Raw genomic sequence first — 72,089 nt, forward strand, 5'->3', positions numbered from 1 at the left:
CAGACGGCAAACACAGCATATTTGCGTGGCCGCTGCGAGTCTTTGTTAGCTTTAAGAATCATTTTAAGTTTCAGTTTGCATATACCAGAATAAAGAGCGGCAGCTTGTCAACTCCGACTAAGCGTCGTAAAACATATTTTCATTAATTTCTCTGCCAGACCACAAGGCTGGCAGTTAAAAGAGGAAAGTTCCTCTCAACGTAAATAATAATCTTCTGCTCCCCGGACTCCCCGGAGCGGCCAGCGGCCAGCACCTCTGGCGGATTCCTGACGACAACAGCATCGCAAGGCGGTGCGATTAATCTTTAAATAATTGGCTCTCAACTAGTGGTAAAAACAACCACCCACCACCACCATCACCAACACCGCCCACACAGCTTCTAAATTTGCGGCAAGCCAAAAGACAGCGGCGTGGGAGAACTGAAGGGAATAATAAAGAAATAACACACACACCAAAAAAAATCATGTGAGGGATTTAATATTTTTATGTACCACAAACCGCTGCACAGAAGCGTTAAAAAAAAATACATTGTTAATCAACGCCAATGTTACAGTGAAAAAAAAATGATTACCAAAAAATTAATTTGAACAGAAATCACTGTGACTAGAAACAAAAATCATATAAATTTTTTTTGAAACAGCGCGTACGTTCGCTTTTCATTTTATATTTCCATTCGATTCAAGCGCGACATTCATTCCCTTTGCAGCGCCGATAGATCCAGAACAGCTCAAAGCTGTAACACAGGCAATTGTGGCCAATACTTTAGCAGAGGAGGCCGCCAAAAACGAACTCGCACAAAATAAAATGCGTCAGAAAAATCAGGAGCTGGCCAGGGGGTTGGCAGCAGCACATGTCTCGCCCACCTCAGCCGTGGCCCCCGTAATTAGAACCCACGAACCCATATAACTAAAAAATTTTATATAAATAATATAGATATAACTAATATTTTAATATAATATATTAAATATATATTAGTGAAACAACATTACCTGTTACAAAATCATGATGAGGTGAGAAAAAAATCACCTTACTCACAAATATGTCTCACGAGCCATCGACGGCAAAAGTATTGTGCGAAAGATTCCGAGAGGACGCCTTGCGTATTTTCATCTCGGGACTTAAACGCAACCTCACTGACGTGCTTTTCGCGGCAAAGCCGAAAGACATACCGTCAGCTCTGACCCTAGCGCAAGAAGTGGAATCTTACCACGAAAGGTACGTTTTTCAGACAGTTTTGCAAAAAGTCAGGAAGACAAAGATCGCAAACCTACTGCAAAAGCTCAGGGTCGTCAACTTGACAAGTACGACCACCATGACCCACGACCTAATTCATAAGTACAAGCTTTATTATGCTTTAGCAGCACGTCGATAGCACATAAAACCAGAATAACATGATATAACTTTAGTTTATATACTCTTTGAGTTAAAAAAATTTCGTAAATTTAGCTTTCATAAAGTTCAACACGTTTTTAGATAACAGCGTGGATGAAGTTTTTCTACCCGTATCCGACCAGATTCTAGTAACTCCTACGAGGCTCTTGTTTGTTTCACGCGTTAAAATATTTATTTGTTATGCCTAATGTTAGGCGTACATCCTCTCATACCAAAAATCCGTATTTCAATAGGCAGCATAAGGCACAGGCTCACGCCGACCCGCAAAATGTGAAAAACTTAAATTAGTTAAGTCGGAATGTGATGTGATTCATAAGTAGGAACATCCTTTTTGTCCTGGAACGGGAAAAATTCGTGATTGGAGTAATTAATTATTTTTTCAGCATTTGCTGTAATTTTAAAATAAATATAATATTTTTTAACCTTATATTGACTTTGTGAATAATTCTGTTTCTACTATTACTATTTTTACTTATTTAAACTTATTTAAGAGAGTGTAAGAGAGTGTATCTAAGAGTGTTTTTTTTAGTGTTCTTTAGAATTTTCGAATTGTTTTCGTGCTCAATACTATTATAGAGAATATCGAAAGGTTTTTGATTTGTTGTAGAATGAATGCTCTGATTGAATTCTTTTGCGGCAGTAATAATTATTTCTGAATAGTCAATTAGATTTAATTCTTCTTTTATGCAACGAGCTAATTCTGTTAATGTTGAATGTGCCCTTCAACTTGTCCGTTCGAGGTACTGAGTCTGGGGTCTGCGAAATGTAGAGTTGAACCACATCTTTCTGCAAAGGATTTAAATTTAGCAGAGCTTGGTTCATTATCACTCATAATTAATAAAGTAATTAATAAAGTAAGTAAAGACCCGTGAAAAAAAAGTGTCTTGTAATAGTATAAGTAAAAAAGTCTATTACCAAAATAATATAAAATTTTATTAACATAAAAATTATTTTTTTAAATAATCAAATAATAGCAATTGTAATTGCCGCCCAACGTGGGGTGGTGTACTTCAAAAGTTCTAAAAAAAATATTAACGATAATAAGTTAAATATAAACAATTTAACAATTCTACGTAATATAATTATGGGAGCAGCAAACATGGTACAGTTTTAAGCTTTCAAACAATTCTTTTCAAATTAGATTTTATTTGTAACTATAAAAGACCAATCCATATTCCCGAATCAGAATTAAGCATCCTTAGACAGGGACGCTTAAGCATTACATATTTCTACAACGAAGTAAAAAAGAAAATGGTTGCCCCATTGAAGACCCACACGGTTCCCAAATTGGAATTATGCGCGGCAATATTACTGACTCAACTAATGCGGGAAGTCCTGCAGCTTGGCCTATTTTCATGCCCTGTATATTGCTGGTCAGATTCTGCTGTGGTGCTGTCCTGGATTCAAGATGACGCTTTCAAACTTTTGTTTCTAATCGCATCTCATTAATCCAGGAGCTGTCAAATTCCATATAATGGCATTATGTTCCTACAGCCTGCAATCCATCGGACATACATTCCAGAGGGGCACTTACTAGTGAGCTGATCGAGTGCAGTCTTTGTTCTCATGGTCCTGACTATCTTCAAGAAGACAAATCGCACTGGCCAGAATCTTGTCTCGCTCCAAAGCTTCTCCTTGAGAAGAAGGCCCTCATCACTCTCAAGACCCCTGACACCGACATCCCAACCAGTTGTAAATTTGGCAACTCCTGGCAAAATTTGAAGCATGTTTTTGGATACATCTTCGAATTTCGTTATCGTATCAGGCACCCCGGCCGCGTAACAGCTTCACATGCCTTCAAGGTCACTGGTCTGGACTTTTGCGGCGCATTTTATTACAAAAATCCTATTCGGAACAATGCATCTTTATCTGCTTTTCTACAAAGGCTGTTCACCTTGAGCTGGTTCAGGATCTCTCCACTTCTGCATTTCTTAATGCATTGCGTCGATTTATACTGTCTCGTGGAAAGCCTGCACGATTATTGTCAGACAACGCCACCAATTTTGTCGACGCTCGGAATGAGCTGGAGGATCTTAAGCGTTTGTTCCTGAACACATCACATCAAACTGCAGTATATGAAATCTGCTTGACTGATAGCATTGCGATTCATCCCTCCTCGATCGCCTCATTTTGGTGGACTCTGGGAGGCATATGTCAAAACAGCAGAGCATCATTTTTACCGAGCTGTTGGCCCTGCCGTTTTGCCCCCTGATGACATGCGCACGGTCATTTGCCACATTGCAGCAATAATTAATTCAAGACCGTTAGTTCCTCTTTCCTCTTTAAGTACTAACGCCAGCGCATTTCTTAGCCACGGCCTCCCTCGCCTTGTTTGCTGAGCCTGATCTAACAAAATTAAATCTCAACGGATTGGATCGCAGGCAGCGAATCTACTACCAGCTAATATTCTGGAGCCGGCGGAGAAGTGAATATCTAACACTTCTTCAGCAACGTTCCAAATGGCGAGCACAGAAGACAGACGTTCATATCGATGATGTCGTTTTAGAAAAAGACAAAAACCTGCCACCTCTCAAATGGTCACTAGCTCGAGTAATCAATCTGATCCCTGGACCCGATAGCGTCGCACGTGTTTCTGTTCTCAAAACTGCCACTAGAATCTTCAATACATCCGTCGCTAAACATTGCGTTCTACCCAAACAGGATGATGTTTCAGCCCGTGTCTTCCAACAAGGGGAGGATGTTGGGTTATGCAGCCCGCAGCCAGCAGCAGCTCATCATTCATTTTAGTTATTTTATTTATCACTCTTATACATTGCGCTGTGCAGCAATAGATTTTGCATTCCCCTTTATGATATGTTCCTCTCTCTCAATAGAGAGCGAGCGCAGCTGTTCTAATCTTTATTCAGTGAAACTTGCTCATTTCCTTCTGCATAGCAAAGTCAGTTAAAAATTATATGTTCATCACACCGGTACTGCTGTGATGCACTTTAACTCTTAATCGGCTCGGTACAGGCATTTTTCCGGTGTGGCAAAATATATTGAAATAAAACTGAAATATTAATTGAAACATTAACTTTACCGTGTTTATAAATTGCCACACCACTTCTCCAAGTCAATGAAAAAGATTATTGCCTCAACAATTTGAAAACAAGCATTTATAAAAATCTCTCTTGAAAAATTTTAATTTATTAAATTAGAAACAGGATTTCTTGGATATATTATTTTTCACTTTGTAATTGAAACAGATTCTGAAAAAATTTCCACAATTATGATTCCACAAACTATTAGAGAGCTTTGAAGTTTTTTAGGGCTCACGTATGTCATGGATTTTTATTTAATAAACAATAAACAATTCCTATCATGTATTGACATTCATTCAAAAAGACAGGAAATGTGAGACAAATAGATCATAAACATTCCGAAGAAACAAATAGAGGTAGAAAGATAATACACTATAAATCTAAGTTTAAAATAAAAAAAGGAAATTAGTAAAAGTAAATCTAATAACGATAATACCAGGCCTACTCACGAGCATGATATTCATATTATTTCTCCTATCGACAATTAACACACAATACCTAGAAGTAACCCCTATCCAGGCCAAAAACCTAATCTTTCAAACCAGATCAATAGATTTACCGATAACCCACGAATATCATTACCTATCTTTTAACTTAACTAAACCCGAAAATACTTATAAAGAACTTATTAAACAAACTCAACCTTTTAATAACTTACCACAAATACAGTATCTAGTAGAAAAACTTAACAGAGAAATGAACGGTATAAGAATTGTAACACGTAGTAAACGCGGTCTTGTTAACTTTATCGGAACAATTTACAAATACCTATTCGGTACTTTAGATCAAGAAGATAAAGAAGAATTACAACAACAAATAGCCGACATCTCCTAAAATACAAAAAATTTCACATATTTTATTTTTTTTCCTGATTAAAGAAACTGATTTTGAAAAAAAAAAATATAATAATTTATGAAGCAAGAATATAGCGAAAATAACTACACTGGAGAAAACTAAAATATGGGAACATTTAAATAAATTATTTGTTCCTTCTTTAAAATATATTCAGCAACTAGTGGTCTAAGCAGCTATTTAATTATAACATCCTTAAATAACTTAAAATTTTTTTTTTTATTTACAAAAAAAGAACAAATTCCTTAACTTACATTAGTTTATGTTTAACACTCTACCCTAGAAAACTCAATGTAATAAAATGTATTATGTACTTATTATTATTGGTCACCAACATTAATACAAAAATGAATCTATAAAAATTTAAACCCTGAACCCGGCTGATGTTTCTCCGGACATAGGGTGGGCCATTCTCTCTAAGGGGCCATTAGAGCCATGTCTTAAGGAAAGTGGTCAGAGGTGGCCATCAGCGAACACGATTAGACCGGTGTTTCTCCAGCAATTTTCTCTTGCTTTTCCTCCTCTTCTAGAACTGTCTTCTTACGAATATATTAATTTGCTTCTGCTGATTTTGTACACTAGCTCCTATATTCTTTTGTCGTAAGAACGCTCAATTCTCGATCTTATTCATTATTGTCTGTAGCGAAAAAGTATTTGTACAAGCAGAACCACCATACCCAACGCCAATGAGCTAGAGCCGGATTCTTATGCGTGCATCCGCCAGTACAGGTTCCCTTGCCTTCGGCATCGGACATTGTAGGGCATAGAGAATATGAAACCGACTCAGGTAGTTCAAAAAAAACTTCAATCCTTCGAAACAAAGGTTAGCACTAAACATAAGGGGTGTGAATTAAGGAGTCCCATACGGTAAGATTGTCCCACGCTTTCTCCTCTTGAGCGTTCCGGCTCAATCAAAAAGAAGCAGCTCTGTCTAAATTGCTTCGCGGGAGTCCAACTGCTACGTGACTGCACGAGGATACTCAGTTGTTTACCTGTAACGGGAGGCATCATACGTTGCTGCATCGCAGCCCCATAAATTCCAAGAATGCGAGTTCCTCAACGTCCTCGCTCCCTACAGAGCAATCTCGTCCTTCGAGACCCCCTAGCAGAAATGCATCGTCAAGCACTTCAGCGGTGCAAACCCATTTTGCTTCCGGCACTTCTAAAGAATTCTGGTCCGAAACAAGGAAGTTAATATCCGAGACTTTGCAAACAGTTATTGCAAACAGTTATCTACGGGGTAAATATCGCCCCGTTCCTCGCCATTCGAGTACTACAACAGCTGGCAGAACACGTCCAATTTCCATTTGCAAAAGCCAGCCACATCATTAAGCAGCACATGTACGTCCAGGCGGGGGCAAATTCCGTGAACGATGCCCAAAGTTCTTATCGGGAGTTGCAAGCAGCTCTAAGGTTCCTCCGGACTTCCGTTGAGAAAGTGGACATTAAACCAAAAGGGTGTACTGAAAGACGTCCCGGGCGAGCACCTCCTTTATAGCGAGTTCCTCGACATTGATGACATCGCGGAAGGGCAAAGTTCGAAGAGTTCTATTTCGTCTCTCCTGGAATAGCTTTGGAACCTTCCTATACAACGCGAGAAGTTTTGACCCAAATCGCTAAGTTATTGGATCCTGCCGGCTGGTTCGCTCCGTTCATAATCCGTTCCAAAATGTTCATGCAGGAGATTTGGTTGCAAGACTAAGCCTGGGACGATAAGCTTCCAACCGAAATGAGTCGTAGGTGGAAATCGTTCTTAACACTCAAGAGAAAATGTTAGAAACATATAATGGAAGTCGTAAGGAAAACGAATATCATGTAGGGCAAGTGGTTTAGGAAAAAAAACATGGAGAAAGAAATAAGCTAAAAACAAGATGCAAGGAACAGGTTGTTAAGGAAATCTCACCTAACAAAATAATCAATTGCAGAAACAGACTTATTCACAAAGCCAATATTAAGCTTAAACAATTTGTGATTTTGTAGAATATTCTGTACTTTTTGATATTGTCATCGTGGAAATTGATGATTGACCAAATGAGTTCGTAATCGTAAATACATATGATAGACAAATTGGATGATGATAATTACAGTGCGTGGGCTGTGCAGATGAAAAGTGTACAGTGGACGACTCGGCAAAAAAAAAAAAAAAATAGTGAAAAAGACGAAAAAGCCATTACCAGTATAATGTTGTGTGTAAAGACATCGCAAGTCAACCACATAAGCATTGTGAAACCGCTGAAGAAGCATGGCAAAAACTGCATGAAATACACACACCGCCGTATTTGCGCGTCGCATTTGCTTATTAAAGCAGTTGTTACAAATTAAAATGTGAAACGGGCACAGTGGGAGCACATATGAATTGCAATGCAATTTTATGTCAGTAACACGAGCAATTGAACATGGCTTTCAATTGAAATTTGAAAATAAAAGTGCGGTTATAAAAAACAAAGAGAACCAAATTATTTTGGTTGCTCAATTGCAAAGTGAATTATTTTTATTTAAAATTAAGCAAATGGTGCTAACCAATTGTGTCTTGCTAAACCAATTCCATTTTTTTGGAATTCTATTGTCTAAATATGTGTTTAGACATAAGTAGGCAAACTATACATATGGTCTATTTATGGGCTGCAATTAACATGTCACGGGACAGCATAAGTGGAAACTACAGATGAGTACGATTGCAGCGGTCTATTGCCGGAGTGTCAAATGACATGACCACGCGGGAGGCCTCAAACATAGACTTAAGAATAAAACTCAGCTGCATTTACCAACGCAGACTGCGGTGTCTTACAAGCGCTGCATTATATAATTAGATGATAAGAACCTATGTAAGAATGAATAAAAGGCGAAGCCCTCGCAGCAACGAGTCAGTTAGATTCAAACACCCGAATTGAACTCAATAAGTGTACGCACAAGTGTGTAGTGTGTACCCTATTCTATTCGATTCTATGGCATCAAAGATATGGACACCTACATTTTGGGAGTTTAAATAATATGATTAATAAAAAAAATGGTATATGGTCTAAAGAAACAAGAATTGAGTGGTCCAAAAAAATTTAAATGTGTCAAGTGTGCTAAAAGTAAAATATGCGTGAAGCAGTTTCCGAAAGCAAGTGGACGTCGTGCAACATAAGTACTGGAATTGGTACATACCGATATATGTGGAACTATGCAAACTGTTTCCATCGGAGTTGCACACCATTTTGCTACATTCATTGATGACAAATCTCGATATGTATACGTCTGTTTCCTAAAGACGAGAGATGAAATTCTGGCCAAATTTAAAGAATTTAAGGCATTTGCGGAGAATCAGACCAACAAGAAGATTAAAGTCGTGAGAAACGACAACGGGCGTAAGTATTTAAGTAATGCGTTTCAGTCTTTCTTGACAGAAAATAGCATCAAGCAGTTGACGGTTCCACACATCCCTCAGCAAAATTGTGTGGCGGAACGTGCTAACCGAACTCTGGTAGAAATGGCTAGAAGTATGATGCTGCAGGCTGCTGTTGGTGTTTGGCTATGGGCAGAGGCTATTAACACTGCTGCCTATCTACGCAATCGATCCGAGATGTCTACTTTACCAGGAATGACTCCAATTGAATCATGGACAGGGAAGAAGCCAACTGTGTTACACTTGAAGGTTTTTAGGTCTAAAACTGTCGTGCTGGACAAAATCCAGAAAAAGAAGTTTGATCCAAGAGGCCAGGAGCATGTTTTGGTAAGATACTCTGAAATTTCAAAAGCTTATCGTTTGTATAATCCTAGACCATGATGACTGTGCTCGGATCGAACAAGATTCTGGTACTTCTAACGTTCAACTTGAGAAGCTTAAAGCCGTTCCAGTTGACGTGTTTTTCGAAATCCCGAACTTGTCTAATGACCAAGACGATGATGCACCTGTCGGCGAGAACCTTGATGAAGAAGGAGGAGAGCTTTCTTCTGATGAGCTTCCTAACGAACCAGCTGAATGGAAAGGTCTTGGGCGAGCAAAGAAAGTGTACACTGGCCTACCCGGACGACCACGTAAGCAGTACAATATGGACAATACAATGTATGCTGAAGAAGTCCCCGTGTGAACGAGGCAATGAGTATGCATAATTCTGCTGAATGGAGAGCTTCTATGCAGAAGGAGATGGAGAGTCTTCAAGCCAATGCGACCTGGACGTTGGTGGATCTCTCATTCTATTATCTCATTCTATTATAAGAATTATATATATTCTATTATAAGTTGTATATCCACAGAAATAATTATTGTCTATAACCTTTACCGAAATTGGCGCCCAAGTAAAGCTAGAACCTACGATATCAAGAGGAGACAACTAAATAACGCACGATATTAAAAGGGGAAACACATCAGCTGGAGCACACCTACTCAAACGGAGATTACAATAAAAAAAATAATAAAAAACCCTAGAACGCTAGAAGGCGAAACCTATGTGTCGTGGTGAAAAGCGGCTCATTTCGCGTTTAAAGTTAATGAATCATCCGAATGGAGTTCAAATTATTATCAAGCCCTTGGTATTATCCGAAACAGAATTAAAAACTCAGCAAACAACGTGCAAGCTTCGTTCTGCACCTAGTTGAATTTTAAGGCAATAATTCATTAATTAATAATTAATCGCCTTGGCTTCACATACGCTGACAAAAAGCCCATCTACCTAATTGAGCAAGAGTTGTCGAATTTGAGACAGGTTGATATGGCACTCACCGAATTTTATGATGAGGTCAAGAAAAAATTGACTGCTTACAAATAAGACTATAATGACATGCGATGAAGAGTATGAAGAGTAATCAGTAATGAAGAGTATAGGGCAGACGCGTTACGTGTATTTATAACAGAAACTCAGAAGTCATTGAGTGATATCCTGTTTGCCAAAGGAGCCAAGGACTTACCAACAGCCCTTGCTCTAGAACAGGACGTTGAGTCAAATCACGAGTGTTATCAATTCGCTCTGAACTATTCAAACATCTTTCAGGTCCAAGTTCCGAGTTCCGAGTTTCAAGTTCTTGCACTAATATGCAAGACAGAAACCCATATTTCAGCAAACGCCAGTTTGTGCCCAGTTTTGACAACCAAGCAGGTCAAAACCAGTCTAGGCACCGACTCAGCTGTTTGATACTAACGTATCTATGCAAACCATTCGATCAAACCAACTTAGGCAAGCACCAATTTTGAACCAGTGTAACTTACCCCAACTTCAAAATATTTGGCCAACTCGACAGCAAAAACAACATAACACAAGGCCTGTTCAGGCACAAATTGACTATGAACATATAACAAAAAGACCAAATAGTGGCACTGCCAGGTTTACAGGATCGAAACATCAAATAGTAAACCATTTAGTCAAAAAAAATATCTAGAGGAGTCAGATAAAAATAATTATGAACACGGGGCAACAGCAGCTGTTGAGGATATCGACCACGAACTTACAAATTATGACAATGTTAATTTGTTAGCCACAGGTCCTTGCTACCGTTTATATAAGTGCATTGGTGAACTTTTCAACAAAACTGTTCCCTTCTCTATCTATCGGACACCTCAAGCCTTGACGTTATATTAGGATTTGACACACTAACGCAGATGAATGCAACATAGGACTTGAAAAATAAAATATTAAAAATCGAAAACTCAGTCGAACCAATTATATTTGTAATGTAATAGGGTTAATTACTCTGATATAAAAGACATCATAGTACCAAACCAGATAGCCGACTAATTCCACACAATGTTAGAAAATCGATTGGGTGTCTTTGCAGACCCAGAAGAAGACACCAATATTATTGTTACCATACAAACGGAAGATGACCAACCGGTATACTCAAGAGTTTATCCATACCCCAAGACGGGGTAAAAGACGGAATTATTCAGTCACTAATAAAAAGCCGATCTACATAGTTCACGTAATGGCCCCAGAATTTGCAAAGGAAATCTCAGAAAAATTTGACAAAGAAAAAGAAGTACAATTAAGAAGAATTAATAAATCAAGATGTGCCAGAACTTTTCCAGGGACCCTGTCTTTATAAGCAAAACAAACGACTCGGAAATAAATTTACCGATCTAAATCTTCTAAGTCACTATATCTTTATTTTACATAAATAACTTTAATTTGCCTTAGCTGCAACTTGATGGCTCGTTGGTATGGCTATGATTGAGCTTTGATTGCCTTTTTTCGAGCTCCGAGCCATATTGCCATTGGACATAACCGCGGTCATTTCAAAGTAATCCCTGGTAATCCCTAGCCAGATAACAGTATTCCCAAAGGGGCGCCACTAAAACCTATCAATACGGCCACGGGAGTTGAGATTAAGATAATATTTAATAGCCAAATAATGAAATAAGGCAATCTTCTTTTCCTTCCCATTTCTTTCCTTAAGCATTCTCTTCTCTTTCCGATTTAATGCGAGGTCCGGCCAATTTTTGACTTGCCTGCGTGTTCAAAAAACGGTAATACGGAGAAGAAATTTACCGGAGCAGTTGTAGAGAGCGGCTAAATAAGTAAAAAACATTATACATTTTGGACTAAGTCAAGCTTTTAGTAATTTAATTGATATGTATTGTTTTAAAACTAAACTGACACTAAACTAAAAAGTGTGATGAGAACTCATGAAACTATCAAATTTTTAAGTTTAGTTTATGTTTAACAATAAAGTTTACAATGATTTGTAAGTCCGAGTAATTCTCATCAGCGAAGTCATGCGTTGTCAGAGGTTCTATGTTATGTCAAATGTAGCATACATGTAGGTTGATATGTCGTATTTGATATGTTCTTGTTTATCCTTAGTCCTGCTGTCATCCGACCCTTATCCCGTTCTTTTGTGAAGATCGTGTCCTAGCACGCGAATCAAATAAAGACGCGATGCTAATTATTCCCCCTCTAATTCAATCAGCAGAATGGTAATCAAAATTATCCGTTTTTTTTTGTATGTGAAAAATTTGGATACATGTAGAATTTAATTATTGTACTTATACCTTCTTATAAACAATTATTTGTTTAAGTAGTAGGAATTAGTAATACTATCGTAATGGACATAACTTTAACCATTTTAAATGCTCTTCAAGTTACATTTTTAAATATTAAAAAAATGTTGACAACTAATACTAGGAATTAGGATATTTATTACGACATTGTTCTAGATGAAAGATTTTGTGGGTGATTCAAATTAAACGCGAGTAAATCTGTATGCTCGTGATAACCTCAATAAGTTCAGTCAGGCGCTTGTTTTGTACGCACCACTTTTAAGGGGTGGGGCGGCGTTTTCCAATTCGCATGCTGATTGTTACAAAGAGAATGTAGTCCTAAAAAAAACGTTTATCAAATAATTAGTAAAACGATCACAAACATTTACATGGTAATAGAGACCCACATCAGTCCGGAATCTCACTATAGGGAACATAGCCAAATATGGCACCTAGGATTCAATAGGCCAATCCAGCCATTAATGGGTGTAATTTGATTTTGTAAGTGTTTATCCCGAAGAATGTTTAAATATGTTTTATGAATAACACCGTAAGGATGCTTTTGCTGGGATCGCCGTCTCAGTCATGGTGACAGTTGGGGGGGTATGATAATGTTATATTTGGTAAATTCTTGTTCGGGTCTCCAAGCCTCGGTACCCTGTTAGCAAATCAGGCAGGCAGCATAATCGCTGCTATACCTGTGGCTACACTGCTGGGACATTCTACGAAAATGCCCGGAGTATACGCAGGCGGCACAATCGTAGTTAACACTGATGAGAAAACTCTGCGACAATGACCGGAATACTCGCAGACGGCATAATTACATCTATAATGATGGCTTAAATAATGCGAACGGAACCGGTTACGCAGACGGCATCGTGGAGGCTAACACTGCTGAGAAACTCTATGGAAATGACTGGAGTACTCGCAGGCAGCATAATTACAGTTAACATTTGAGAATTATTCATTTATTTTCCTGGACCACTTTGAACACGTCTCGAAGCATTTCCGCTTACGCGACAGGTGCTCGGAGAACTTCGCTTGGTGCCGGAGTGACTTTGTGATACAAGGCCCCTGGTAGTCTTGGCTTTCTGCCTTGAATGACAAAGACCGGACCGGTGCAATTCGAAACGCTGCTGTTTGTTGCTAAGTTGAGTTCCGGTAAAAATGTATCCCATGTCGTCTGCTTATCCTTGATGTACTGGGCGACCATAGTTTTAATGGTGCGATTGACCCTGCGGTGTATAGGGAGTCGTATACTGGATAAGGAGTGGAAATCTGACCCAACGTTGGTCATGGAATTTTGCTACCAGTGACTTGGTGATTTCCTTCCGGGGACCCTCTGCCAGGCTAGCTTGGGTACGTACCGTCCGTGCGTTATCATGTGTGCCTACGCGCTGAACTACTCTTTCGCTCCCAAAACTCCTGCTGGCTCCTGTATCTAGTGTTGCATTGAAAATCTGACCCTCAATCTACACGCACGCGATGACTCTGCTCCTTTGGACCTGCAATATTCCACCTAGTTCCAGGGATTTCTCCTGGCAGTCTCCGGCCGCTCCCCGGCGAAGAATCCTATCGTTTACCGGATTATTTCATTTGCAGCATTTTCGGGCCAGGAAATTGTTCCAGTGTCGAAAACTCGTGTCTCCTGGTGAAAAGCTGGTAATCCGACTGGAGCTTCTCATAAATCCGGTCTAATTCCTGTTCAGGGTGTAACCCGCTCTGTGCGTCAACAATCGAATATTCACCAGGTATTGTTTAAACGTTTCCCCTTGTCGCTGATATCTGGTGCGAATGTCACCATCGAGCCTTTGAAAATACCTCGGCGGCAAAAAGAAATCAAGAAACTTCTTCTTGAAATTTGCCCATGACTCCCCTAATAGTTGGCTGTTCCTAAACCAATGTTCCGCCGTGTCTGTCAACAGTCCAGGTATAGCTTGCGTCGTCCTATCCGCGTTGGCTTCATAAGCGGTGGATCGTTCCTTGAGTTTCTGGATAAATGTAATCGGGTCCGTCGCTTCGTCAAAGTTTATTTACCAATTCCGCAACTTTTCCGCCAGGGTGGCTGCTGACATCTCTGATTTCCTGCAAAGATATCCCGCCTTGCCGAATTGGTCTCCATGTCTCCCCCAACATCTGCGGTAACTCTTGATGGTCGTTTTTTTCTCTCACTGATAACTGCTAAGATTTCGGCTTCACATTCCTGGAGTCGCCCGGCGATTTCCAAAACGGGGTCATAGACGCTTCCAGTCTGGACATTCCAAATCGCCTCCATTTCTCGCTTTCGGAGATATGAAATCCACCGTGCACCCATGTTTGATACAATTTTTACCTTATCGAAAACGAGGGAAAAATATTTCGACGCAGCGAAATTCAATGTTTATTTCGTTAACGGGTTTTAAATGCCCAATCAAACCGATGAAACAACGATGATACGATATCTGACTTGGTATCGACTGTACTTGTTGACTCGACGACGGTTGTACGCGAACTCCCCGACATTTTGTTGACTGTGGTGGAACTAGATAGTTTTCTACAGAGGGTGTGAGAGAGACGACGATGAGAGTGAAACCGAAAATGGCTTTGCTTTGGGGAGAATAAGTTAGCTTCTCCCTGACTCACCTATAGAAGATCCCGCTCTTTCTCTTTCTCTTTTTCATTTTTTTTTAAATTATTTTCTTAAGTATATGTGTCTCACGTGGGCAGAATGCGTGGTTTTAAAACGGATAACCGCGCGTTTTTAGGTTATGTTCCCGCCTTGCGGACAAAAAATATTTTCTGTGCATAAATATTTTTTTCTTGCATATATTTGTATATATATATATTTTCATGCTCCTGGTTATACTTGCTAAAAAGTTCTCCGCCTCGATTTGGGTATACTTTGTAGAAGTTCTCCCGCCTGTTTCTAAATGTATCTCAGTTTTCTCGTTATATGTACGTAAAAAAGTATTGTTCCGAGCAAGAGCTCGACAAGAGAAGCGTCTGTAAAAGCAGGAGAGGCGACAGCAGAACAGCATGAGAACCGACAGTAGTATAGCAGGAGATGCGACAGCAGAATAAAAGTTGAGAGACAAGAATGAACAGAGAAGGCGGCATTCCGAGTGTGGAATTCAGCAGAGAAACCCGCATGTGTGGAGTAAAGCCAAAAGTTGTTAAAGAAAAATATAAACGTTGTAATAACCGTGTGATTTCTAATTGTTATCAATAATATTAATAATTTATATCAGCTTCAGATTCTCATATATGACATTTTCTCTCTCCCTAAATGTAAATATGTAGAATCCCTCGCAGCAGTCTGTGAGAGGCGACTCGTTCCTCCTGTAAGTCTTCCACGTTGCTGTCCACGCACGGCTAGGGCGATGTTAATTCAACTGAAGAGTTAGGATGATTATGTTGGGAAGATGACTGACTTCCTTTTGGCATCTGGCCTAGGGACACAGATAGCTATGATAGTTTATAATGATAATGATAGATTGCCGGAGTTGGTCTTATGAACTTGTGCTCTCTATTATTGGATTCCCCAAAGCGAACTGACTTAAAAGCTAACATAGAAAAAACCTCTGTCGATGTGCAGAGCTTTTGCCGGCTATGTGCGAGCTTCTGTCAGCAATTTGAACGTTGCTGGTGAGTGGACGATCGGTACGGTTAACTTATTTAACATATATATTTACGAATTCAGACCGAGAGTTTAATAAAAAAAAGAACACAGTTGGATTTTTGATGTATTATTAAACTTTTTTATTATTTCCAATAAAGGAAAAACTAGATCCATTGGATTATCACTAGATTGGGTAATGGACTTCGAAGTTGAAGTGGGCTTAGCAGGGTTATCATGATTGATATAAAGAATAAAGTTATCAACGTCTATTCTCCCGAAAAGAGAGGTGTCTATTCTCCCGTTAAGAGAGGAGCTCGTGAAAAACAGGAGTAATTGGAGAATCCTGAGACGATTGTGTGGGCGAAAGTTTTTGTTATTTCAGTTGGCTCGCCTAGACTTTGGAACATGCAGTGGGTGCGTAAATACAAGCAGAGCCTAATCGAAGGACTTTCGATCTTTGATTATAGTTTCTACTTAGACATTAATGTGTGTGTGTGATCGTACTTTGACAATAATGTGTGTGTGTGTGATTGTTTACAATAGTGTGTGTAGTTGGGGAGTTGTGGGTGTCTTCTCCGATTCGTCCTTATTTTGTTTCTCCTGGCCTCGGCTGATCTGGATAAGGCGTCACATGACGGTCTTATATCTCAGTAAATTTCCGTCTGCGGAATTGTCGCACTTTTATTCACAAATTTGACTTCATTCCTTGGCTTCTTCTCCTAAACTCCTGGTCTTTTTGCCTTGGGAAACTTTTCGTTAAGTTTTCGACTTTTTCTCTGTTGCCTCCGCGGTAACAGCCTCGGCTTTTGTAATTAATATTATTATTATAGTTGTTTTAATAACCTTAGCCACAACCTCTGTTTTGGAGTTTACTCGATTATTATTTCCTCGTATCTTCTATTGTTATCGTATACCTCGTATATATTGATATAATACACTATTCGAGTTGCCAGTCGTTTTGGTACAGCAGTGTATATATTTTGCACTTGAGCAAAAGTATGGTCTTGAGCTTATCGTAATCACAATTCTTTGTCCTTGCCGAGATCGGTTCCTTTGTAGCAAATTTCTCTGTATCGCTAAGATCTAGACCATATATAGGCTGATTCAAGCGACCTACGTAGGTTTTCGATTTCCCTGGTATATGGCGCAGCAGTTTTGCCGCGCGATTCGTCTTTATATGATGCTTTTAATACACTTATTATACCGATAATTGTCCTTTCTTTCTCAATTATCATGTCTTTTCATGTCTGTATTGAAATTTGGGCTTTTCTCCTCTAACAACTCTGGTAACGCCATTACCGCCAGGATTGAAAGATCGTAAAGATCTTTCAGTATCCTAACTTATTTCAACAACTACGGGTGTGTTGAGTATCGTATGGCTAATTAAATTCAAATTATGACTTTCAGCAAGTTCTCATTGTTCATACGAACACAAATATTCAGCGACATACAATTTTGTGTTCTTATTTCCGTTCATATTTGTGTAAATGAACCGAGAGTCATAAATTTAAATTTTATACATTTATAGGCGACGAGGGTGCAGTGCCGAAAATATGTAATCTAAGTGCACACCACATCACTCCTCGATACTTAGGCCTCTAGGTAGGCCATTTACTTTAAAATGCTATTCTTATGTCACCTTTTAACCGAAGACATGTAATACCTGTTTCCTACAAAAACTCAAAGAATGAAGGTCTTGTTACTTGGATCTTTTCAATGAAAAACGATGGAAAAAATTATGAGTTATGAGACGAGACGGGCCCAGAGCATCCGGGAACCTCCTAAGGACCCCAACGAAAGCCGAGAGAAACTAACGACTGCGATCTATTAGATCATAACTGTATCCGCGCCCTAGTCACGGTCGAAAAGGCGACACCTCACCGCTACCAAAGACACTAGAATACCAAGATGCGTAACGGCCATACATTGGTTTGCTTTTTTGCTGAAGGCCAAAATTTCTCTCTGTCCGCTCGCTTAAGCTGAGAGCTTAAGAAATCTAAAAATAGAATTTGCTTGCTTGTGCGAGTAAAAACAAGAGACGAGAACGCGTATATGTGTGCGTGTTGTGCTAGAAGACGATTTTCGGGGCGTGTGTGTAAATAACAGCTGAGCTTAATCGAAGGGCTCTCGTTTTTTTGGCCCACGTTTTTGAGATATGAATCTTCGAAAAAGTTCGAAAATCAACTACTTCAAATTTTTTTTTTAAATCGTAATAACATCGTTTGCCCACCCTTTAGAATTTTGAAAAAATGTATACTTTAGAAAATATAAGACATTCAAATTTACCTCGGTCTACTGAGTGACTAAAGCGTTTTACCGTCCTTTTTTTTTCCATGTTTTGCTTATTTATTGAATATTCCCTCTTACTTAAGAGACTAACAATAAGTTTTCAAATCTTATTCTAAACTAACTAAATATCATTTTATGAAATGATTCGTACTGTGTGGCCTAACAAATTTAACGCTGGGCTGGTTGGTCGTTTCGGTGCAGTCGGCTTTGGCAGCATACTCGAATAAGTTTTGTTGCAAGAGGATTTGGATGTGGGACTAGTTTTTCATTGTATTTTTCTTTTTTCTCTGCTATTGTCCTAATGAAAAGTTTGAGGGTGAGCCGCTTGTCCAGATAAATACCTAAGTATGTTACGTTATCGGCTTGTGGGATGCGCGTGTGGTTCATTACCAAGGGCGGGCAGCTTTGTTTGTTTAGGGTAAATGTTACCTGTTTGCACTTTTCTTCGTTTACTCGTATGCGCCAATTTACAAGCCATTGTTCTACACAAGTTAGATGGCGTGCTAGTTGCATCGTAGCTTTTACTGGGCATCTGGATCGACTTACTATTGCAGTGTCATCAATGAATGTGGATATCGTTAGCTGGTAGTTTGTTGGGATGACCTCCGTGTATAGGGTGTATAGTATTGGGTCCAGAACGCTTCCTTGAGGCACTCCGGCTTCTATAGTACAATCGCTTGAACTCCATCTGACCGCGAACACTCTTTTATATAGGTAAGACTTTAGAAGCTTATGTATGTTTTAAGGCAGCAGTTTGATTATATTAAACATAAGTCCAGCCATACTCTATCGAATGCTTGTGCAACGTCTAAGAAGAGAGCTGTGCAGTATTCACGGTGTTCCAAGGCAGTGCGAATTTCTGTTGTAATGCGGTTAACCTGTTCAATGGCTCCATGTCTTGCCCGAAAACCAAATTGGTGCGATGGGAGTGTGTTTTGAGGTAGCTTGGATAGACAAGTAAGTAAGCTTATTGGCCTGTATGATGATGGCTGTGTTGGGTCATGCAGCCGCCAAAACTGTGCAGTAGACTAATCTCATACTCTTTAATATTGTAAGCCGAATTAGTCAGTGGTAGCAGTTGCGATGCCCATAGTGCAAACCGCTGTTCTCGCACTCTTACCTTGTTCTTTTGTTAGCTACCTACGTTAAGCTTGGGCGCTGCATTTCGGCTGTCTGCCCCGCCAATTGCCCATTCGTCGTGTTTCGGAAAAGACTAAACTTGTGCATTCGATATAGCTCTTTGTCGGCCCTAGCTGCCGTAAAAAATTCGCAAAATAAACAGTGTCGTAATATGAACAAACTTTCTTCGGTTTTTTATTATTCGCAACAGCTATTGAAAAAGCTCAATAGCTAAACAGGCTGTGTTTTGTCTTTCCCAGGCTTAGGGATCATAATTATAATTGATTTCTTCCACTTTTGAGGGAAGTATCCAATTTTAGTAATTGCGTTGAAGAGCAAGCAGATTTGTAGAACTGCACACATTGGGAGCTCAATGATCATTTTCGGGGTTATTAAGTCGTAGCCAGGCGATTTTCCATTTTTAAGTTGCTCTTTAATGACTTTCGTTATCTCGCTTGGCCGAAATTCTACAGGATCTTGTGGTGCTAAGTCAGATGCAGTTAAAGGCGGGAGAGTAAATGAGTTAGTGGCTGGATTTGGTTGAAATACTTTTTTAAGATGATCAGCGAAGACTCTTGCTCTGTCCGTGTCACTGCGAGACCAGTTTCCGGTAGAGTTACGGAGAGGTACAACCGTTTCTGTTGGTTCCTGTGGTCTTTCCACAACGAGTTCTTTGTGCCTGTGGGTGTGAGATTCTCGATATACCTTAGTTGTGCGTCCGCTTCCTCTTTCTTAAGCGCTTTGGTAAGCCTGCGAGAAGCTGCTTTTAATTTACTCGTTGCGTTTGGTGATCTGTGCTCCTGCCACTCCCTTCAATGTCGTCGTTTTTCAAGCACAAGCACTTTATACTGCATAAATTATTGTCTTGTGGAGTTGACGCTTTTGCTGCTGCTTGAAGTATTGATTCTATATCACCAGCAAACTGATCAATGTCTTGCTCGGCTTCCAGGGGGCTAGAAAAACTGGTATGGGAACAAAAATCTTTTATGTACCTTGCCCAGTTGGTCCCATTGCTTGTAAGCCAACACGGTCGCGCGAGGTGTTGTAGCTGAAAGAGCACCGGGCAGTGATCAGATGAGAGTTCTGAAAGTGCTTCATCTGTAGTCGTTGATTGGGATATCCTTTTTGTGATGGCAAAGTCAATCAAATCTGGAAGCTTCATGAGATCTGGTGGCCAGTATGTAGGCGCTCACGGGAAAACATAGTTAAGTTTTTGTTGCGGTTTGATGTTTGCGTTGTACAGCTGTTTTCCTTAAGGGTTCGCTATCCGAGATCCCCAGTACATGTGCTTGGCATTCCAATCGCCAGCTGCAACAAACCTTTCACCAAACGAGTCAAAACGTGTAGTGAATTTTTCCTCAGAGATTGTGAAGCGAGGTGGGCAATAGACAGCAGCCAGAGTGAGAGCACCGTTATGGCATTGGAGGTTTATAGAGGTACATTGTAAGCAGTCTTCTTGCCAATTACCAAGAATGTTCTGTGTGTTTACTTGTTTATTTATTTGGTGAATTTTATGCTGGACGCTGGGGGTGACAGCTGTCGGTACTTGGATCCCTGATTTTAGTACACTTGCAAAGGAAGATTTTGGCATTGTTCGCTGACTGGCAGACGAAGGGATGTTAGTTGTAGGCGGTTCCATTACTTTGTGAGTTTTTGGTGTGATACGATCTCGAACTGAATCCACTCGTTTGTTTAGGCGACTCTTGAGTTCCTTGTAAACAATGCATCCTCGCCAGTTGGCTGTGTGTTTTTTGCCACAGTTGCTGCGTAACTTAATTGAACTATCGTTTTTATTCTTAGGACAGTTTACAGTACTGTGGGCATCGCTGCAAACGACGCAGATGGATTTTAGGGTGCAGTACGCTTTGGTGTGGTCATATTCTTGGCAGTTGGTGCATTGCACAGGTTGCCTGCGCTTGTGTGGCTCTTCTACGGTTATTATTCGCTGCAGTAAATACTAGAACGGATACTGGCAGATCAGTTCCTCAAAAACGATTGGATGTGGGAATGGGTGTCAAAACAGGAGCTAGCCTGCGATGCCTTGAAGAATTTACTCACCGTAGCACCGATTCGCGCATGTCCCGACTTCGAGGAGACATTTCTACTGCAGGCAGACGCCACTGAATATGGTATTGGCGACGCCACCTCGACCTAACTACGAGGGGACACCAGCGACAGCGGAAACGGCCTCGACGGACAGAAACCCACCGCCGCCGAGGAAGAACCGTGAGAAGAGGAGGAGGACGTCTCCTCCGGGGACCTACCGGTCATCCAGATTTTCGATAACGACGTCCTGGGCGCGTACCGGTACAGGTGTCCCAGGATGGCCGCGTGAGAGTCGCGCCCACCCCGGAGTTAGGAATGGAGTGTGAGGAACCCTGGTTACCCACAAATTTATATAATAATGTAAATATTATAATAGGTAGCGACTAAAGAGACATTTGACATATATAAGTTGGCATAGGCAATTAGGTTAATTAGGTTAAGATATTGTGGTTAAGGGAATCATTATAAGCATAACATTTAAGAACTTTATAACAATTTTTATTTTTTTTCTCAATTTCTTCCCCGATATATATTGATACCCCAGAAAAATAAGGAAATATTGTGTTCGCATATTAGAGTAACGGATTTCTGATAGTCGGATAACTACACTAAAGCATTCGCTCTTGTTTTTATTATTTTTTTCATTGTTATTATTTGTAAAATAATTACTATGTAATCATTATCACGAAATCAGTTGTATGTAACAGGTAAAAGGAAGAGTTTCCGAACATATTCTCAGGTATTGTGTATCTAGAAGAAGAAGAATGTTATATGAGCGGTTTTAGGCTCGACACTTTTTGCCTTTGCATTTCGAAACGGTATGTCAAGGAGGCAGACTTAACAAACTGAATTTTTGATTTACTGAGAGACGCCTAAATGCGCTACAGTTCTGTAGTATATGATCTGCTGCATTGCTTGTGGCTTGCTGTTGGAGGAACACGATTATGTGGCTAGCTCGACAATAATTTTTCTTACTTTGGCTTTGGCGATTCTTCAGTTTATAAATATCGGCGACTTAAATATAAAATTCTCATAATCGAGCTGTTCTTCCCATTTTTGTTTGGACACTGTGTCGACTCTATTCAATACCCATAAAATAATAAAATAAATTACTACTTTAACTTTTGCTCTTAAATTTTTTTCAAACCCAAACATTGATTTATATCTCATAACCTTTAACAAATTTTACTCTTTAACATAAGCTAAGCGGCAGAATAACAATGCAGAGATAAAAACGAAATAAATAATCAAATATAGACGAAAATATTAAGAATGTGAAACAAGTGACATAGTATACCATTAGAACAATACAGCGAGCTTGGAAAGTCTTAAGTTATAAGATATATACTTATATACTTATACTCAGGAAAGACAAACGAAATCTTTAAGGACATACGACACTCACGACATCCCTTATAACATAACATAATAATAATTTACAAATTTTACAATTAATAGAACACATTTAAACATCATATAAGCTTTTCTAGTTGAATATACCTTGTGGAATTGTGGTATAAGCTGGTTCATGCTCTTTATGAATCGGAAATAAATGATGTTATCTAATGAAGGAACTAAATTGTGGTAGTTAGTTACGGTCAGATAATGATGTGCAGTAACAATATATCTAACTACAAGCTGTTAGAAATACTTAAAAATGGAAAGGTTGGAACGGTTTACAAAGCAGAAGATTTAAACAATAAATGCTTGGCTGTTAAAAAGGTTTCTGTGGATCAGCCAATGGAAAAGCTTAAACTATTGTTTAACGAAGTTTTAACTGTTCGTCGGCTTCAACATAGAAATATAAATACTATCGTCAGTTGTTTTTTGTACAAGCAGTATGTTTATTTGACCTACAATTTTATGTGTTTTGGAAATTGTGAAATGCTGCTAAAGAACGTGTATACTTCTGGTAAATTGTAGATTAAGTTACGACTGTTGTGAGGGCAGAAACTTCCCTCTCTTTCCAAAAATGTAGTTGAAATTATTATGGTTGTTAGATTATATTCAGTAAATAATAATAGTTTAACTTATATAATTTATATTTTGCTTACTAACGACTTGTGTGGATGTGAAAGAGGAATAAAGTTCATAAAACTAACGCAATAGTTTTTTTTATTCTTATTATTGATCCGATTTCGATAAATTGTAAACGGAAATTTTATTTTGTTAATATTTCTAGACAGCAAGGAAGATATCTATGAATTGTTTAGTAATTTTTCGAGTGTTTCAATGTCAGATGTTTCATTTGCATACAATTAGAACAGCAAGATGCGTAACGTCCATACATTGGTACTTGAATAGTGCAAAACTATAGTTATAATTATAAATAATTAAAACTATAAATAAATAAAAGATATTTTTATTATTTTAAAAGAATGTTATTGCAACTGCATGACCGGGTGTGCGCGTGCAAGCTTTCCCTATTTTTTCTTCCAAAGCATCATCACATTAATAAAATGTTTTTTTCAGGGGTTGTTTAATGTCTTGGGTTGCTCGTGAATTGGCTATTTTAGCCTGCGCGAATTTAGAAAATTTATTTATTGCTGTGAGGATTACTTATTTACATTTGAGGTAAAAATCGACGTGAATATTTTGCCCTGGGTATTATGGTTTTGGTGAGCTTTATAGCTCTCGCTTATTTGGATGTCTTTCGAATTTTTGTTCTTTGCAGGTCTCACATTCCTTTGTTATTTTTATGATTTTAGCTCTCATTTGTGGAAAAATACCTTTTCTAACAGTTGCTGTCTGTTTAAGCTGCTATTGCGGTTTGCTCTCCCTTGGTCCGATATATTTGCGTTTAACTATTCTTAAGAGAATCTGTTTTTGTAATAATCAAAAAGTGGATACATTTTTTGAAGTTTCCCAAAGGTTTTCTCGTCGGTATATATTACATTTATGTCGGACGGATTTTACCTTTCTTTTAGGATTTTTATCATAGTTTTTGAATTGAATATTGGTACTGTACTGTGTCTGTGATATGTTGGAAAAACAATTTCAAGTTTGTAGGATTTTTCTCCCAAAGATAGCATTATTTGGTTTTTGAAAACATTTATTGGTTCTTCTACTATAGGTATTAGGTTTTTTGGGAGAGCTGAAACTACGGTGCATGGTTTCTGTCATTGCATTTAGTTCTCCATGCGTTTGCAAGGGAGGTCTACTCAATGCATGGGAAACCACGTTTGCCTTGTAAGGTTTGTGCAAAAGTATAGGAAGTATGCATTCTTCTAATTTTACTTTCTATCTTTTTATTTGGTTGTGATCTGTGAATATCTTTATTTTGGTTGGACCATACACAAGATTGCGAGGAGTTTGTATTGACCAAATTATGGCCAGCGTTTCTTTTTTGTTTGGTGCGTAACTTTCTTCTGTCTTACTTAAGGTTCTTGAAATAAACAATATTGGTTTGTCTTTCTCAGCTAATACGGCTCCTAGGACGTAATCTAAAGCATCGGTGGTCGGTGGTCAATTGGAATTCTGTACTATAATCTGGATATGCCAGCATGACTTCTTCGGAAGCGAGAGTTTGATTTAGCTTATTGAATGCTGTATGGGGATTTGCGAGTTTCACATAATCTTTAATGAAGCTACGGTAAAGCACTGACAGTGCTAAAAGGGAACGAAGATCCTTGAGGGAAATTCTACGAAGCCATCACTTTTTCGGGATTATTTTTTAATCCAGTGTCGTCCACTAAAAACTCTAAGAATTCAACATCTTTTTTTAAGAATTCTCGCTTGTCTAGCTGAATTCGAATATTTGCTTCTTCCAGAATATTAAATATTAACTGTCTATCCTAATTTTTGCTAATGATGATGTCATCGATGTATACGAAACACCTAGTTCCTGAATGTTCTCTACGGATATCGCCCAGCATCCGTTGAAACATTGAAAAGGCATTTTTGATGCCAAACGCTAGTCTGGTAAACTCGTATTTACCCTGGTTAACTGAGAATGCCGTTTTTTCGAATACGGATTTCCATAGTGGAATTTAGTGAAAGCAGCTTTTGAGGTCAATGACTGAGAAAATATTTTTCTGTCCTAGTTGTGCAAATACATTGTTAATGTCCGGTATGGGGTATCTGTCTGGATTGGTAACCGTGGTAACCGTGGGGGTCTAATTATGTCGTTTGCGAGTAGCTCTTGTATTTGTTTTTCTATCTCTGGTCTGAGAGCCTCTGGGTACGGGTAATGTCTTGAGTATATTGGGCTCTCGTTTTTACTTGTAATGGGTCTCCAAAAAGATTTTTAAAGCAAATAGTTCTTAAATGTCTCATTTCTGTAGAGTGTTCTACTTGAGTATCTAATTTGTTGAGTTCGCGTGAGGCTTTCTGTTTTATTTTAATTTTTGGGTTAGTAGATAAAATTTGATAAAAGTATCTCTCAGGTCGAAGGGATTGGCAATTGTATGGTGCGTTATAAGAATTAAGCCCACAGAGTTAACGAAAAGTGGTTGGTTGTTGGTTTTTAAGCTAATCTTGGTTGGATATAATTTTTGTTGTATCCGGTGTCTATCAGAATTTTGATCATATCTCCTATACCTGTTTAAGATTGGAAGTAGGGTAACGAAGAGGTTCTACTCTAAAAAATGTAATCCAGTATATTTGGTTGTGTTCATGTATTTTTTCTTTAATGTTTTTTCTGAATACTTCTAGATATGTCCATAGGCTCTGGCCTAGGTTGTGGCTTTGGGGCCGATGGTCTTGGTGGCTGTTTTGGCAGGTTGCCAGAGTTTTGTTGGTGGTTGTCGACGTGCGTCCTCTACCAGGGCCTTTTCTTGAATAGGTTTGGATATTATTTGCGTGGTTGGTCCTTAATTTGTAGTTTCAAACTTCTCGCATAGCTGAAGTGCTGACGGGGGATCTGCGGGTTCTTTGGTTCTCAACAGTCTGGGCAAGTCGCCGTTCAGGACTCTAATTAAGATGTCAAGTGACTTGTCCCTGTAGGGACAAGAAATTTTGTTCAAAATAAGGGATAGGTGGGTATAAACAAAGACACATATTCTATTCTATATTATTCTAGTGTCTTTGGCTTTCCTTGCAACAGCGAAGTCATTTGGTATTCTAGTGTTGTCACATCCGCATAGTGTGCTGTCAAACATTTTGAGATAGCCGTCCAATTTAGTGGGGTGCTGTAAGATTCCAGGACTGAGGCTGCGTTACTACAATTTTGTTCCCGATAACGTTGAGAATTGCGTAATTCCTGATCCTACTGTTGATGAATATATTTGTAATATTGTCTCTGCTCTTTTTCTCCATGAACAAAATTCTCTAATTAGGTTATTTGGGTTTGGCATGATTATTTATTAAAAACTTCTTACTTGGTATTTTTTGTTAAGGGCAAAAAATTTTATTTTCTCAAAGTATTTCTCTTATAGATTTTGAAAAAAAAATTGTATATTGTCAAATTATTTTTTATATAGGTTTTGAATGTCTTTTAAATATTTTTTTCTCTGTAATTTTTGTTAAACATTTTTATATAGTTATATCCGTAACTCGTAGAGTAAAAGTGTATACTAGATTCGTTTGTAAAGTATATATATTCTTGATCAGGATCAATAGCCGAGTCAATCTAGCCATGCCCATCTGTCCGTATGAACGTCGAAATCTTAGGAACTATAAAGGCTAGAAGGTTGAGATTCAGCATACAGATTCTAGACACACAGACGCAGCGCAAGTTTGTTGACCCATGTTGCCACGCCCACTCTAACGCCCACAAACGGCTTTACACACAAATTATCTGTGATCATATTTTTTTTTTTTATTTATTCATTTATTTAGAAGCGATGAATCTATACAATGCAGTAACAGTAATACCATATAACAGCGCAATTAACAGATAAATGATAAAACCAAACCTCGCACTAAGCATGTGAGGACTTACAACTATGTCTCATATTTCAAGGGGGTCTTTAGGGTTGTCCAAGTGTTTTGGCGAAACCCTTCCTTTTTAATCTCCTTAGAGGCCTAGCAGGGAGTAAGCGTCTAGCAGTATACTGTGGTGTCGTCTAAGTCTATCTGTGATCATTGTCTGATTCAACATTTGATAACCAATAGAATATCGGCAGTCAAGTACTCAGTGCGCCAGGCGATGTACCCACCGCGCATCAAGCAGCCGATAATATTACTTAATCATTTTGTAACTGGCCTTCAAATAATCCACCGGATTGGCTTATGGGGACGAGGATGGGATCAATGAAAATTACTTATATCCAAGCTTGCGTTATCCCATGGAAGATAGGGACACCGATAACTTTTCGAGTGGTTTTAGAGAAAAGCACGTGCAAGTAGAGCGCAAGTATATTGCATCGGACGCAAATATAGACGCTCACAATTCGGGGCAATTGTCAAAGTAAGAAATCAAAAACATGCAATGGCAGGCCTTGGAAGTTCACAAACTGTTGACTTGGCGTATCTAGACAAATGGACATCGTACTTAGAGCATTTCAACTTGTTCCTGCTGGCAAATAAGGAAAGAGCGAAGAGCGAAAAAAGACGCTTGCGCGTCGCTATATGACTTATTAACATCACTAACTCACTAGAGTGAGTGAGCTGGAGAAAGCGAAATTCAAAAATGGCTGACACATCATTTCGCCCCACGCCCCTCTAAAATTTCCGCATAAGCGTGATCAGCAGACAGGAGAGTCTGCAAACAATTACATGGCTGCACTGCGCAAATCAGACGAATCGGAGCACACCGATTGCGTACATGGAATATCAACAAATCGTTCCCAACAATACCGACGCGCTCGCAGCATTAACCTACAAGCGTGCGCCGGCTTTGGCGGTCAACATTTAAGGAAACAGTGCCTTTATCTCGAGATTGTTTGCCACTTATGCGCGATAAAAGGCCATCTACAACGCGTCTGTCGCCGTGCGGAATCGCCGAGGGACTACGTACATAAGTTCGTTTTATTCTACAGGCGCAGGCCAATGGATTAAGCCGGGCAGAGCGTCTCCTAGGGAATCCGCAATTCATAATATACTGCCGCAACGCCGCACCTGTGCACTCGAAGTAAATTCTGGGTCTCCTGTGACTATTATGAAGGAATTTACTTTCCACTATATCTGGCCCAACGGTAGGGCAGACCTTAATAGATGCGATTTGGAGTTAAACGATATCCAGCAGAATCCACTTCCAATGAAGGGAGTCATTGATGTTTCTGTTTGCTTCAATCAAAAGCATACCGGAAATCTAACCCTGGTTATTGTCACAGGTGGCAACTGGTTTCAGGCAATCCAGGTAAAAATCTCCATAGCGATCAATACATTCATTCATTAAGTTCTTGATAATTTCAAAGAACTTTTCAGCTCAGAATTGGTAAAACTTACTGGACCACCAGTACGTTAAATGTAGACTCAACCATCAGACCCGTTCGCCTACCACCACGACCATTGCCGTTTGCCATCAAGGGACTGGTAGAAGAAGAAATCAGTCCTCTGTGCCTAACAGGGTATTCTAGAATCTGTTGAATATTCGGAACGGGCAACACCAAGTGTACCAGTTAACAAAAAAGATGGTTTTGTCCGGTTTTGTGGTTTTGTACAAACAATAATCACACACATGGGGCATTTAAGGTCAACAGGCTACAATTTGGTATAGCATCGGCACAAAGAATTTTTCAAAGCTGCATTGAGAAGATCCTGCTGGGGATACCTGTGTTTTGCCATATTTCTATATTTTGATCACAGGAAAATCTGAATAAGAAAATAAACACGGAAAATAATAAAAGGCTTAAGGAAGTTTTATTGCGTTTCGCAAAATCTGGATTGCGCCCTCGTAAACTTTGGTAAACCATCTATTGAGTTCCTGGATTTTAAAATAGACGCATTAGGAATCCGGCCTTCAATAGACAATTTTAAAGAAATTCAACAAGCTCCCACACCACAAGATAAAAAACTATTACAAGCTTTACTCGGATTGTTAAATTACTCGGATTGTTTATTAGACATATTCGCTCTGCTCTTTTTCGCCTGTCTACAAACGGGAAAGCCGAGCGAATGGTACAAAGCACCAAAAACTTTCTTAAGAAGTCTGACCGTAATGCAGACATCAACCTGAACATAGCCACATACTTGTTCCATCAGCATAATACGCCGCACGCGACCTTCAACAATTCAATGTCTGAACTACTGCTGAATCGAGAACCTAAAACCAGTACCACCTAGTGATCAACCATCAATGCAACCAATGTGCTACGTAGATCTGAGCGTAGTAGACGACGTCCGGAAATATACGATCCATCCGGGTGTTGTTAAGGAGTGTTGTGTATGTATATTCAAATTAGTTCGCCCAAATTTGAAACAGCTGTAAACACACGGCATAGTCAGATCAATCAAGCAGCCAATAATATTACCTAATCATCTTGTAACTAGCCATCCAATAAACCACCGATTAATATTAAGGCGTGGCGTATTTAATAATAAAGTATATATATTCTTGATCAGGGTCAATAGCCGTGTCGATCTGCCCATGTCCGCCTGTCCGTATGAACGTCGTGATCTCAGGATCTATAAAAGCTAAAAGTTTAAGATTAAGCATACAGATTCTAGAGACAAAGACGCAGCGCAAGTTTGTTGACAAACTTTTCGATATTTTTTCATTATTTAATTAGTCTTGTAAATTTCGGCCCGAAAGTTATCTTCTAGCGCAGTTCGTACACATACACACTTTCTCGCTTATTGTTTTAACACGCACAAGCATGTGCGTTCTAATTTTAGATTTTTACATTCTCAATATTACGCGAGCGGAATTTATGTTCGTAACGCATCTTGTTATTCTGGTCGTAGTGTCTTTGGTTCTACGCTGTTCAGCGGTACCCGGTGTCATAAAAAACACTAGCACGTAAATTTTGGTGCGATAAAATGGGTATCAATTAACACATTCTTTTATTCAATGGTAACAGCGAGATATTTTTACCGTGACAAAAATTGTACAGATATCATACATTCTTGAAATCTTGTAATGGTAAATCCAATTGAACAATCGAATATTTTCCTTTAGAACGGAAAATGATATCGGATAAGAAATAATAATGCTTTATGCAAATCGAAAAATACATAAATATCGGGAGGTAATTAACCATAAATCCGATCCTTGTAATCGTGAACGGCAACAATCCTACTACGTTAGAATTATTGCATTTTAAATCGCAATCTCTTTTACCAAACAGTCGGATTCTACAAAACACACAGCTAGCAGGCTCGAAATATTCCACTTCAACATTGATATCGGACACTGGAAAATTGTACAAAACACTCAGCTAGCAGGCCCTCACTTTAACGAAGGAACTAGCTTCTTTTATGAGCTTCTGTGCGTTGCACAAATACGTTTAATGCTAGGGTGTCGCTGATGCAGAAAACTCGTTTGAGATGGGTTGTGTCTGGAGGTTGTGTACGGCCAAGTGGCACTTCCTTAATAGCTTCTCGCGTTGCATCCCAGAGCCCTGAGGAAATGTTAATGGAAGGCTTGATGTTCTCTTGCAACGCTTCTGAGAAGTAGAAAGTTGTCCCAATAGTTAAGTCTAAAAGGGAAGAGAGACTTCGCCCGAATGCCCTCAGGTGATTATTCTGTCCGGTTGCCGACCAAATTATCAGCAGACCATGCGGAGGTTTAAATCTCTTCAAAGGAAACTTCCAATTTGGAGGTCCAGGTTAGCCAGAATAGGGCTACGAGATTGGTCACTGGTTACGAGTTGAATGTGAAAACACCACCATGCACAAGGATTTGAAACAGCACACGGTATTTGATGAAATAAACTAGCACTAAAGTTGCTAACATAAAAGTCCAAGGCACCACAGGAATCGGCTGGCAAAGCCCTGTACAGTACTCGACTACCAATGAGGCTTAAGGCAACCGAGGGACCTCATTCTTCAAGCTCCTCAAGGAGGGTCAGTAGACACTGACATTCATACAATTCTTATTGTCCCTTTTTGTTAATTATAAATTTAGATACAGCAAACTTTTGTTAGCCGTTAGCCTGCGCTCCCAAATTGGCTAAATTAATAGCTGCCAAAGTCACAAAAGGGGAGTTGGAATTCCCGTATGCCTTTCGTAAAACTCTCAGTTTTGACCTCAGTCGCCTACTTACAAGTTATCCAACCCGTAATTTATTAACAAATTTCAAATTCGAATCTCGGCAGCATTTCCTTTGTCTTTGTTTTTGTCATTGCCTTTGCCAGCACTTAGCTACGCTTTAAAATAAATAACCAAACTTAATGTGAACTCAGCTTTCACTTGGAGAACAAGCCATGATCAACTTATTGCGCTTCAATCAAACTGCATCAGTCAGCAAATCTAAATTTCAAAATGCAGTGAAATAATTTCATCATATTATGTTTATTTTAAACAAAATTGCACTATTATTTGGCTTAGGAATTAGAATTAGAACTTCAGCAGTTTGATTCGGGACAAGATCGATAACGATTTCCAATTAAGGATAAGCAAAAAACCAGTGTCGTGTAATAGTAAAAGTGAAAAAGTTTATCATCAAAAAATATTATATTATATTAAAATAAAAATTATTTTTTTTTAAATAATAGAACAGTAACAATTGTAATTTACATATGCCGCCTGCATACAAACGCATTCGAACAGGTTTGGCCCTTTCGGTGTCAAATAAACTTAAATAAACAAAGAATAATATAATATAATATGAAAAAGCTCATTGGCTAAACAAAGAACTATCAACATAAAATGATTAAAAAAACAGCTTAGTTATTGTCGAGTCACGCAGCCGCCAGGAATTACACCAAGATCTCCGTTATTTAAGCTCCCCTCTTTCTCACTCTCTCTGGAACTCTCGCACCTACACCTTTAGCTTAGCGTTCTGCTGTTCGCTCTGCATTTAAGCTTAATAGTCATAATATAGAATACGGCACCAATATAAGTCTATTATTTATAGTTTTTGTACCCGTTACTCGTAGAGTAAGAGTATACTGGATTCTTTGAAAAGTGTGCAACAGGCAGAAGGATTCCTTTCACTTAAAAAAAATAATGCTATTGATTTCTACTGTGCATTGGGGGTTACTCTTATCATTTTGTTTTCTTATATTTCTACATTACTAATCTGATTTTGGCAATTTTGCTTAAGAATTACGATTGTGGTTGGTTCTATTTATTTAATTATAGCATTCTCTCTTGTTTTTTATTGTTTTATTATTGATTTAACGATACATTCTCAAATTTGTTTGTAATGCACCTAAATATTTTTCAGGGTTTCCGGAGGTTACAATTGCACTAATTTTGAAGGATGTATTGTCAGCACTTACTTATATTCACTCCGAGCATTATGTTCATGGATCAGTAAGGGCTAAGCACATACTCTTAAGTCCCAGAAAAGCTGTTCTATCAAATTTTAGATACTGTCAAAGTTTTATTAGTCAAGGTGAAAAAAAACAGTTTTTATTTGGATCAACGGTTGGAATAGAAAAAGAGTTGTATTGGACAGCACCAGAAGTTTTATATCAAAACCTTTCTGGTTATACTGAAAAAATAGATATTTATTCCATCGGAATTACTTGTTGTGAAATGGCAAACGGGTTTCAGCCCTTTAAAGACACAGAATTAACATACATGTATATTGAAAAAGTGCGTGGAAGTCTGCAAGTGCTACTGGATAAAAACAGCCTATTGGAAAATCAAGGTAATTTATAAATTATTAAAAAATATAAAATTATAAAACTGTTCCATTTTTTTAAATCGTGAGCGTAGGAATTGTAGCGACTTGTGGGCGTAACATCTTTTAAACAAACTTGGGCTGCGCTTACGTCTTCAGAAGCTGCTTTTTACAAAAATTTAATGAATCTGGGCTCGTGCCTCTCAAAAAATGTCCGCTCCTCCACTTCTCTTACTGCTATCTGTCCGCTCTGCTGGCGTAGTCGCTACGCAGCGGTGGCGTTGTTCTGCTGAAGCGGTAAAGACGGTAAGAATCGGCATTTTCGATTTGCCTTGATGCCGCTATGCGGATGTGTGTGTTTATGTTTTGAACATTGTGCGGGTGGCGAATGCGGCACCATGTTTTAATGGAGCGACTTTCGGCAAAGTTCTGGCGACAACTAACGAACAAGTCGTGAGAACCGAAACATAACGCGATCAGAGGTGTGCCCAATATGTAATGTGCCTTGTATGTAGATCTGATCCAAAATTGTTTCCCACGTGCACTGTCAGGGTAGATGCGCTGCACACTAGAAATCAGATTTGTCAGCAAGCAGTTTTAAATCGGAGTAGTTATTCTATGCCGCCAGCTAGAAAAGATGCGGGTGCAAAGGCGAAAAATGCGCAATGATAAATGGAAAATACCACGTCGGAATCTAAGCTGTGTCCATTCAGCCGTGACTCTGTAAACAGACGAACGATGGCACAGTACGATGGCACCCTTTTATCGTTCCATGTTTTGGGGTGTTATTACCCGCTAATCGTAGATTAAGTGCTAGATACGCTTAAAATAATGTAACAGGTAAAAGGAAGCGTGTCCGACTATATAAATTATATATATCCTTGTTTACGATCTCTAGACGAGTCGATCTTCCCCTGTCCGTTTGTGAAATAAAAACTAATGGTTTGTTTAACGTCAAGGCTAAGAAAATTAATATTAGCATATATTATATTATTATTGTATAAATTTCTTGTTAAAAATACTTTACATTTGTTTAAATCTTACTCATTCGGTAAACTTTAATAGAAACTGCATGTGTGAACAAGTAAATATTTTAGTACAGAAATATATAATTTCAATTTGAATTTGGTCCAAATTGGGCAGTTATATAATGTAGCTTTAGAATTAGATTGAAATTATGTGGTCACAGTTTCATCGGTTTTGTCAAATATTGTTATACGCGTTACTCGTAGAATTAAAGGGTATACTAAATTCATTGAAAAGTATGTAACAGCCGTAAGGCGTTTACGACTATACATACATATTCTTGATCAGGATAAATAACCGAGCCGATCTGGCCATGTCCGTCAGTCCGATGAACGTCAAGATCTCAGGAACTGTAATAGATAGACGGTTGAGATTTAGCATACCGATTCTAGAGACTAGACGCAGCGCCAGCATCTTGACCCATTTTGCCACGTCCACACTTTTTAACGGTTTTTCGAAATTGTTTCATAATTTTATTAGTTTTGTAAATTTTTATCGATTTGAAAAAAAAATCTTATTGCCACTCTCACTCTTAGCACCTAAATCCTCCCAAAACTGCGACGCCTACAAATTTTAAAAATTTGATTAGTCTTGTAAATTTCTATCGATTTGGCAAACAAATTTTTGCAACTTTTTTGAATAATTTTAAAATTTTATTCACCAATTTCTGTCGATATTCGTTTTCCACGAGCTAAGTAAGGGTGAAGCCGACTATAGCATTCTCTCTTGTTTTTAATATGTTTTCTTCTGCAAATAGATTCTCTCAGTGTCTCAATTTACAGACATTACCTTCCTAGATAATATATCTTTCCAGCTATTAAATTTATTCAAAATCATAACTCAAATGTATATGTATAACAGGCTGCCCTTCCAGCGGCGGCCCCTTGTCGTTAGTGGGAGGGGTGCCGGAACTACGGTAAAAGGGTGCTTAGAGCACTCTCGAAAGGTAAACATTTTTCACAGATATTAAATAACCTTTGAACGCCCCGGTCGAACCTTTCTGGATGTTGTCATTTCGAATATGGTGTTCCTGTAATGGTTTTCAGGATAGTGTACTGTGCTTACTAAATAAAATCGATGTTGTTGATACTCGCGTCATCCAACAGCTTTTAGACCAGACTGGAATAGGTTTAGTTATACCCGTTACTCGTAGAGTAAAAGGGTATAATAGATTGTTGAAAAGTATGTAACAGGCACAAGGAAGCGTTTCGAACTATAAAAATATATATATTCTATTCTTGATCAGGATGAATAGCCGAGTCGATCAAGACATGTCCGTCTGTCCGTATGAACGTCGAGATCTCAGGAACTTTAAAAGCAAGAAGGTTGAGATACAGCATAAAGATTCTAGAGACAAAGACGCAGCGCAAGACCAATTTTGCCACGCCCACTCGAACGCCCACAAACCGTCCAAAACTGCCACGTCCACACTTTTGAACCGTTTTTCGAAATTGTTTCATAATCTTGTTAATTCCATCGACTTGCAAAAAATTTTTTCTCGCGCCCACACTTTTGAACAATTTTTTTTTCTCATTTTATTCCCCTGTATCTGTTGATATTCCAGAAAAATGATAAAATATTTCGCGTTCGCATTGAGTAACGGGTATCTCATAGTCGGGTACTCTCTTGTTTCAATTTTATTGTTTTTCTTGCCCATTTGTACATAGGCCATCAGTTCTGCACAACTAAAGCTTCTCTTAATTTTAGGTTCACTGGAGCACACAAATAAACGGATTGTTCGTGATGTAATTGTAAACAAATCATTTTCAGAAGACTTCCATCAATTTGTTGAGCTGTGCTTAAATAAAAATCCATTGTCTCGATGGGCAGCATCAAAATTAATGACACACTCGTTTCTTAAGCAATGCCGGAATACCAGTCTTTTAGACCAATTAAAAGACTTAGGCAAAAAAATGTCAAATTTTAAAATAAATGAACGTAAGTATGCGTGACCTGACAATATATATTTATGAATTAAACTTGTTTAATTTGTTAAGCTTTTAGGGAAATTATATACTCACCGCACTAATTTAGCTATCCTAGGGCTTGCTTTCGACATCGAAATATTTTCTGTCAGCAAGCATCAGCAAATTGTAACTTAAAAGCGTTACGTATTTTAAGCTAATACATTTTTTTTGCATATTTTTAAAAATGAAACGACAATTTAATTGTACCTATTTTAAAGTAAATTATTTTTTAAGTTCGTTGCAGCTCCCACAGTAGGCTCTGGATTTATGTTTATGACACATAGAATAATGGGGTAAAAAGGTAGTTGACTGAGTTTAGACACCAAACTATTTGTATTTGTGTCCACGTTTCACGAAAGGAAATTACAATAGAGACTTAATAGAAGAGCGAACAGCAGACCGCTAAACAAAAAGTTCAAGTGCGAGAATGCAAGAGAGGCAAGCCTAGATACTTCCCAAATTAGGTTTAGTTCTTTTTGCCATTTTTTAACCCGACTTTAATTAAATATTATAATATTAATAACTTAATTGCAAACAGATCTAAATATTCAATTTAAAATGCAACAAATGATATAGATTTGCTTCGAGGACGCTATCTTGCCGTTCATCTGCCGCGATGTTGAATTCTTTAGTCAAGCAAATTTCGTGCCTGATAATGAAAACTTCTGAAGTGTTCGTGAAAGTAGCAGCTTAGTATTGTAACGAACGGGTTTTCATCAGTCGGCTTTCTATGAGTTGCAGCGGCTAGCTCAGATAGTTTATGTGTTTTTCCCACCCAATTCCTTCCTGTTGGGTCATGCAGCCGCCAAAACTGTGCAGTAGACTAATCATATTCTTTAATATTATAAGTCAAATTAATCAGTGGTAGCAGTTGCGATGCCCATAGTGCAAACCGCTGCTCTCGCACGCATTTATCTGTACGGCGCACATTCCTTGTTTGTTGTTGTTAGCCACCTACGTTAAGCTTGGGCGCTGCATTTCGGCTGCCTGCCCGCCAGTTGCCAATTCTTCGTGTTTCGGAAAAGACTAAACTTACGCATTCGATTATCGCTATCGTAACAATTCGCAAAATAAAAACTGTCGTTATAAAAGCAAACTTTCTTCGGTTTTTTATTATTCGCAACAGCTATTGAAAAAGCTCAATAGCTAAACACTTCCATTGTCGTCATGTGTCGTCCCCGACAATGGGCCGAGTGTCGGCTTGAACGAGAGCTAGGATATTATAGTGGCGGAGTCTCAAGGTATGTCGTCCGTTAGGTCGAATCGGAGCTCTTCTCAGAACTTCCTTTGCAAACACCCGGAAGCACACGTCTATTATGACCGCTCCTGTTACAGGGCACCAATCAAAAACTCCACAATACCTTTCCGACCACGCCAGGTCCTTACCGTCTCCACCTGCAGTATTCTCTCCATGTGAAACTCAACGTTGGAGCCTCAGAGTTTTAAACTCTCTCTTAAGGTCCAGCAACGTCTAAGGTCTGCTCTGTTAACTGAGTGCCCTTGGCCGACTCGAGTCTAAGGTCCAGCGGTACCTTTACCAGCGGTACCATGTTCCAAAAACCATTATTTACCGTTTGACCTGGGTGAACTTGCTTTCTTCCGCATTCCATCTTCGCTTTTCTATTTACTCTGGGTCACGGCAGAGTGCGCGCGAATCAAGAAGCTATGAGCAAAGCGATTTGATGGCAGAGTGAGAGCTTTGCGAGAAACGAGCTACATTGCTCTCTTTTAGTTATTAATGTGAAAGTAATGGATTCCGACGAAGAATTTTTTGCATCAAGCGCAACTATTAAATTTCTGTTAAAAAAAACTGGCATCCACCCCTTTAACTGCAGTAGAACTAAAAAGGGCGAATTCAATAATTTATATAATGACTTTCGAAACCACCCAGAAAGGTTCTGTACAGAATGGAGAAAAATCTTCAGAAAATCAGAAATCTTCGGCTGCTGCTGCACTGCAGTTTGTTATAAAACGCTGTTTCCGGTTGCTGCATGCGTATTTATTGTTTGCTGCAAATATTGAAGTCTTTCAGCCCGCATGAACATCTGAAGCTTTTTTATGTTTTGTTGGGAAATTAGATCCGAAAATAAGTTATCGAACGATTGGCGGTTTTTGAAGCGTAATGAAACCGTCTCAAATAAATTGGATATTTGTGCTGTTCGAGTACTGTGATTTACAGAGCACCCAACACAAGAACCAAAACATGCAACGAGATGGACTAAGTCTCACCACGTATGCAGATCGCTTAATTTGATTTGTTCTACGATACGCAATCTTTATTTCAATCCAGTAATTTCGTGCTAAATGCAGTAGGAACATAATCCGTTGCTTACCATCAAAAAACATAGATTGATATGAATGTCTGTACTCGCGGAAGGACCAGGAAAGGGAAAAGGTTTCTTCAAATCAAAGAAAAAACGGACGACGACAGTACATTGAAAAAGTAGGCATGTATATAAGCTAGACTATATGTAACAATAAAAGAGCCGTTCAGTTGCAATTATTCTTCAAAATGTATTCCAGCCAAACCTGCAACAATTACAATCTTATTAACATCCCTGTCACTTTGTCCCGAGACTAAGACAAGTAAATAATGTTTCAGACATGAACTTCCATGAATTTTTTAAATTCTCATTCAACTTCTAAAACGTGCAATTACTGTCATTTCTAAAATTGTACACTAACAAAACAAGAGAAAATGCTATTGTTGAGTTTCCCGACTATCAGATACCCGTTACTGAGCGAATGCGAAATTTCATCATTGTTCTGGAATATCGATATTGGGGAATCAAATGGGGAAAATGTAATACATGTTCCAAAGTGCGGGCGTGACCGGTTTGGCGGCTTAAGTTTTTTGGCAAATCGATAGAATAACGACTAATACCACTAATAAAACTATGAAAATATATCCAACAATTTTTCAAAATCAAAAGAAATTTGGAAGACTATGAAAAATTATCGAAAAGTTTTTCAAAAATATGGGTTTGGCAGTTTCGGGTGGTTTTAGGGCGTGGGCGTGGGCGTATCAAAAAGCTTTATGGCAAATCGGTAGATATTTACAAGACCAATAAAATTATGAAAAAATATCCAAAAAATTTTCGAAAATTTGGTGGTCGACGTTTTTTGCGGTTTTATGGCGTTGGAGTGGGCGTGGCTGAATCTTAACCCTCTAGCTTTTATAGTTTCTGAAATCTCGACGTGCATACGGATAGTATGGGCAGGGCAGATGGACAGACGGAAATGGCTAAATCGACGCAGCTATTGATCCTGATCACAAATATATATACTTTATACAGTTGGAACAAATCTTTTCAACGCATCTACCATATTATACCCACCCAACAATTTTTCAAAATTGTGGTCGTGGCAGTACTGGGCGGTTTTAGGGCGTGGTGGTGGAGTGGGCGTTGCAAAAATTTATTAAAATATAATTAAATATAAAAATGATTGGGGCTGGTAGTTTAGGGCGGTTTGTGTGAGCGTGAGCCAAACAATTTGCGCTGCTCTAAGTCTCTAGAATATGTATGCTTAATCTCTAGTTGTTATAGTTCCTGAAATCTCGACGGTCAGAAGACGGACAGTGTTAGATCGACTCGACTATTGATACCGATCAAGAATATATATATTAAGAACATATAATATATAGTCAGAAACGCTTTCTTCTGCCTGAATCTTTTCAACGAATCTAGTATACCCTTTTACCAAAGACACTAGAATAACAAGATGCGTAACGGTTTGGCACTATGCAGCCACTTTTTTGGTGAAGGCCAAATTTGGTCTCTTTCCGCTCGCTTACGCTGGGAGCGTAAGAAAAATAGAATTTTCTTGCTTGTGTGAGTAAAAACAAGAGACGAGAACGCGTATATGTGTGCGTGTTGTGCTAGAAGACGATTTTCTAGCCGAAATCAATTCTGATCGAAGAAACGACATATTTACATATTAGGAGTTGTGGCCAATTTCGTAGCAATATGATGATGGCGCGCTATTCTTCCCAGCCAAAAGTGCGCGCTTTTTAAAAATATCAAATTGGAAAAGACCAAAAAAATTTAACTGAAAGCTGAATATAATGCGCATTTTAAATACTAAAAATGGTTCATTTACATACATCATATTAAGTCAAATGACTTAATAAGTATACTAAATAATAAAAGCAAATACAAAGGAAATTATTATAACTACTCTAATTTGAAAAAGAAAGACATTACATTGAGAAATAAATATTTCATAAAAATAATTATTTTTTAATTTCATAAAAAAATAATAATTTTATTAATAAAAAATAAAAATAATAAAATTTCATAATAAAAAATAAAAATAATAATATTTCAAAATTAAAAAATAAAAATAATAATATTTCATAATAATAATTCATAAAAAATAATAATACGTAGTAAAAAATTAATAAAATAAATAAAAATATGAAAACAGTTTGTTGCAAAAGTCATATCGTCAGGCACGAAGTGCGGACACAAGTACTCAACAATCATTGCCTTATTAATTTTTCTCATGCCGCAAGCTGAATACCCTAATGACAATGACAAGTATTCTAATATAAAGTCATTTTCGAAATTTATTTTGTGATGTACATAGATTCGGCTATTACTATTTCTAAGCTTTATTTAAATAATAATAACGTTGAGGCAATGCAAAACAAGAATTTTTTGCATGGTGCCAATTGAAAAAAAATAATATAGATTTAAAGTCAACGAACTTCTAAGGTGAAGGGCATATTTTGTCAAATTTACAATGCATGAGCACACATACAGTTGTCTGCTATCAGTGTATGCGTAGAAAAGTGTTGTTTGCTGTAGCGCTCTACGCTCTTTCTCACTCGAACAAAAACTCGAGAGAGCCTGGAGCCACCTCCAGAGTCACGGCCAAAAAATCGCGTGCCAAAAAATTGTATGGCGTTACGCATCTTGTTATTCTAGTGTCCTTACTTTTACTCTCCCTACGAGCAACGGGTATTTATTTATTTATTTAATTTATGCTTAAGTCGTGGTCTCACTTTGAGGAGCGGACAATTAATTAAGTTATTTAATATTATAAGGACAGACAGTTTCCTGGGCGGATACCGATTGAGTTTGCTTAATTTAAAAAACTACCGATTCACTTTGTTAGAAGAATTTAGATTATTTTGATGTTGATAATTCCAGAGTTATAAAAGAACTGATTATAAGAACAGTAGAGAATGCTATAGTCGAGTTCCCCGACTATCAAATAACCGTAACTCGGCTAGTGTGAATGCAAACGCTAAATTTAATAAATTTCTAGGATTTCGATAGATATTGGTGAATAAAATGAGAAAAAAACTAAAAATTGTGGCGTGCTTGGTTCTGCGGCTTCGATAAAAACTTGCAATACTAATAAAATTATATAAAAATATCCAATTTTTTCAAAAATGCGGTTGTAGGGTGTTAGAGTGGGCTTGGCAACATGGGTCAACTCTCTTGCGCTGCGTCTAGTCACAAGAATCTTTATGCTGAATCTCAACCCTCCAGCTTTTATAGTTCCTGAGATCTCGACGTTCATACGGACAGATATACAGACGCCAGATGGACATGGCCAGACATGGCTTTTTGCGTTAGATCGTTAGAGTGGTGGGTGTGCCAAAATTTTTTTTGGCAAATCTATAGAAATTTACAAGACTTATAAAATAATGAGAAAAATATCGAAAAATGGTTCAAAAATGTGGGCGTGGCAGGCTTGGGCGGTTGTAGGGCGTTGGAGTGGGCGTGTCAAACATTTTTTTTGGCAAATCGATAGAAAATTAAAAGTTTTTCAAAAGTGTGGGCGTAGCAGTTTGTAGGCGTTGGAGATTAAATTTGGTAAGAACAATACAATATCCTGAGAACCATTACTTTTTTTTTTCAATCGAATTCTATTTATTTCGGTTCCAAAAGGAATCGTTCAGTCAATTCCTCTGAACTTAACCTAATGTGTGTATTAAGGTATATGAGACCAAGTGGTTTCTTAATTGAGAACCATTACAGGAGCACCATATTCGAAATGACAACATCCTCCTGTAAGAAATATAAATTTTTCCTTTCGTTGCAGATGAAATATTTTGTGACGCTCGGTGCAGCCCTCAACCAAATGATACAATATGGAAATTTTAAGAAACTGTTTTCTTGTTTTTCGGATCACTTTGGTGCCTTTAGTACAGAATCTATATAATTAATTTTTCTTGCGTTCTATTTTAAGGGTTTTAGATAAGCTTTAAATATGTATACAGGGTGCGGCAGCATATTTTCCTTTTATCAGAACTCAATGAAAACTATTGTAGGCATCGGAAAATATATATTTATTTTTACAATGTAGCTCATGTCTAAAGTTTTTTATTTATATATATTTTTTTTAAAGATGAAATCTGATAGGTGACTTCCCCCATTCTCTATACAGTTCGTAAACCGATTTCTGGCGTTTTATCGTGACTCTAGAAGGTGTTATGTTGGCTATTTCTTCTTGGATGTTGGTTTTTATATCTTGTAGGGTTCTTGGACGGTTCGCATAAACACGGGATTTCAAAAAAAAACCCATAGAAAAAAATCACAAGGGGACAGATCAGGAGGGCGTGCCGGCCATTCCAAATTGCCTGTAATTGAGATAAGGCGCTCTGGAAAGTGTGTACTCTTGAAGTGTGTGCTGTTGCACCGTCATGTTGGAACCAAGTGTCGCCCAAATCCAACTCTTCTATCCGTGGAAAAAAAAGTTCTGTAACATGTTTATATACCGGTCCGAATTCACTGTCACTGTAACCTCATTTCCTCCTTATTTTCCAGAGACCAATAATTCCATCTGAGGAAATTGCACACCACACTGTGAACTTTGGTGAATTCAAAGGAGGCCTTTCAAGCAATTTTCGAGGGTTGGTGTCAGCCCAGTAGCGCATGTTTTGTTTGTTAACCGACCCACATAAATGAAAATGGGCTTCATCACTAAAAAAAAAAAAACAATAGACACACGCGTTCATCCGAGAATTGAAGTCACGTTCTGAAAGTTCTTGTACTATCGCCATCTTATACGGATGAAATTGAAGATCATCATGAAGAATTCTTCTTACAGAACGATCGGATAGTCAAAGGGGAGATGTGTGTTTGCACGCAGAACGCCGTTGAGATCGCAATATTGACGCTCTCACTACATCAATGTTCTCAGGTGATCTAACGGGTCGAGGGACTCCATTTCTTCGTTTTGACGCCCTTACAGTTTGCCTGAATGTAGTGACCCATGTAACAATTGATTTGCGGTCTGAGACGGGAGCCAACGGGGCTAAATTAAAGCGATTCCGAAATGCACGCTGTGTTTAATTAACCGACCATCCGCTTGAAAAGTATGCCTCAACGACAAAGGCGCGATCCTCACTATTTCAACGCATGACAGAGATTGAACCGTGTCGGGATAAAACTTTACAGTAGCCCCTCTTGAACGGGACCACCAGCGTTCCGTTAAGACATCAACTAAAAAAATAAGATGTGCTGTCGCACCCTGTATATTACCATAATCAAATCAAACACATACTAGTCTTACCGTTATTATGTTTATCTAACTGAATGAAAACTGATGAAAATAATCTGAATGAACAAAATAAATTTTTATATGAAGTTTGAATATTATATATATATTATATATAAACATAATCAAAGCAAAACAATTACTAGACGAACTATTACTATGTTTATTTAAGTGAACCTTTTAAATTCTTTATTTGATTGAACTAATTATCTTCCCCAAATGCTGCTGCAATAAAAGAATAGGAATACAATCATTAAAAAACGCACGGACTCGTCTGAAAGTAATTTTTCATTTTATTACATTTTTAATCAATTTGTATCAGTGTGATTTTTGAGGTGGTGTGCTGAAAATACGCTGTGTGTGTATTACACACTTCTGCAAAGTCTACTTCTTGACTCCGAAATCCAAAATTTTGTGGTGCACTTTCAAATATCTCAAACCGGCATCTTGCAGCTCGACAAAAAATAGCTTTATTAAGTTTACATACTTTATTTCCATCATACTGGATTAAAACATTTGGAATCGTCATACAAATTTCATCTTTTAGTGCTCCGTTTAAAACGGCTGTTTTGACATCCATCTGATGGATCAGTAAATTATATTATTTTGAAAAAGCTAAAAGATATCTAAATTTGCAACTGGTGCAAAAGTCTCATCATAACCCATCATATATTCTATATACCAATATATGTATAGTAACATATCCATACTACACCCACAACTCCCCAACCGCACACACAATTGTAAACACTCACACACACACATTAATGACTAAGTACAAAATGTAATCAAAGATCGAGAGCCCTTCGATTAAGATAAGCTATTATTTATGCACAGCATCATGTTCCAAAGTCTAGACTCTGTGGTGAGCCAACGTCACCTAAACATTCGATCACTTGGCGAGGAAACTGAAATAACAAAAACTTCCGCCCACACAATCATCTCAGGATTCTCTAATTACTCCAATTTTTCGGGAGCTCCTTTCTTTACGGGAGAATAGACGTTTATAACTTTATTCTTTTAAACTTCCAATCCAATCTGCCTTTATAAACGCAAACATGTCTCCATGAGTTAGTTAAGTACTGAGTACGCTATCATTTGCGATAAGCTCACTTCAACTTCGAAGTCCATTACCCAACCTAGTGATAATCCAAAGGCTCTAGTTCTTCCTATATTGGAATTAATAAAAACGTTTAATAATACATAAAAAAACCAAATGTGTTCCTTTTTGTGTTCCAAATACCAACATTCAGTGGTAATACCCAAGAGCTCAGTGCCTTTATACAAAGGATCGAGTTCATAATTCAACTTTACCCATCAACCGATAGATTGCAGTAGATTCCCAACGAATATCCCAGTTATCCGGAGCAACAACTTGTCCAACCCTAATGAATGCGCTCATCAGCGTATATAAAACCCAAACACCTTGTGAACACCCTTCAGCGGAAGTATCCGTAAGATCGCCGAAGAGTTAGAAATTAAATCATTCACAATATCAAATAAACTTATGCTAGAAAATGATATCAAAAATACCGTATTATACAAGTTAACCCCAAAGGAGTTTCAATTAATAAAAATAATATATTTTTTTTTTATTTGTGTTAGGACCGTAAGGTCTTTATTAGTTGATTGCAAAAACAAAAGTGATTTTAGTTTGACAAATTTGTCCCTACCTAACTTCGCCTGCCCACCTATGCTGCCGGCGTCGGTGGTGCCCTGCTTTGATTTTGGGCAGACGCTACGTCTTCACTTTTATGTTATGCAGGTGCAACTATGTTTCGCAACCGGACCCCATGTACCTTTGTTGACGAGTGTTTCGCAAGCGGATACTCGAACAGTTCCAAATGTTTTTATCAAAACATTTGTGGTGTTAACTTACACAAATGCATTATATAATACAATCAAAGAAGTAATCATGAGAAATTGCCCGTTAGCTAATTTATGACTCTTGCTAGACAGGACATTACGACAGTATCTAAACTCAAACCAATAGCACATCAAGAAAGTGTATATGAAATAACTTTCAATGACCGAACAAAACCCCAAAATAATTCCAATCCTAACACAATCCAACTCCAAACCTCTAAGAATAATGCAAACTATCAAATTTCATGAACAATGCTATGCATAATACAAATAAATCAAATCCGAACACTACTCCAAGACCCTGCGAACCAAATCCAAGGTTAGCAAACGAATTCACACAAAAACTAAATACAGGTAGAGTCTAGAATCCTTTAAATTTTCAACAAAGAAGTAATATACCCTACCGTCAAACGGCAGAGAGAAAGTGATAGTGCCCAATACAGAATGGATACAGGATGCGAAAATTTTCTTCAAACAGCCTCGGAATAAGAAAGTGAGTCAGAGGAGGAGGAAACCCATTCTTAATAATTACAATGCATAATATTACTCTCAAATGCTTAGTAGACTCTGGTTCTTCAATTAATATTATGAAACAAAATTTCTTTAATTTCACAATCAAACCTTCTAAAGTAAAATTCCACACTATAAATGGCATTATAACGTTGAACCAAAGCGATTCATTGCAGTGAAGCAAACTTTGTCCCATTAAACAAACATTCTATATTCACAACTTTTCAGAAAACTATGACTTACTATTAGCCAGAAACTATTTAGAAACAACTAACACTCAAATTAATTATTCAACACAAACAGTCACTATAAATGGCTACACATTTAAAATGTGGTACGACCACATCCAAACAAATGAGCCCTAGGCTACCAATGATTGCCCAAGGTCATTTAACCCAGAGGAAACCCCTCTACAAACACCAAAAAGGAGAAAACCCTCCTGAAAATTAAGCGGAAACCCCACTTAAAATCAGATGAGTCAAAGGTCTCCAATGAGTGCCCCAGGTCTAACCCAGAAGAGTCCAAGACTACCCATGAGTGTCCCAAAACTTCTAAATCTGAGGAAAATTCTCTTATTACCCCATACATAGAAGAAGCCCTTCTAGTAACATCCTCTATCTACGCCTTAGATTACGAGTTAAGAGAATCTATCGTATTCAGATTAGAACATCTAAATACAGAAGAAAGGGAGCAACTTTCCCACGTTTTTCTTGAATACTGTGATATTCAGTACAAAGAAGGTGCAACTTTGACCTTCACAAGTACGATTAAACATTCTATTCATACAAAACACGAAGACCCTATCTATAAAAAAAAACATATAAATACGCCCAAGCGTTTGATCATGAAGTCAACAGGCAAATCAACGAAATGATAGAACAAAAAATAATTAGGAAATCTAAACCCCCCTATTGTTCTCCAATTTGGATTGTGCCAAAGAAAAGTGATGCTTCTGGTAAACCAAAATATCGATTAATCATAGACTATTGTAGTCTCAATGAAATAACCATTGACTACAAATTCGATATTCCAGTAATGGACGAAATATTAGACAAGCTTGGACGCTGTTAATACTTCACAACCATTGATCTAGCTAAAGGCTTTCATCAAATTCAAATGGACCAGCAATCAATATCCAAAACAGCATTTTCAACTAAACATGGACATTACGAATATACTCGTATGCCTTTTGGTCTGAAAAATGCACCTGCAACATTTCAACGCTGCATGAACCTTCTAGAAGACTTGATTTATGTTTAGTTTATTTTGATGATATTATCATTTATTCCACTTCATTGGAAGAACACATAATGTCACTAAAAAGGGTATTTGATAAGCTATTATCAGCTAATCTAAAATTGCAACTTGATAAATGTGAATTTCTGAAGAAAGAAACAGAATTTCTCGGTCACATTATCACAACAGACGGTATAAAACCAAACCCTAAAAAAATAAATGCAATTATTAATTTTCCTATTCCTAAAACCACAAAAGGAATAAAATCATTCCTTGGACTCTGCGGATTCTACCGTAAGTTCATTCCCAATTTCGCAAAAATAGCAGTAATTGACACAAAAGATAATGATTAAAAGTACTCATTACGTCCGATCCAATCCTAATATACCCCAACTTCGAAAAGAAATTTTCACCGACAACAGACGTAAGTAATATAGCCATTGGTGCTGTATTATCCCAAGAGCATAAACCCATCTGCTATGCAAGCAGAACTTTAAAGGAACCCGAACTTAACTATTCGGAAATAGAAAAATAACTATTAGCTATACTATGGGCAACAAAATATTTCAGGTCCTACCTATTCGGTAGAAAGTTCGACATATTAAGCGAATTAAGCCACTTGTATGGCTAAGTAACATAAAATACCCCAATATGAAATTACAGAGATGGAAGATAAAACTTAACGAATACGATTATAATATTCAATATCTACCCGGTAAAGAAACTCATGTAGCTGACGCTCTATCTAGAGTTCCAATTCAGGAAAACTTACTAGGAGAAGATGACCCAGCTTCCCTTCCCACAGCAGCTACTGTGCATAGAGCACACAAAGACAACCAAATACACATTTCAATAACAGAAAGACCTCTTAATTATTATAACAGACAATTCGAATTCATAAAAGACAATTTTGACGGCGCGCAAATAATAAAATATTTATATAAAACCAGAACAAAAATCGGTTATAAAGAAGTGACTGATACCATTGCTAAGGATCCAATTAAAGAATACTTCTGCACTAAGAAAAGTGTTATTTACTTCCCTGATGAAATCGACTTTCAAATATTTCAAAATGCGTATATTCAAATCATAAGTCCCGATAGTTTCACTAAAACTATGAAAACTAGTAGTAAATTAATAGACATTCAAACATACGCCCAATTCAAAGAAATCATTCTCGAAACACATAAAGAATTATTACACGCTGGTATAGAAAAGCTCACACTTCAGTTCAAAGAACTTTAGAACTATAATCTTGATTATCCAAAACTTATCCAAAACATCATAAACGAATGTGAAATCTGTAACATCGCTAAAACCGAACATAGAAACACAAAATTAACCCTTGAAACAACCGCAGAAACCTTTAGTCCCAGAGACAAGTATGTCATGGATTTTTACTTAGTAAACAATAAACAATTCCTATCATGTATTGACATTTATTCTAAATATGCCTCCCTGATATAAGTAAACAGTAGAGATTGGCTTGAAACTAAAAGAGCTATTTTACGCATATTCAACGATATGGATAAGCCCATAGAAATAAGAGCCGACAAAGACTTCATGTGCATTGCACTTAAACTTTGGTAAGAATCAGAAGGAGTAACTCTAAATATAACAACAATTAAAAATGGAATCTCTGACATTGAGCGATTTCATAAAACCGTTAATGAAAAATTAATAATAATAACAAGCGAAAATGAACCTGAAAGCCAATTCACAAAATTTGAAAAAATACTTTACATTAACAATCACAAAACAAAACACAACACAACTGGTCGAGCCCCAGCAGACATCTTCATTTTTGCAGGAAGCCCTGCCTATGACCCTCAACAAAATAAAGTAAACAAAATTTACAAACTCAATGAAAACAGACACAACACAACCTTTAAAGAATCCCCTCTAGTTAGATCAAAAACGACTAACCCATTCAAAAAGACAGGAAATTTAAGACAAATAGAAGATAAACATTTCGAAGAAACAAATAGAGGTAGGAAGGTAATACGCTATAAGTCTAAGTTTAAAAAGAAAAAGAAAATTAATAAAAGTAAATATAATAACGATAATTCCAGGCCTACTCCCGAGCATGATGCTCATGCTATGCCTCCTATCGACAATAAACACACAATACCTAGATGTAACCCCTATCCAGTCCAAAAACGGCTACCTAATCTTTCAAACCGGATCAATAGATTTACTGATAAACCATGAATATCATTACTTATCTATTAACTTAACTAAAACAGAACATACTTATGAAGAACTTATTAAACAAACTCAACCTTTTAATAACTCACCACAAATACAGTATCTAGTAGAAAAACTGAACAGAGAAGTGAACGGTATACGAATTTTAAAACGTAGTAAACGCGGTCTTGTTAACTTTATGGGAACAATTTACAAATGCTTATTCGGTACTTTAGATCAAGAAGATAAAGAAGTATTACAACAACAAATAGCCGACATCTCTAAAAGTAATCTACAAATAAGCTAACTTAAACATGGAATAGAAGTCAATAACCAAGAAATCGAATTGAGCAATTATTTAAATAATAACTCTGAAGGAGAACAAATGATAAATTTAATAATTTTCAACTTACAACAATTCACTGAATACATTGAAGACATAGAGCTTGGTTTGCAACTGACAACTGAGCTCAATTTTTCGGAGCTCCTCTCTTTACGGGAGAAAAGACGTTTAAAATTTATTCTTTTGAACTTCGCTCTTAAGCTATCCCAATCTGCCTTTATACACGCAAACATGTCTCCATGAGTTAGTTTAGTACTGAGTACGCTATCAATTGCCATAAGCCCACTTAAACTTCGTTGTCCAATATCCAACCTAGTGATAATCCAAAGGCTCTAGTTCTTCCTTTATTGGTATTAATAAAAACGTTTAATAATACATAAAAAACCCAACTGTGTTTTTTTTCTTATTAAACTCTTGTTATGAATTCGTATATATATCTATACCAATCTTGCCTTATATTTAAGTAATTACCCTTTTCATCTCGTTTTATACTAAAAACGTAGGTATTCTTAGGTAAACTTAGGTAATTCATATCGTCTTTAATAGCATCCGCACACAAAGTTTTGTCATCACGAGTTTTAATCTCTTAATATGCATTTCAACACAATTGGGTATTCATCAGACACTTTTCTAAGAATCTATATGATTACTTTGGCTTACCTTTAATTCTCTCACTGCGTCTAATTTGTTCTTGATTTTTATTTTCTTTTATTTTATCACCAGCTGCAGCCACCTGGATCGGTATTCTCGAGACAAATGGAATTTTCATTTAGATTTTCATCAGACTTCCTATCCGTATCCATCTCAAATGGTGCATTTCTTATATTTTCTTCAAGCTCTACTTGGGGACTCGTTAATTAAATATGTTGCTGTCAAAACAGCTTCATCCCAAAAACTTTTATTAAGTTTAGTACAGTTAATCATATAGCGAGCTTTTTCAGTGATTGTTTTAATCATACGCTCTGCAACACCATTTAGTTGTGAGGTATGAGGAACCGTTAAATGATACCTTTTTCAACACAAAATTTATGCATTTCATTAGAGAGATATTCTCTTCCATTATCATGAAGCAAACGCAAAAGTCATGAAACAAAAGTGCAAGTCAAAACGGAAGTAAACTGCAGAGCGCTTACCAAATACCTGAACGATGCCAAGGAAAATTTTTATTTTTATACCAGCTAAAATGCCTGAAATAAATCCTGAGGAAGCCCTAATAGAACAAGGTTTTAAGCCGAAATCAAAGATAAAAAGCCATAACCTCTTTTCAAGATCGTACTTGAACCAGACTCTTCGGCATTGAAGGAAAACGAGAGTCACCCCATTTACAAAATGCAATATCTCTTACACCGTAGAATCTCAAGAGCCGCATAAGCGCAAAGGACCTGTTCAGTGTGCAAATTGCCAAGAATATGGTCAGGGGGGGTAAAGTGTCCGGCCAGTAGTCGTCTCTCATTTATGCGTTGCCTCCGGATATAAATGACCAATATTCTTTGTCTTTCTCTGCAACCTTTATTTAGCGCCCGGGAGATACCTTTGACCTCTATAGTACTCCTTACTCTGGGAATCCTTAATATTTGTGCTGCCTCCTCTGAAATCAGCTTCTTCTGGGATCCACCGTCAATAAGCGCCCTCAACTCGTTGTAACCTCCAGCTTTGTTTTTCACTAAAACAACAGCTGTAGCCAATAGTGTGTCTTGGCCTTGCTTGAGGCTATTGCTGTTGATACTGCGTTTTGTGTCTTCATGAAGAAGGCTGTTGTGTCCTTTGGAGCATCGATTGCATGTAATTTCCTTTCTGCAATCGATAGCATTATGCTTTCGAAAGCATCTAAAGCACATGCTTTTCTTTTTTTTTGTTCTTTTAAACGAATTATTTTCTTTTTTCGATTGATTGTGCTCTGAATTTGAGACACTTTGTCATATCGTGGCCATCGTAAGAGCAAAAGGCACACGATCTAACTTGCACTTTGCACCACTAAATTTCCATGGTCGGTCCTTGTTGCAGCAGCCCATGCCTCAACCCCAAAAAAACAAACTGTACAGTACATATATGCAACGTAGGACAAATGTTCAAATTGAGCAGCTTGTCTTGGAAAAGCACCGCCTACTACGAGAATGACAATCTTATAGATTGCCATTTGCAAAACAAAGGCTCAAAAACGCAACTCGTAGATTAAGAAAGGAGCTAATCAACGAGCAGGAATGCGCACAACGCCGCTACATAGAGCAATTATCACCTTTTAGCACAAAATACCCATTATAGAGTGCACACCCACCTCTAAGACCTCCGTTAGAATCTGTTGTGCCAATAAGAAATTCTGCAGGTGAATGGGTCCGCAGCGATAAACACAGAGCTTCTACTTTCGCGGAGCACCTTCAAAACGTGTTTCAACCACACCCAGCAAAGAATAATTTCGTATTACAAGAGCAAACAGTTGTAAGCCAAACAACACAGGATCCAATAGAATTTCGACCAACTGAAATTGCTAAAATCATTAAGGAATTAAAACCTAATAAAAGCCCCTGCAGCGATCTTATAAACCCTAAGATGATCATCGAACTTCCATTTTGTGCCCAATCGAAAATCCTGAGAACCATCACCGGAACACCGTGGTAGGTTCGAAGTGATACCGTACATAAGGATTTATTCATACTTCCAGTCAGAGATGAAATAGCCAAACAAAGATATGCCAACCCAACGATAATTATTAGGGCCACACAAACTCATATCAGTTGCAATAGTGACTGTTAGTTAAGTACTTTTTAAAGATTTGTAAACTTATTGTTGGTCTCATAATAAGAAGCTTCAATAAACAAAGCAGTGCAAAAAAAAAATAAAAATTCAGCGTCCATATTGTCAAGCACAGCAAGTCGCCTGCGTGTTGTCCCTTCGATGGTTCAAACAAGACTAATTCACTCAAGCGTCGTCCTCTCGATGCGTTTCTTCTATTCCTCAACTTCACTTAATTATTTTATCATCCTTACTTCGTTTCCACGAAACTCTACCAAAACAAGAACAGGCGCCATGCTCATTTGATACACACAAATCATGCCCACTCAATAACGGAACGCTTTCTTTGAACTTTATTATTCGCTGCTCATTCTTAACGCAACGGATCAACCACATAATTTCTGTTACATTCAAATAATAATTATAAATAATACGTTAGATCTACTCAATCTCCGACAGATGTATTTCGTAAAATTATATGCATGTTCAATAAATACATATATTTAAATATAAAAATTCACTTTTATTTATTTTAATTATTCTTATTTGTACAATTTGTACCACACATAACCTTTCGAATTTAATATAATATAATATTTTTATGTATATTATAAGCCAGCTCATCAACCAAATAGTGAAACACTTCCATTTTTCTTACTATTCAATAATTATTTTACATAAGCAACAGATGGAACCGTGTACAGCGTATAAATTATTTATAGATTGATCGCACAGTCTTACGATACTATCGTCGTCAGGATTCCTCCTGAAGTGAAGGGCTTCCTTCGCTGTCTGCTCCGGGGAGCAGAAGATTATTATTTACGTTGAGAGGAACTTTCCCCTTTTGACTGCCAGCCTTGTGGTCTGGCAGAGTGGTTAATAAACATATGTTTTACGACGCTTAGTCGGAGTTGACGACCTGCCGCTCTTTGTTCTGGTAAATGCAAATTCAAACTGAAACTTACTTAAAATGATTCTTAAAGCTAACAAAGACTCGCAGCGGCCACGCAAATATGCTGTGTTTGCCGGCTGCACACGGGTTTCCGGCCCAATGCTGGGTCAGCACTTTGATATTATGTTTCACACACTGAGCTAACTGTTCTAGTTCGTTGGCTTGTGTTAACTACTCCCCCTTCAAGATTACGGCCGTCCTCGGATGGTCTTAATTCGGCAATCATCCCGTTTAATTGGATTGCAGATCTCCGCGCTCCGATGAACCGTAGACAGGTGATGCCGATACAAATCAATGCACAACCAATCGCTGCTGCGATACATATTATGGGATGGGAATGATTGGTATCTCTCTCCCGAACTCTTTGATGAACTCCAAGTTACGTTCACTCAGCTGGTGAAGATAGGGGAGACTCAGAATAACTCTGTTGGCGTTGATATTTAATGATGGGGAACTAGCTACCTCTGGAGCTCGTATTTGGGCCTTGCCGTGATTTATAAAGGTGGTGTCTTTTATCACGACGCGATCGTTGAAGGTGATGAGATGTGTGCCACGTTGATGGACTTCTGTTCCGTTGTCCACCGTGACCCTGGCTGGCCGGTCATTGATGATGATTCCCTCATCCACGCAGGTAAACGGGTGTAGGTCGCTTGGTTGTGACTCGCAATGCGCTCGAACTCCTGCGTGTACTTCCCTGGCGCATGAGCTACCATGTTGTCGGTTATTCGCAGCATAACCCCTTTGAAAGTGACCAGGAAAATAGTGACCTTCTTACAAGATAATTTTATTTTGGGGAATTTGATAATGAAGTGTATTATGTTAGAGGATTGTAGTATTTTTACAGACGATGCGATGGGTTCTTTCAGCCAAACTGATTTTAAGTCTACATGATCTAGGATATTTGGACTGACAATATTGTTTTTCGCCAGTGATACAGCCAACATTAAATTTTGTAACTTCATCATTAGTATTCTATTCCTAGCCAGCAGTGTCTTATATAAATGGCCGGTGTCAATTTGTGTATTTGTATGTGTTTGTAAGATTTGATTTACAGTGGTTGTTAATTGTAGTATAGTATAGTATTAATATTGATTTGCCTATTGTTTGACTGTGTCTACTGCCACTCTGTGAATATAACTCTTGCTAGAGCGCCGGAATCCAAGGTCCCCGCTACTACCTTATTATTAAGCATTAAGTAACTCTTAACGAATCCAGCGTGTCCCGAAGGTGAGAGGTGTCGTTTTCTAGCAACTTCCTCACGTGAGACTGTCAAAACATGTCGTTCATGCTGCTTGTTTCTTCTATTACGAGAATGTATTCCGAAAGATTTGCCGAGTGGGTCACGTACGCGAGTTCCTGCCACACCAGGATCTCTCCATCTATGATGGGGATGTACCTTGCTTGTGAATAGTGCTAGTGATGTGGCCTGACACCAATCACCGTGAGAGGAGGATGAAAATTCTGCGACTGTGGAAATTTATTTTTTAGTTGCTTTTTCTTGTTCTCTGAGGTTTATGACATCACCAATTCATTTTATCCTAAAACCTAAAACATCGTGCCTTTGGCAACGTACTTAATGTATATTAAATGGAAGCTTGCCAAACGGCTAGTAATAATAAAAAGCTTAAAATTAAGCGAGAGAGTCATTTTAAGTTGTCTTTGTAGACCACCCTTCCTTCAATGAGGACCGTGGTCCCCAGGTCTGCTTGTATGGCTTTTTCCTCACACAAGGGAGTGAGTTTATTGCCAAGCCTTCTATTAGTTTTGACCAAAACCTGCATTCCCTCTAGACCTTAGCGCGTCTTGGGCACTCTTAATTTGGTCAGCAATCCGTTCTTGTGTGTCGTCCGTGGATTCTTGTATTGCGTCGACTGGCCTCTTATCGATGACCGAATGGATTGATTTGTTACACCTGGTAGTGGCTAACAAGACCATCTCCACAGTATCACTTATGCCCTTGTCAATTTTCAGGCACCTGCCGAGCTCTAGTAGAAGGGGTGGCGCATTCGTGATGCTGACGCCAAAATGGTTGTCTAGCATGGCCGTGATCGTGTAAGATTTTTACGATGGCTCGTTGTCGCAGTAAATTACCTTGGCCTTTGGGAAGAAATTCATGATCTGTAACATGGCCGGTTTCATATCCTCAATTGTTATTGACGGCACATGCTTTACGACGGCGAATTTCGAAAACTTGTCAATGCAAGTGAGAAAATATTTTTATCCGTTGAGAAAATGTCTATGTGTAGCATTTCTCCTACATCAGAAGGAATTGGTGACTCTCCAATTTTCTTGGGATGCCTATCATACTTAGCTTTCGCGCATATTTTGCAGTTTTGGACAATTTCATTGGCCAGTTTGGTTATTTTTTGGAAGTAGTACTCTGTGAGAACCTGTTTCACATTTTCTTGGGCTGACCGGTGGGCCCTATTGTGTTCTGCTAATATGACTTCCCTCCTTTCCTCGACCCCAAATATGTCTGTAACACGCCTTTTGCAGTGCAAAAATTTTGTAGTCGGGAATCTCCGCATTAAGGCGTCCTGCACCGTTGCTAACGTGTGAAAATCGCAAGGGTTTACGCCCTTGGGGACTATTGCATCCGCAAGGTCATTGAGTAATGACTCCTTGTCGGTGAAGTTGATTGCATGTCGTTTCTTATTTTTGAAGAGAACGAAAGAGCGTTTTAGCGGAAAGCGGCCCTCTTCTAGAATTAGTTGGTTCTGGAAGCAGTTTAGGGGCTTATCCCTTGATTCTATGGTGTGGGTGAGGGAAATCTCACTGTGAATGGTCGCAACACATGATTCTGGGTCCTGTTCTTCTATGGCGTTAATTAGCTGCCTAGACAAGGCATCAGGAACCAAACTTTCTTCTCCCGGTAAATGGGCTCTTCGCTAGTCGTTCTAATCGTGGCCACTACCGATGAGTTATATGGCAGGGCCTCGTTGGGATCTGCGAAGGCGTTTTTTCGGATTTTGATCATCCCCAGAAATGCCTTCTTCGCCAAAGGTGGTGCATCTGCGCACTCCACGTTAGTGAAGTTGACGTCAGTGCATTTATGCAATGAAATCTTCGCAACAGATTTCAACAGATTTAACACAGGCCTGTTTTAACAGATCGGCCCCGATTATCCCGTCGAATATTGTAAAATCTAGTAGAATTAAAAAAGTTGCTTTCAAATTAAAAATACGAACGAAGCATTTTTTTTTTTTGTTACAGTGGTGGCGCCATGAATTGAGTGAACTTCGAAAGGAGAGTCCACCAGGCGGATACCCTTTAGCTTTTTCCGAGGTCGGATGAAATTTTTTGACGCGTCGGTGTCTAGATGGAAATTCGTTGGTACCCCTGCTACTCTTCGTATGATGACGGGTAACAGAGATTTTCCCCTACAAAATTTACGAAGTCAGAATCATACTCGGCAATGGCATCGTCGTCTATTTTCGGTTCCGCTTTGGAGGCGGCGGCGGCATATGCTCCTGTTTTTTCTTCCGCATTCTGCGAAATGAAGTTAATTTTTTGCTGTTTATATTCTGGTTGGTCTTTAATTCTGGTAGCCATTAGCTTGGGTCGGCTGCAGCAATTTAGAAAATTATGAATCGACCTCCATAGGCTCTGGCGTGTCGTTGTTTTTGTAATTTTTGACATTTTGCGGGTCGGCGTGAGCCTGTGCCTTATGCTGCCTATTGAAATACGGATTTTTGGTATGAGAGGTTGTATACCTAGAATTAGGCATAACAAATAAATATTTTAACGCTTGAAACAAGCAAGAGCCTCGTAGGAGTTACTAGAATCTGGACGGATACAGGTTGAAAAACTTCATCCACGCTGTTATCTAAAAACGTGTTGAACTTTATGAAAACTAAATTTATGAAATTTTTTTAATTGAAAGAGTATATATATATATATATATATATGTGCTATCGACGTGCTGCTAAAGCATAATAAAGCTTGTACTTATGAATTAGGTTGTGGGTCATGGTGGTCGTACTTGTCAAGTTGACGACCCTGCGCTTTTACAGTAGGTTTGCGATCTTTTTCTTCCTGACTTTTTGCAAAACTGTCTGCAAAAACCCACCTTTCGTGGTAAGATTCCACTTCTTGCGCTAAGGTCAGAGCTGACGGCATGTGTTTCGGCTTTGCCGCGAAAAGCACGTCAGTGAGGTTGCGTTTGAGTCCCGAGATGAAAATACGCAAGGCGTCCTCTCGGAATCTTTCGCACAATATTTTTGCCGTCGATGGCTCGTGAGACATATTTGTGAGTAAGGTGAGTATTTTCTCGACCTCATCATAATATTGTAACAGGGTAATGTTGTTTCACTGTCTTAAAGTGCTCATGTCTTGTTCAATGACATGCATTGGATGCTTGTCACTGTAAGTGAAATCGAGCCGATTTATAATGGCATCGAAATTCAGTACAGTGCCAAACGAGGATAAAACGTTATCGGCCGCGCCCCTAACTTTGTTTCTCATAATTGTCACTGCCTCGTAATGGCGAGCGGTGCCGTTGAAATTTTTAAATATGGCTATCGCCGCATGTCGCCACGAAACATATGATTCCTGTGACCCCGAGAATTCAGGCAAATGTTTAAAATAATATATTAAAATATTAGTTATATATATATTATCTATATAAAATATTTTAGTTATATGGGTTCGTGGGTTCTAATTACGGGGGCCACGGCTGAGGTGGGAGCGACATGTGCTGCTGCCAACCCCCTGGCTAGCTCCTAAATTTTCTGACGCATTTTATTTTGTGCGAGATCGTTTTTGGCGGTCTCGTCTGCTAAAGTATTGGCCACAATTGCCTGTATTACAGCTTTGAGCTGTTCTGGATCTATCGGCGTTGCAGAGGGATTCGCGGTTACACGTCTTAGAGGGGGAGCTTGATTTTCGCTATCGGACTCTGAGTCTGTGGAGTATGGCTTATTATTCCTATACTGTGAGAATCCGGGCTGCATGAGCATTTCAACTCGCTTAGGTATGCAAAAGCTGTCTGTGTGGGTGGTAGTTGACCAAAGACAGACAAACAATAAAAAAAGACAAAGGCTGCCGGGTCGAATGTCGCGCTTGAATCGAATGGAAATATAAAATGAAAAGCAACCGTACGCGCTGTTTAAAAAAAAAATTATATGATTTTTGTTTCTATTCACATTGATTTCTGTTGAAATTAATTTTTTTGTTTAAAATATTTTTTTTGTTAAAAATAATTTTTGTTGGTAATAATTTTTTTTTTTCACTGTAACATTGGCGTTGATTAACTGTAACGAACCGATTTTCTTATTTCACTCGCTACGGATTTCAGTGGCTAGCTCAGAGAGTTTGTGCGTTCGTCCCACCAAATTTATGATTTGTGTTATTGCCCGACCAAGGAAAAGCAGTGGGTTCTTACTATAGCTGTTTATTCTGCTATTTCTTATATTATATCTTTGGAGATCTCACTACTCCTGCGGCGCTTCTCCTGCAACGCCTTGCCACCGTGGTACTGCTTGCTCCTTGACGTGGACGACGAGTCGGCCCGGCCGGGACTAGGATGTTATGGGGCACGGTGTATCGTCCTTGGGCGAAGCAATGCTCGTCCTGGGACAACCTTTGCCGACCACTGACTCCACTGTCCTTCTCGAATCCGCTACGTCGCAGTCGTCTCCTCTGGAAGACCACCCACCGGTCGGTCTGGGTTTAGGATGTTATGGGGTAGGGGGAATCGTCCTGGGGCGAGGCAACGCTCGTCCTGGGACCACCTTTGCTGGCCACTGACCCTTACTGACACGTCAAGTTCTTGCCTTCCCTTCTGAAGGTCCTTCTGCCGGCCGGAACGGATTTAGGATGTTATGGTGCAGGGTGTATCGTCCGTGGGCGAGGCAACGCTCGTCCTGGGACCACCTTTGCTGGCCACTGACTCCACTGATCCTTGCGACACGCCAGATCCTTCTCCTCCACTCCCAGGATCTCCACTTGCTTGTGGTGATCGTCCTTCCGCGTCCTTCGGGCTTCTTGCCGCCCGATGCTGGCACGGCTCCTTTCTTTCTGACTTGACCGCGCGTTCACACTTCCGAGATCCTTCCGTTAACACTCCGACGCTCCTCTTTGCTCACGCACCGTTACCGTTTGACCTGTCTACCCTTGACTCGCTGAAGTCTAAGGTCTAGTGCGGTACCGTTAATTCACGGTCTTTCCGCTTTGCCCTTCATCGCGGCTGTTGCCAGGCCGCTCCCCACACGAGATTTGTGGTGAGTTTTAAGATTCCTTACACATCCCCCTTCCTTTGGAAGTTTTTAAAAACTGATGATCCCGGCGGTCCTCCGCCCAGGTGTATAGGCAGCTTCCTTGTTACTTCCATCCCGTGCTGCTGTCTATTCTGCTCCATCCGTTCGACATTCAAATTTTCCCGGCTTCCATTCACCGCTCATCCATTTTTTCGCCTGGCCACATCGCCGAACTCTTGTTATCGATATCGGTACGCGGCGTTGCCACTATCGATATTCCGGCGTTTCCATCTCGTGCCGATCGCTGCCTCCAGTGTGGCCGCATATGAGCATCCTATCGATCATACTATCGACCGATTGTCGCTATCGGGGCTCTCCCATCCCAATTCTTTTCTCACGTTCTTCGGTGTAGCAGCTCAATGATAGGTACGTCTAACGTTTTCTTGCGTATCGCCATATTAACGAATCCTCTCTTGCTTCCAGCTCCACCAACACATGTATGCGCCTTCATGCTCCGGGGGCGGCTGCCCCTGGCCCCGCGCGCCCCTGGAGGCCTGCCTGCCTTTCCCATTGAGGCCCGCTTGCGTCTGCGAGTGCCTCCTCGTCCCGCGCCTGCAGCAGCCCCGCGTCGTATGCTGGCCCGCGTGCCTGGCCCCGCGTCACCCCCTCGCGCGCTATCACGGCTGCTGCGGATGATACCCGCAACCATTTTTTGACTGTTACTGTGCCAGTGTTTGTTTATAAAAACCCGGACATTCGGTTTGTTATTGCCGTCCGGCGTTCTTTTTTCAGCGACTGCGACCCTTACCTCCCCGCCCCTCCTTACCTTAAGGCGGTAGCGCTGCCCGCCAAGCTCGAATAACTTGGTCCAGTGCACTCTTCGCTTCCGTGCCCCTTGTCGAGCCGCTTTCTCGGCCACCCGGAGCAGCCAGTCTTCCGTTGGCATCTCTCTCCACCTCTGCTCGTCCAGCGACGCCTGCTTGCAGTGGCATGGGCGCGGCGGCTGTTGCCGCGCTTCCGGGCACGACGTCTGCCTCGGCAGCCTTGGTGGTGGCGGCGCCACACCTGGTACAGGCCAGCACTCCCTCTTCTTCGGGTTTACTTCTCCCGGGCTCTCCTCCCTCGGGACCTCCTTCTCCGGCCTCTTACCATCTGCACGGGCGCGTAGTCGCGGATCGCTTCCGCCTCCTCCCAAACACGGGCTTCCGGCGCGTGCTCGGTCTCCATCGATGCGGGCCACGTCCACGTCACCGACTGTTGGTGCCACAGACGCCCTCCCATCTCGATCGTGCGGCCCACCTGGCCGACGTGTGGCTGTGGAATCTCCTGGTATCTGTCATACCGTGGTAATTCCCCCTCCTAGGGTGGTGGTGTCGGCGTGCGAGGTTGCGGCGGTGGTGTTGACGGCATGCGCGTCGGCCGTGGTGGCTTCAGCAGCGGCGCCTGCGCCGGCGTCGGCCGCGGCGGTGTCAGCATGTCCACCGGATCCTCGGTCGGCGGCGCGACTCCGAGGCTTATCCGTCCCTGGCCCTGCGTAGCCCGTCGGACGCTCCGGTAAGCCATCCGCGCGGTCTCATCCTCGTCTGATGACACCTCCGGCGTGACCGTCTCACCTCCGTCATCGTCTTCCTTGCTCGGTTGGTCGTCCTCGAGTTCGACGTCCGGAATTTCCTCCGGGTCCTCCACACTTCCCGGGGATGGAGATCGCGACACCAGGGGTGACGCCAGGAGCTGGAGGTAGGAATCGGAATCCCTACTCCATATCGCCCCGGGCTGTTCCCCGGCGCCGGTCTCTCGTACTCCCTGGGCGTGAAAAACGTGTGCTGCCATGGTGATCTCAAATTGAAAAGACCAGCTCGAGCCCCGCTCTCCGCGACGAAACGTCGGTTTTGCTTCTGCTCCTTGTGCCGTTATTCCGTGGGCCCGTACCGGTAACGGAGCTTTTCCCGTCCGTATACTCGCCTCCCACCACTGCTGCAGGGATCTCTGCCTGGGCCTCCAAGGCACTCTTCAACTCGTCTTCCGTAGTGAGCTCGTCGAGGTCGCGAATCACGAATACCTTGGATTGAGTTAACGCGCGAAGGCTGGCGCGGTCTCCTAGCACCGCTCCCATGTCCATCTTGAGCTTCTGCGTCAAGTCTTGGGCAGAGGCACGTAGCTCGAGGAGCAGTTCGCCTTTGGCCGTCTTCTTCACCCTTGTTACGTTCGCCCCGATGGCCCTGAGCCTAGCGTCCTGCCCTCTTGTGACCAGCGACAGCACTTCACTGTACGGTAAGCCAGCTGAGGTTGTGATAACCAGCGCATCTGGCCTCTCCCTCGGCGGTCTCTTCTTGCGCGGTCCGGGCGGTTGCTGCAATCTTGGTTGCGACTTCATTCCCGCTACAGTGGCTTGGGGCGGAGCCCTTGGTAGGCGCTTGGGTCCCGCAGCCTTCTGGTGGTCGGGTCGCTGGGCTCTCTTCGCAGACAGCGCCGTGCGATCCTTTGGCTTAGGACTAACCTTACCGTTGCACGGTTCTTCGTGACTAGCATCTGCTCATGCCGTGCGTCCGACCTGCGATTTCTCTGCCTCCGGCAGCCTAGTGGGCAGCTTTAATTGGAGCTCCTTCAATCTGGCGAATGAGTTCTTCATAGCCAGGTTAATGCCCCGTTATGGTTGACCTTCGTCAGAAGGTCGTCCAGGATTGCTCCCATCTCCTCGATTTCTAGCTGGGGGGTCTTAACCCGATTTGCTAGTTGAGCTCTGGTAGGGGGGGATGTCGCTTCCAATGGTCTCTTGGGGGTGCCATCGCTCGGGTTTTGGGGTGGGGTCCTTAGTACCTATGACCTTTTCCCAAACGCCAAGCTTTCTTCTTCTTTGCTGGGTGCACTTGTTGCATTGCTTAGTCCGAGCAGGGCAAAAAAAAAGTTGCGACGGTGGGAGATATACCGCTCCAGCTCGGTCGCCAGAACCCCGAGTTTATAGTGTTCCGCCTACGCGGGGGGGTTGGCTATTGGTCTGCTCCTTGACTTTTTACACTCATCTTCTGACTCTCCTGCTCGGTTTATGGATCTGTCTACGGGTTTCCATGGGATGTTGCCAAGGATAACCGTTGGCCGCCCATTTATGTATGCTACGCCCGGAGAACAGATCGTTAGGTGACTTCCGTAGCTGCTAGCTTTTGTCAGTGAGTGCACTGAGAAGAAAGCGCCACCTATGCCAGGGCACTCGTGCAGCCGACCAGCGCTGCCAGACCTGGGAGCTTTGCCGTTTACCAGCACTGCTATCCCAGCTGACCAGCTGGCGTTACTGGCAAGTGGCAGCCACCCCAACAACACACGGAACAAAGAGAAAATAGCGAAGAGAAAGTTGTTTGCTACTCTCACCCTGTCCTGCCCCATGGCCCTGAAGATCGTCGTCGGCGGGCGATCCCTGGACCCTTGGATCTGTGCCTACTGCTGGTGAGTACAGCCCAAACTTTGTGCGTTGGGGACTGCCGCTCCTGACCCTGTCGGGCCGGCGCGACCCGGAAAAATTTAGAGATTTTCCAGGAGCGCCAACTCGATGCACTTCGCGCGCGCGCAACTTTTTTTTGTGTGTGTGTGTTGTTGTTGACTTCTGCTCCGTATCGATACCTTGTGTCGTCTTCCCCCTTTCCTCCCCAACGATTTGAGTTGTGTTTTTTTTTTTTTTTTTATTTATCGAATTGTCCTGGCCCGCCGGCGCCCGCGCTTCCCAGCTTCAGATCGCTGATGTGTTCAGTCTTTTCTTTCTTGGTCGTTTTGTGTTCCAGGACGCATATTACTGGTGACGTGAATTTCTTTATCGTGTACCGCCCGTCAAATCTTGGGGCCAATTTTGCCGCGAAACCTTCGGTTGCCTTTGACAGGTGGTGCTCTTTGGCCCATACTGTGTCCCGCACCATGGGTTTCCATGGCCGTCTTCTGAGATTATAGTGTCGTGCCTGATCCTGTGCTGCCTTCTCCATATTTCTCCTCACCAGTTCGAAGATTTCTTTTAATTTTTCGGCGTTTTTTCGTAAAACAACACGTTGGGCAGCCTCGGCTCCCTTCCCTGCGTTATAAACGCCGGCGAGTATCCTGTGATCTCCGCCACACTTGTGTTGACCGCTAGCTGCAGCTCCGGCCAGTGCTCGTCCCATGTCCTCTGATCGGCACCTGTGAATTGCGCGATCATTGTTTTGACGGTCCTGTTGGCCCTTTCCATAGGGTTCCCTTGCGGAGTATATGGAGCCGTGAGCTGCTGTCGTACCCCCAGCTCCTCCAGAAACTTCCTGAACGCCCTACTTGTGAACTGCACGCCGTTGTCTATGATCATCACTTTGGGCACTCCGTATCTGGCCACTATCCGCTCTCGAACGGAGTTTCGCAGCGTCTCAGTGGTCGCCCTTCTCATAGGGACGATCTCGGTCCACTTTGAAAATCTGTCCACCAGGACCAGCAGCATCGAATTTCCATGCTTCGATCGTGGCAAAGGGCCCACGAAATCTGCGCACACGGTTGCCCATGGTTCTGCCGGCACCTGTGTTAACATCTTCTCGGCCGCCTGTAGCTGGCTGGGCTTGTACTTCATGCAGCTCTCGCAGTTTCGCACGTACTTTCTTACGTCTCGATGCATTCCCGCCAATGATACCGAGCTGCAATCGTCTTGCGGCTTCCCAAGTGTCCTGCAGTTGGCATGTCGTGGTTTTCGGTCATGACGCGCTGTCTCTGCCCGATCGGTACACACATCTTCCACGATGCCACCTCCTCGTTGCCCGCACGATGCAGTATGTGCCGGTACAGCTTGCCGTCTTCCTCCAAATAGTCCGGAAATTTTTGTGGCTGCTTCCTCTCTCTTCTTCGCATCTCCTCCAACCACCTACATCCCTGCTGCTTTCTCGGTTGTTCGTCGTTCTCCACGCTCACTCTTCGGCTCGTCTCCTGCAGTGGTTGTCTTGAAAGCGCGTCGGCGACGATGTTCAGCTGGCCCTTCCTGTACGAGATCTCGAAATCGTACTGTTGCAGCTCCAACGCCCACCTCGCTATCCTGCCGGACGGACTCTCGATGTTATTCAGCCATTTCAGAGCCAAATGGTCCGTGATGACCTTGAAGTAGTAACCCTCCAGGTACGGTCTCAACTTCCTGACCGCCCATACTATTGCTAAACATTCCTTTTCCGTTGCCGAGTAGTTCCTCTCAGCTGCGTTCAGCGTTCTACTGGAGTAAGAGATTACTCGCTCGCCTCACTCGGAATGCTGTGTAAGGATTGCACCCAGCCCATAATCGCTGGCATCCGTCTGTAACACAAACGTTTTCGTGAAGTCGGGGCACGCCAGAATCGGATCGGCGACCAGTCTGGCCTTGACGGCCTCGAACGCGGCTTGGTGGGCGTCTTCCCATTCCCATTTTGCCTGCTTCTTTAGGAGCGCTTTCAAAGGCTGTACTAGCGTCGCAATATCGGGCACGAAGCGTCTGTACAACGATGCGACTCCCAAGTATTGCCTCAGCTCCTTCACGTTTCCTGGCGGCTTCAGTTGCGCTATTGCCGCTACCTTCTCAGGATCCGTTCCATTACCTTGATTCGTCACGCGGTGACCCAAGTATTGTAGCTCCTTCCTAAAGAATTTGCACTTATCCGCATTTACTTTCAGGTTCGCCGCCCGTAGCCTCTGGAACACCTCCTTCAAGTTGCGCATGTGTTCCTGCAGCGTCCGTCCGATCACTATGATGTCGGCCTGATATGGGCTTCTAGACGGCTCGATACATCCTTTCTCCAGCAGCTGGTCGACCTTGGCGTTGATCTCCACTTGCATCTTGGGGTTTTTTGGGTAGTGTCGCTGCTTGACTTGTTGATCGTCCTTCATCGTTATTCGGTGCACTGCCACTGTTGACGTTCCTTGAACGTTTTCTAAACTGGTTAACTCCGACCTCAGGAATTCGTCCACGTCCTTTTCTGAGAAGTCACCCGTCGCCACGACTGCCACTGAAAGCTTTTCCTTTGGCCTGCTTTGTCCCGTGGAGCACGGAGAAGCTCGGGAGTCCCGTACGGAGGTATAATTACGGTCAGTCCGGCGCACTCCACACGTGCTCTCACTTTGTTAGGAAATCCCAACCCAATACCAGTGCGTCGATTATGTTGTGTAGGATCAGTTGCATCCGAACGGTCCTTTCGCCGAGTCCTATATCGACTTCGATCATCGATGTGACATCTTCGTACCGTCCATCTGCTATTCTCACTTCTCTTCTCGTAGGTAAAACCTCTCTGCCGCCTGCAACCTGTCCGCCAGCTCCTCGCTTATAAAGCTGGCCGTGGCTCCAGTGTCCACCGTGGCCTCTATCTCTACTCCGTCTATGAGCACTGTGGCGGACAGTTGCCTTTCTTCCGCCTTCAGATTGCCCATTAATTTTGAAGGGCTGCATCTTGCGAACCCAGGTTGCCCCTCTGAGGGTGGGGTCGCATGGCGTTTCCCGTGTTTCCCGATCTGTGGCAGCATTCCGAAGTCCTTGGACCGGTTCTCCCGCAGGTCCAGCAAAAATTGATCGGCCGGTTCCTGCACTCCTGAGACCAGTGGCCCTGGCCACCGCATCTGTGGCAGGCTTGTGCTGGTTTTGGCACAAAATCGAGCGTCTCTTCTGTTGTTGTTGTTCCTCGCCGGGTCTGCGGGGTCATCCTGGCACCTTCTGCACACCACGTTCTGATCTCCCCTCGGGAATTCTCGCTGGTGGCGGGCCCTATTATTCCGCTCTAGATCGAACCGTTCCCTTTGGGTGTCCAGCTCTTCGAACTCGTCGGCCAGAGCCATCAGGGCATCCAGATGTCGGCACTCATACGGGCGTATAAACATGCGTAAGGCTGGCGTGCTGTTTTCCCTTATTCTGGCCAGCGTCTCCTTCTGCGACATTCCTAAGGGTCGCACCAGGGTCTGCATGTCCACCATGTAGTCCTTAAAGTTTTCGTGCCGCTGCTTCCTCTGCCTGACCTGGTGCGCCAGCTTTGTCATGAACCCTCTAGGCAGGACAAATTCCAGGAAGCTTTGTATGAACTCGACCCATGTCTCCCAGAACTTGTTGTTGGCAAAAAACCACTTTAGGGCCCTGCATGTTAGTAGTTCCGGCATCGCTCTTGGGATCTGGTTGATGTCGAGTCCATATGTCATTGCTGACCATTTCACCTGTTCCAGGAACTCCAGCGGGTTCTCGTTCCCGTCGTAACGGAAACTCCACTCTCGCACTTGTTTCGCCACCTTTGCGTAGTCCTGCGGTGCTGCCCTTGCGGTCTCCCGCCTATCATGGCTGGCTTCCCGCCGCTCCCTTCTTCCGCGGCTGCTGTCTCGGCGTTCCTGTCCGATCGTGCCTTTCAGATCTGCTTCCGCTGGCCTCCGCCATGCTAGCGAAGTCGAGGCTCCTCACCAGGCCTTCTACGCCTGTGACTTTCACCTCTACGGCCGGTCTCCTTCCATACTCCTTTTCCAGCGCTTCTATAATTGCGACAGATTCAGGCTCATCTGGGGTCTGGTCGATGAACTCGGACAACGTCTTCCGCATTTCCTCGACCAAACCTTCCAGCTTTATTCCGATTGCTCTTGCTAACACTCCGACGCTCGGCCTCCCTCCGTACGCGATCTCGCTGTCTCACTAACTGTCCCGCATCCGTGCTCGCTCCTACCCTTTATAGGCCTCAGGGATCCCGTTATTTCCCTTTTTGCGCACGGCCCGCTCGGGTACAAGGTCCACGTATTGTACCGTTACCGTTTGACCTGTCTGCCCTTGACTCGCTGGAGTCCAAGGTCCAAAGCGGAACCGTTAGTTCACTGTGCGTCCTCTTTGTGCACGCACCGTTACCGTTCGACCTCTTCGCCCTTGGCCAGCTGTAGTCTAAGGTCCAGTGCGGCTGTTGCTAGACCGCTCCCCTACACGAGATTTGTGGGAAGTTTTAAGACTCCTCACATAACAATGTATTTTTTTTAACGCTTCTGTGCAGAGGTTTGTGGTACATAAAAATATTAACAGACTTAAAATGCGATTAGCATCGGTTCCCACTCACATGATTTTTTTTGGTGTGTGTGTTGTTTCTTTATTATTCCCTTCAGTTCTCCCACGACGCTGTCTTTTGCCTTGCCGCAAATTTAGAAGCTATGTGGGCGGTGTTGGTGATGGTGGTGGTGGTTGGTGGTTTTTACCACTAGTTGAGAGCCAATTATTTAAAGATTAATCGCACCGCCTTGCGATGCTGTTGTCGTCAGGAATCCTCCAGAGGTGAAGGGCTTCCTTCGCTGGCCGCTCCGGGGAGTCCGGGGAGCAGAAGATTATTATTTACGTTGAGAGGAACTTTCCTCTTTTAACTGCCAGCGTTGTGGTCTGGCAGAGAAATTAATGAAAATATGTTTTACGACGCTTAGTCGGAGTTGACAAGCTGCCGCTCTTTATTCTGGTATATGCAAACTGAAACTTAAAATGATTCTTAAAGCTAACAAAGACTCGCAGCGGCCACGCAAATATGCTGTGTTTGCCGTCTGCGCACGGGTTTCCAGCCCAATGCTGGGTCAGCACTTTGATATTATGTTTCATACACTGAGCCAACTGTTCTAGTTCGTTGGCTTGTGTTAACTAATATAGCTTGGGATCAAAGAATCCTGAGCACGTCGACGTTGAATTATCCGTCAACAAAAAAACTAATAGTTTGGGATCCACAAATTCTGAACACGCCGTCGTTGAATTTTCCTACAAAAAAAAATTCATATTCTAAAATAATTTCAAATCAATTAAAGGATTTCAAAAATAAGACTTCAAGACTTCATTTTCGAACAGATATTCGAGGAGAAATAAATACTGACAATGATAGGGCAATTTATAGCAAACAGTATCCTAATGCTATGTCAGTTTCAGATCGATAGAATGCTAAAAGAGCAAATTATAAGACCAAGTAGAAGCCCTTATATTTCATCAGTCCTAGTAGTAACTAAAAAGGGTCAAAACGAAGATGGAACTCTAAAACATCGACTGACTATAAAAAATTAAACGAAAACACAATACCGGACAGATACCCGAGACAAGATCCATCTGTAATATTATCTAACTTAGGAAAGTCAAAATATTTCTCAACAATTAATTTGCAATCAGGATTTCACCAAATCTTAATGAAAGAGTCAGATATTGAAAAAACAGCAGAATAGAATAGAAAATAGAATACTTCAAAGAACAATAGATGATATATTAAAAAAACAAGTCGGAAAAACTTGCCATGTTTATATGGTTGATATAATAATCTTTTCAAATGCAACTGAACAACATTATACCGATCTAATTCAAATAATTAATATTCTATAACAAGCTAATATAAAAATCTCTCATGAAAAACTAAATTTTTTAAATAAAAAACAGCATTTCTTGGTTATATTGTTTCTTACAATGTCATTAAAACAGATCCAGAAAATATTTCCTCGACTATGAAGTATCCGGACTCCACAAAACATTAGAGAGCTTCAAAGTTTATTAGCACTCACTGGATATTACCGGAAATTTGTCCGAAATTACGCAAAAATTGTCAAACCTTTAACCAAATACTTAGGAGGAGATAATGGTAAGATTTGTAGCAGAATGTCCACAAAAATAACGATACAGTTAGATGACTCAGCTGTAAAAGCTTTTAACGAACTAAAAGATAACTTAATACCACGCGTTGAATTAGTTTAACCAGATTATAACAAAAAATTCACTGTCACAACAGACGCATCAGATCGGATCTGATCACATCGCATCTGCGCGGTTTTATCGCAGGATAAAAAACCACTTACTTTACTGTATATACTAAAACCTATGTTATCTAAAACCTTAAATAAAACCGTACAACTTTACGCCACAAATAAAGAAGAATTTGTAGTAGGCTGCTCCTTCTACCCTCTTCCTTTACTCTTAGTCATACATTCCTAGTCATACATACCTAATTATACATAGCCAATCTAGTCATAAGCTTATACATTCATACACCCATCCTTACTATATACATACATACAAATATTATCGAGAAACTTATCGACTGATCGACACGCCACTCTGCGCGGCAGTCAGTCGCTGTTGAACCAAGCTAGAGTACAGATCGAAATAAAAGAGACAATTCAAATAATATTCGAATGTTAACTTCTGTAAACGGCGGCTAAAATTTCAGAAGTGGGATTAATAATCCAAAATGGACGATAAAATCATCCTGAACGACTTTTCGCTGACAACTCTACAAGATTGGCTACGTATTCTTGGCCAAAATACGGAGGGCACAAAAGCCGAATTAATCGCGAGGCTGCAAGACATCCCAACGGCAGTTCGGGGCGATTGTCCACCGGAGCACCCCCAGAAAAACGCTCCACCAAGAAACGACATTTTTTCTTCACTGGATTTCCAGAATTGTGAAATTAACACCGATCATGTACGTGTGAATGCGATGAACAGAAAAGAGTCAACCGAAACTGGCAGTGAGCTACAGCAACTACGCGCAGAGCTAGCAGAAGCGATGGCAATGCTTAACGGAACACGATCGGGCTTGCAGTTCCAAGAACAACAACAACCAGAGCAAAGCAAGGCTACAGTTAGTTCCGTTATCCAGACGGCGCAGTTTACGCAGGATGGCGCCACAAAAGAGAACACAACATTTCACTCGCCGCAGCGATCCAACGAGAGAGCGGAGAGCCAGCGTTTTCCAGTTGATGTTCTCGCTCTCGCCAAAGAGACGATAACCGATTACGATGGGAAAACTTGCGCGCGTGCCTGGATAACAGTAGTCAAAAATATCGCACGCACTTTCAACATCGATGACAACCATTTACGCATCTTACTCATCACTAAACTTAAAGGAAACGCGCATGTCTGGTTACATGCGCACCCTGCTCGATTGATCGAACCAATTGACAATTTGCTTGATCAATTGTCATTGACTTTTGGCGAGCAATCATCCAAGGCTGAGATCCGGCGAAAATTCGAGAGTCGCAAGTGGAAAAGCGAGGAGAATTTCTGCAGTTATTACGATGAGAAGATGGCTCTCTCAAACGGAATAAACATCGACGACGACGAACTACTGGACCAGGTGATAGAGGGCATACCGCTGCAAAATTTCCGTACCCAAGCACGGATTCAATGCTTCTCTACTCCATCGGAGATGCTACGCGCATTTTTGAACATCCGTTTGCCAGCTCGGAGGGAGCCACCTGTACAGCCAACCGACTACAAAGATGCCATACGATGTGCAAACTGTAATTCAAGAGGACACAAAGCTGACATCTGCAAGAAGCCCAAACGTGAACCAGGTTCGTGCTACGCCTGTGGACAACTTGGACACCTGGTGGCACAATGTCCCACAAGGAAGAGCGTTTCAACTAATAATTATGTAAGATGGTTTAAAATTAATTTTTTTGAAAATGCTTATAAGCCTATAATTTCAGAATGCCTCATAGACTCTGGCAGTCCTTATTATATTATTGACGAGACAATGAAGTTAGCCCTAGTTAATACTTGCTATTTTGGTTTAAACAACTGTATTCTCAAAACACATGGACAAACCACATGTTATGTATTGAAAGGATCAATAAAAATATATTTTCGTTTAATCATTGTTTGCGACCAGTCTATGAGGTATAATGTTATTCTCGGCAGAGATTTTTTAACTGCATGCAATTTAAATTTAGACCCGTACACCTTGGGAATGATTGCGTTGAGAAAACCCATGGAAATAAACAAAAGATCAATGTATACTGAAAATGATAGTCCTGAGAAATCGTTAGAAAATGAAATTGTTAGTTCAAAATCGTTAGAAAATGCAATTGTTAGTCCAAAATCGTTAAAAAATGCAACTATTAGTCCGAAATCGTTAGAAAATAAAATCGTTAATCAACAGCAAGTCGTTAAGAGATGAAATAGTTAGTCAACAAAAGAATATCAGCAAATCAAAATTATCAGAAGATGAAATTGTTAACACTTCAAAAGAAATCGTTAGTTTTAAATTGCCAAAAGATAAAAACGTTTACGAACAATTAAATGACAACTTTGATAAGGAAGTACTAAGAATATGTCATGTAACTGAAAGTGAGTTAGAATACAAAATAGGAGAAAATGTTAGTAATAGGTTACAACTAGAATTCGATAGGTTGTGTAGAAATTTTTATATAAATGCAAAAAGGCCAAATGAACCGACAGTTAGAAGTGAAATACAATTGTGTTTGGAAAACCCGAAACCGTTTAGCTGTTCTCCTAGGAGGCTTTCATACACAGAAAAAGACAAGTTACAAAAACTATTAGACGAATATTTGGAAAACGGATTTATACGACCAAGCGACTCGGAATATGCATCGCCCATTGTTTTAGTGAAAAAGAAAACTGGAGACTTACGTATGTGCGTCGACTTTAGAAAACTTAATAAAATGACAATGAAAGACAACTATCCTCTACCTCTTATAGATGACTTGTTAGATAGAATGAATGAGAAAACTGTTTTCACCAAACTCGATCTTAAAAACGGTTTTTTCCACGTGCATGTTAAAACCATTAGGCCAATACGAGTGGCTGCGAATGCCATTTGGCCTCAAAAACGCCCCGTCTGTGTTCCAAAGATTTGTTAACAAAATTTTTGCTGATATGATTAGAGAAAACAAAGTAGTAGTATATATGGACGACATTCTATTGGCAACCG

At 40.4% G+C, this 72,089-nt stretch overlaps 2 protein-coding genes across 7 annotated transcripts; one reads left to right on the forward strand and one right to left on the reverse strand.

The window, feature by feature from the left end:
* The first annotated feature begins 22,828 nt into the window (after window positions 1-22,828).
* LOC27208617 (putative serine/threonine-protein kinase STE20-like) lies at window positions 22,829-44,627 on the forward strand. Of its 6 annotated transcripts, none has more exons than XM_039292625.2 (4): window positions 22,831-23,204; window positions 32,506-32,934; window positions 35,641-35,871; window positions 36,135-36,428. In XM_039292625.2, the coding sequence occupies exons 1-4, from the start codon at window positions 22,898-22,900 to the stop codon at window positions 36,182-36,184; spliced, it is 1,017 nt and encodes a 338-aa protein (XP_039148559.1). In that variant the 5' UTR covers window positions 22,831-22,897; the 3' UTR covers window positions 36,185-36,428. The 6 variants fall into 6 exon arrangements, with proteins under 6 accessions (XP_044778438.1, XP_039148559.1, XP_039148562.1 ...); XM_016184180.3 differs by lacking the exon at window positions 36,135-36,428 and adding an exon at window positions 42,683-44,627 and having other exon boundaries at window positions 22,832-23,204; XM_016184179.3 differs by lacking the exon at window positions 36,135-36,428 and adding an exon at window positions 41,958-42,220 and having other exon boundaries at window positions 22,832-23,204.
* Window positions 44,628-60,795: 16,168 nt separating this feature from the next.
* LOC123327165 (putative uncharacterized protein DDB_G0290521) lies at window positions 60,796-61,266 on the reverse strand. Its single transcript, XM_044922767.1, has one exon. The coding sequence runs from the start codon at window positions 61,264-61,266 to the stop codon at window positions 60,796-60,798; it is 471 nt and encodes a 156-aa protein (XP_044778702.1).
* Between the last annotated feature and the right edge of the window lie 10,823 nt (window positions 61,267-72,089).

Source organism: Drosophila simulans, chromosome 2R (assembly GCF_016746395.2).
Source record: "Drosophila simulans strain w501 chromosome 2R, Prin_Dsim_3.1, whole genome shotgun sequence".
NCBI lineage: Eukaryota > Metazoa > Arthropoda > Insecta > Diptera > Drosophilidae > Drosophila > Drosophila simulans.

Excerpts from the sequence above, each read along its gene's own strand:
- LOC27208617 (XM_016184179.3), top strand. The coding sequence starts at position 22,898 with ATGATGTGCAGTAACAATATATCTAACTACAAGCTGTTAGAAATACTT. Across the intron at positions 23,205-32,505 it reads AAAGAACGTGTATACTTCTG|GGTTTCCGGAGGTTACAATT; the intron begins GTAAATTGTAGA and ends AATATTTTTCAG. Across the intron at positions 32,935-35,640 it reads CAGCCTATTGGAAAATCAAG|GTTCACTGGAGCACACAAAT; the intron begins GTAATTTATAAA and ends TCTTAATTTTAG.
- LOC123327165 (XM_044922767.1), bottom strand. The coding sequence starts at position 61,266 with ATGGCAGCACACGTTTTTCACGCCCAGGGAGTACGAGAGACCGGCGCC.